Source organism: Capsicum annuum, chromosome 12, assembly GCF_002878395.1.
Source record: "Capsicum annuum cultivar UCD-10X-F1 chromosome 12, UCD10Xv1.1, whole genome shotgun sequence".
Classification (NCBI taxonomy): Eukaryota; Viridiplantae; Streptophyta; class Magnoliopsida; order Solanales; family Solanaceae; genus Capsicum; species Capsicum annuum.
This window is the reverse complement of record NC_061122.1, coordinates 154,914,699-154,986,787: the sequence shown is the minus strand read 5'-3', so window position 1 is coordinate 154,986,787 and position 72,089 is coordinate 154,914,699. Positions and strand designations below refer to the sequence as shown.

The 72,089-nt window shown below is 35.0% G+C and overlaps 1 protein-coding gene across 1 annotated transcript; it reads right to left on the bottom strand.

Annotated features, from left to right (window-relative positions):
• Positions 1 to 21,467: 21,467 nt before the first annotated feature.
• On the bottom strand, positions 21,468 to 58,180 carry LOC107850658 (sterol 3-beta-glucosyltransferase UGT80A2). The gene is given in 18 exon segments (XM_047400429.1): positions 21,468 to 21,804; positions 22,004 to 22,153; positions 22,239 to 22,286; positions 23,273 to 23,349; positions 23,457 to 23,559; positions 23,842 to 23,972; positions 28,349 to 28,526; positions 28,623 to 28,680; positions 28,817 to 28,880; positions 31,536 to 31,706; positions 31,808 to 31,919; positions 33,075 to 33,326; positions 34,191 to 34,375; positions 41,373 to 41,933; positions 41,936 to 42,116; positions 42,118 to 42,355; positions 42,357 to 42,607; positions 58,043 to 58,180. Coding segments are annotated over 18 exon segments (2,985 nt in total). The 5' UTR covers positions 58,094 to 58,180; the 3' UTR covers positions 21,468 to 21,630.
• Positions 58,181 to 72,089: the final 13,909 nt, after the last annotated feature.

Here is a 72,089-nt window from a genome sequence, read left to right as displayed (position 1 = left end):
ATGGGCCAATTATGAACTGTGGCAAGCGTAAGAACTGTTCGAACAATGGTAAATTTGACTACGAGAGAAAATGTTTCAAGATAGCCAATACCGGACTATTGTGTGTAACCCTTAGCAACAAGACATGCCTTGTAACGGTCTATTGAGCCATCTACATTCCTCTTTATGCGAAAAATCCACTTGTTTCCAATTACATTTTTATTGCTAGGGCGAGGCACTAAACTCCATGTTTTTGTTTGATGTAAAGCATTCAATTCTTGCTGCATAGCGTCACACCATTCCTGAAATTTCTTAGTTTGAAAAATTTTATTAGGTTTCGCTAATAGATAATTTGGTTTGGTTAAGGCTATATTTGCTTGGAATTTTTGCATGGTGGTGGGGTAGAGTTGCATGTGATGGGTGCGAGGTGGTTCAGAATTTTGTTTTAAGGGAGAAATTGAAGAATCCACAGCTAATGATAATCCATAAGTACTATTCGAATTGGAAATAAGAGACGGAGATAAATTTGAGAGGGGTGTTCGAGTTAGTATTTGAGGGGATTGGCATAAAGGTGAGGATCCGGGTAGTGGGTTAGGGAAAGGAGAGAGATTTAATAAATTAAAATGAGATGGATTTTTATGTGGAAAAGATATGGGTACCTGATTAGGTGAAGAAAAAATTGTAGGAGATGGAAAAGAAGAATAATTAGGAGGTTGAGATGGAGAAGATGGCGTACCAGATATTGATGTTGAGTCCAAGTAAGGCTGGAATGGACTTGATACGTGCAACCATGAGTTATCGACGTTCTCGCTAGACGATTGTGCCAAATTTATGTTGTACGAAAATTCTGGTGGATGAAATTTGATATGTCTAGCTAGATATACTCGACCTGTGGATTTTTCTAAGCACCTATATGCATTGTGACTCGGACTTTGACCAACGTAGACACAAGGGGATGTTCAAAATGAAAATTTGTGATGATTGTAAGGTCGAAGCAATGGAAAAATCAAACACCCAAAAGGTTTGAAAGAAAGGTGGTTTGGGTTTTTATTAAATAAAAGTTGATATGGAGACTTTTCTTTAATGAAGTTGGACGGAAGAACATTTGTTAAAATGGAACTGTGTTCAATAGCAAAATTTCAATATTTAAGAGGTAAATTTGCATGAGCTAATAAAGTAAGAAAAGTGTCTACCAAGTGCCGAATTTTTCTTTCAGAAATGTCATTTTGTTCATGCATGTAATGGCACGCAATGCGATGTATAATACCAGTTTGATTAAAGTATTTGTTCAGTTTTTGGTATTCTCCTCCCCAATCAGAATGAAAAGCTTTGATTTTTGCTTGAAATTACCTTTTAATTATTTTTTCAAAATTAAGAAAAATCAAATGAACATCACTTTTACTTTTAAGAAGATAAACCCATGCAAAGCGAGTAAATTCATTCACAAATAAAACAAAATAATTATGGCCCATAGAAGAAAGAATCGGGGCTGGACCCCAAACATCTGAGTGAACAATTTGAAAGGGGGCGGTAGTAGTATGTTCAACAGACGCTAAGGAAAAACGAGATAATTTTCCTAAGCTACAACTAGAACATGGACTAAGTTTATTTGTAGAGCTAGAAAAATGCTGATTTTTAACTAATGAATGCAACTTTTGAACATTAGGATGGCCTAGACAAAGGTGCCAGTCATCGAGAGAGCGAATTGTGGTTGTCATAGCTATCTTGGGCATTTGTTGAATGTTGTAGATTCCAGACTCACTTGGGTCTTGCATCAGTACTTGGCGGGTGCGTTGGTCCTTGATAAGAAAATAGAAGGCCAAAATTCAAAAAAAAAAAACAAGAATTGTCAGAGGTGAATTTTTGTATAGAGAGTAGATTCTTAACTATTTTAGGAACACATAAACCATTTTTCAAGTAAAGAGATTTTGAAGGAGAATGTAGTGTTGCCATACTAGTGTGAGAGATTTGAAGCCCTTGACCATTACCTACATGAAGCTGATCCGAACCTGGATATTCATTAATGGCGCTTAAACTTTAAAGGTCCGGAGTGATGTGGTAATTTGCATCCGTATTTGAAAACCAGGTGATAGGCTGCATATTTAGTAAAGAGGGTGCAACAACAGAATAATTAGCCATCGATAGAGCAGCATAATTATGTTGGTGTGGTGATTGTCCAAAGTTACGAGGAATATACCTCTTTCAACAAGTGACAACAGAGTGGTTGTTCAGACCGCAAATTTGACATGGACCTCGATATTAATTTTTATTGGAGTTGTTGGATGGGCGTGGCTGATTATTATTGGAGTTAGTATTGGGGGTTGGAGTGTATTGTGGAAGGTATTGGGGAGTAGGAAGAAAGGGATAATTACCTTTTAGAACCATGTTTGCGATAGGTTCCATGGCATTTTTAAGCAAGATTTCATGAGCTACAAATTGTCCATGAAGTTCATTGAATGTAACTGGTTCTGGACGGAGATTGAGAGCAGCAATAAGGCCATGAAATTTTGATCCAATGTTGCGATAAATAATCGCATTGAATTCAGCAGGAGAAATGGATCTACCAACGACACTAAGTTCATCAGAAAGAGCCTTGGCCTTTTGGAGATAGCTAGAAACAGAGAGATCAGATTTCTTTAGTTCTTGTAATTCTATATGCAGCTGCAATTGAAGATTTTGTAAAACAGAACCAAAGGCATTGGTAAGAGCCTCCCAAACTGCAAAGGAAGAGGTGAGACCTATAACATAAGGATATATCTCTTCCGTTAAAGAAGAAAGCAACCATGAATGAAGCATCTGATCCTTACGAAACCATATGTAAAATTCTGGGTTAGGAACTTGAAGGGTAGGATCAGTGGAGGACGCAACAGTGACAGAGGGAAAGGGATTCGTACCATTGATGAAACCATGAAGGTTTTGATAATTTAGAAGAGGAATAAATTGAGTTTTCCATGACAAATAATATTTTGGTGTAAGTTTAACAACAAAAGAATGGGTAGAGGTGATGAAAGGAGTGGGAGAAGTGCAGGAGGAAGAAGTGAAGGGAATGACAGACATGGCGAAAAAATGTGGAAGAGAATTTTGTTTAAGGTTGTGATACCATGTGAAATAACAAGAATAATAAGGAGATTAAGAAGTCAAGTAGTCTTCCTTATCTTGATGTATTCATGAATATAAGCTTATATAGTTGTACAAAGTAAAAAGGATAAATACATGGAATAACTACCAAGAGTCATCTGCTAATTACAAGTTTAAAAGATAATTACAAAGAGTCCTAGTAATGAAATAATTCTACTTTAACAATTAGTACAAGATGTTACGTAAAAGTATAATAATATTTGTAGTAGGAATTTAAATATAATGAATTTGAAAAAATCAATATTCATAAGTATTTGATTTATTGAATTTGAGCATTGCCCATTGAGCATCAGCAACGAGATACTCACCCAAATTTTGATCTTCAATATATAGCTTTTGAGATAGTAATCCTAGTCTCGGGTAAATTTCATAGATAGTTATACAACTATCATTTTTTTACTAAGGTCACTTAACGATCATTCCTAATACAATATCACAAAACTTTTAATTTACTATTAAAATCACACAATTTAGTTTACAAATTAATTGTTAATCATAACATATAGAAATATAATACAGACAAATCAAGGGTTAATCCTAATATATAGAAATATAATGGATTAGTAATTTAGTCATAGTTTATTAATTTTTGAAATCATATTATTATCTCACTAAAATCTAAAGCAACAATATTTGCAATGCAAAAAAATCAACTATCTAATATCAATATTAGTTTCTTCATGTTTAATGTATAAATTGTAAATTTTTATGTTATTGCTAAAATTCTCATTCCACATTTTGACCAAGGTAAATTTTTATAATTCTTTAAAAATATATGACATATTAAAAGATCACTAACTTAAATTTTCAAAGAGTACAAATTATATTTTCTTATAAAACATAAAGTACATGAATACTGACTCATAAATTTTCACCAAACATATAGAAAATAAAATGAATATGCAACATAACCTGTATATTTAGTTGACTTGATAAATCAAGAAAAATCTATTCTGAAACAATAGTCACAGTAAATTGAGATTCTAGCATTATCACAACGAGATAAGTTGTGGCAGAAATTACTTGCATAATTCATCTTCTCCAACATGTTATGACAGAAATTAATTAGCTTTTACTAAGTGTAGCCTTCTTATATAGTGGTAAATTATTATGACATTAAACTTCTAGATTAATTGCAGTTGGTACAATGTTCTTTTCCATATATATGTATATAATTTTTTATTGATTATTCATTTTCTATTTATAGTTCTCAATTAATTTTGTTATGCTTCCTTAATTGACTTACATTGAATGAAATCATAAATATTTTTTTTCATATAAATATTCATTTTATGGTAATACTTCAATTGCATATATTCTAATTTATTAGTGGCTCACACCTACATTTCATCATATAAAAATTATTATCAATTTTTATTGATATTTTTATTATTAAGAAATATTTATTCCTAATTAATTTTATTGATCTGCACGTTTAAATTTTTATATAAGATAATTTAATCTTTTTTAATTAGATTTTGTTCATCAAAACGAAGTATCTTTTTCAAATTTGATTATTTTAAAATCTAAAATTATTCTTACAAACATATAAAAGGTTATATAATTGGTCAATTAAAGACTTTGTAAAGAAAAATTTTATTTGACTTCGAATATTAATTAGGACTATGTGATTTTAATAGTTATTTTCGATAAACATTATGCAATCTTTTCTGTGTAGTAATATTTATTTTAGAAAAAATTTAATATTTATTTATTTTCAATCTACCCTCCGTTAAAATTTAAGACTATCATTTATTCATTTCCTAATATAGAATGATAATGTAATTACTCAGTGATAGTTATTCTTAATTATGAAAATCCTTTCATTAAATATGAATGCATATTGTTTTAAATATAGATTAATTAAAATATATTTAATGAAAATTTCGTCCAATAAATATGAATGCATATTTTAAAAATAAAATTTCTTGAAATATATTGAAATAAATGTCTTCCATTTTGTAGTCCAAAGTTACCATTTGAGTGATTACATCTTTTTCATAATATTTTTAATTTTGGAATAATTCTTTGATTATTATATTTCTTTTTTCATATATGTTGTTTGATTCCTATTATTGTCTTAATTGATATTTCTTGACGCTTTCTTGATTTAGGCAAGTGTAATCAAATCAGAAATGTTCTTTTTTTTTACATAATTTTATTTTAAATTAATTATATACACATTTTGAGTGATGACATCTTTTTCATAACATTTTTAATTTTGGAAGGACTCATTTGTCATAATAATCTTTTTCATACAAGTGACTTGATTATTAATTAGTTATTCTCGAATTGATTTTTTTGTAATACTTTCTTGATTTACTAAATTGTAGTGAAATCATAAATATTTTTTAAATAATATTATTATTTAAATTAATTGTGTATATTTTTTGAGGTATAACATCTTTTTCATAATATTTTTTTTTTAATTTTGAAATGACTTTTTGATTATTATAATCTTATTCATATAAGTTACATGATTACTATTTGCTTATTAATTTTATTGTTATGGCATTAGAACTTCTAGATTAATTGCAGTTGAAATAGTCTTTTCCATATATATGTATATAATTGTTAATTGATTATTCATTTTCTATTTATATTTCTCAATTAATTTTGTCATGCTTCCTTAATTGACTTACATTGAATGAAATCATAAATACTTTTTGTCATATAAATATTTATTTTATGGTAATACTTCAATTGCATATATTCTAATTTATTTGTAACTCACACCTACATTTCATCATATAAAAATTATTATAAATTTTTATTAATATTTTTATTATTAAGAAATATTTATTCCTACATCATTTTATTGATTTGCACGTTTAAATTTTTATACAAGATAATTTAATCTTTTTTAATTAATTTTTGTTCATCAAAACGAAGTATCTTTTTCAAATTTGATTATTTTAAAATCCAAAATTATTCTTACAGACATATATGAGGTTATATAATTGGTCAATTAAAGAATAGCTTTGTAAGACAAAATTTTATTTGACTTCGACTATAAATTAGGACTATGTAATTTTAGTAGTTATTTTTTATAAACATTATGCAATCTTTTCTGTGTAATAACATTCGTTTTAAAAGATTTCAAAATTTATTTATTTTTAATCTACCCCCTTTTAAATTCAAGACTATCATTTATTCATTTCCTAATATAGAATGATAGTGTAATTACTCATTGATAGTTATTCTTAATTATAAAAATCCTTTCATTAAATATGAATACATATTATTTTAAATATAGATTACTTAAAATATATCGAATGAAAATTCTTCCAATAAATATGAATGCATATTTTTTTAAATAAAATATATTGAAATAATTTTTTTTGATTTTGTAGTCCAAAGTTACCATTTGAATGATCACACCTTTTTCATGATATTTTTAATTTTGGAATAACTCTTTGATTATTATATTTTTTTCCATATAAGTTGTTTGATTACTAATTGGTTATTCTCTTAATTGGTATTTCTTGGCACTTTCTTGATTTAGTCAATTGTAATCCAATCATAAATGTTCTTTTTTATATAACATTGTTATTTAAATTAATTATATAAACATTTTGAGAGATGACAACTTTTTCATAATATTTTTAATTTTGGAAGGACTCATTTGTCATAATAATATTTTTCACATAAGCTACTTGATTATTAATTAGTTATTCTCCAATTATTTTTTTATAATACTTTCTTGATTTACAAATTGTAGTGAACTCGTAAATATTTTTTAAATAATATTATTCTTTAAATTATTGTGTATTTTTTTGAGGTATAACATCTTTTTCATAATATTTTTTTAATTTTGAAATGATTTTTTGATTATTATAATCATATTCATATAAGTTACATGATTACAATTTACTAATTGATTTTTTGTAATATTTTCTTGATTTACTCAATTGTAGTAAAATTATAAATATTTTCTTTTTATAATATTATTATTTATGTTGTTTAAATTAATTGTTCACATATTTTAAGGAATGACATCTCTATTTTGAATTTTATTTTGACAAAAAAAATATAAATAATTTTAATTTTTGCAATGTTGAATCCGTACTGATATAACCATTTTTGCTAGTTAGTAATTACTATACACTAGGCATTACTAGTGGTAGTTCACAACAAACATGAGTTTGTGAGGGTATTTGGGTAAGCTTATGATTTGGAAAAAATGGCTTTTAAGCCATTTTTTACTTTTGAAAGTGTTTGACAATTTTTATAATTGCTTTAAAAAAATCAATTTAAGTCAAAAACCAGAAGTAACCATTCCCCAATTTTTTTGGGGGGCCTTGTAAGCCACTAAAGTTGACCAATTAAATAACATTTGTGTCCCTTATATTTGTCCCTTATTCGAAGTTTATCCTTGTATCCCTAATTTTCTTTTTCTACACAACACACTTCTTTTTGCTCTAGAAAATAACGCACGTCGTTGCCTCTCAAATTGCTTCGAGATTCTCTCAAATTACTTCAACATAACACATTTCCTTCAAGATTCTCTCTCAAATTATTGCATTTCCTTTAAAATTTTGCTGTAAGTTCTCTCAATCTTTACGGTTTTTCTTTATTTTTGATTTTTCATCTCTTTTTTCATAGACAAACCTGTGTTTGTTAATTTTAGTCGAAAGAATCTTGATATGTCCGCAAATTGGATAGTACTGAGGTAGTGTTTTGTTCTGTTGCTTCAATTTTGGTTGAAAATGTTGTGAATTTTAGTCTAAGAAGCTTGATTATGATGTAGGTCTAGATTGTAAAAGCAACTACTTCAAAATTCCTTGCTCTTTTTCTTGTTTGTTGTATACTTTTTTTGGTGATGTTACTATCATTCAATGATTTTTCTCTGTTTATTTGATTTACAATGAAAAAAGAGTTAGTTTAAATATAATAAGTTTGGTTTGTCCTCAAATTGAAGAATTTTGGGTTGGGTTTTGTTCAGTTGCTTTAATTTTTATTAAAAATCTTGTTAATTATAGTATAAGAAGCTTGATTAATCTTGTATTGAATAGTACTGAGTTGGATTTTGTTCTGTTGCTTCGATTTATGTTGATAAGCTCACTAATTTTAGTCTAAGAAGCTTGATTTTTTAGGTGAGATCTAGATCATAAAAGCTACAGCTACTTCAAAATTCCTTCCCCTTTTTCTTGTTTGTTGTATACTTTTTGGTGAATTTACTTGGTCATGTTACTAGCATTTCTAGGGTTCTATTTTGTTGCTCCAATTTAAGATGAAAAGCTCTTTATTTTTATTCTAAAGAAGCTTGATTTGTCCTTTAACTGTATAGTACTGAGGTGGGTCTGGTTCCTTAAACCGATTAGTACTGAGGTAGGTTTGGGTCGTCTTACCTCAAAAAATAAAAATGTTGATTGATGGAAAAGAGAAAAAGAAAAAACAAAAACAGTCATGAGTACATGAGTTATCAAAATACCAAAAATACATGTAAAGCTTATAATATGATGTTATGAAGAGGAAAAACAATGAGGACGGTTAAGATGGTGTAATTGGAAAGACGTAATCAGTCTTAATTGAGTACTTTGCTAGTGGGATAACAAAAGACTTTATTCTTGAGGTGCAATATTTTGTTCTACTGGCAATTCTCATGTTGTTATACACATATAATTTACATTTAAGAGAATTCATTTGCTGGAATCATGTTCTTAGATCCTAAAAGAACTGAGAACTTGCAACTAGCTGGAATTCACACAAATCATTTTGTTATAATAGTAGATCATGACCAGCTCAAGTTTCCTATAATGATACGATTCAAATGGCCTCCTTAGCTTTCAATGACATCATTCAAAGTCAGTACGTGAGGCATCAAGCTTTGGTCACATTAAGGAAATGTGATCTTATATGGAGGGGCCGATTTGAGTAAACCAAAGAGCAATCACACGTGTGAAAGATTGCTTAGAGAATTGAAGATTGAGGACTCATGGTTTTGGGCCTTCATTAAGGACATTTTGGTTACTTGGCCTTGTCCATTTTTTTGGGCCTTCATCAATCTGTCCATTTTTTTTGTGTTCTTGGCCGAAATTGTGTTGTTGTTGTTGTTTTTGTTATTGTTTTGGCCCAGATTTGTGTCTAAATTTAGGTGTGTTTTGATTGTCTTAGTTGTTTCTAAGTGTTAGTTTTGTCTTCACTAACACCCTTGAGTCTAGATCCAAGTTGAGCTTGAGCATTGTTGTTGGTATTGTTGTTACGGTTTCAAAAACTTGAACATTGTTGGTGTTGTTGTGTGGACCAAAACTTGAAGGTAGTTTGAGCTTGTGTTGTTGGTATTTTGTTGTGGTTTTTAAGCTTGAAAAAGGTGTTGTTTATTGTTGGAGGTTCAACGTGAGGCTAGGTTTTCAAACTTCTATTGAAAGTTCTTGTTGTTCAAGACTATCTTCATGTCTAGTTGCAAAAAAGCTCTTCAATAGTGTTGTTTGATCCAAAAGCTAAGTGGAAAGAAGTGAGGCCTTTGTTATTCTTTAAAACAAATCCCAAAGACCTACCAAAAGGGAAGGGGGACAAAACGAGCTACAAAAACTTGGTACTAAAAGAGGGAAAAAACACTTTTATAGGTGTCCAAAAGAGGAAAAGGCCACCAACCCTTCAAAAAGATGTCTTGCCCAAAAGGTGTAAGACAAGTCAAACCTTTTTGAATGTGAAAAAGGGCTCAATCTTGATATTTTTCTTCCCCAAGGCCAACACTTCTTCAAGAATTGAAAATTGAACCAAAATTTCAAATTTGAAAAAATAAGAACCTTTCAAAAACTGCAACCAATCCTAGACCACCACATCACCAATTTTTGTACAATACCAAAACTTAGGGCTCAAAATTTTGGATTCTTAGTATCTTATTGTTGATTCTTAGTTTTATTTTTTTATTCTTATACTAATTGGCAACTAGTAAATACCTACTAAGTTGTAAATTAATTTTTGAATATATTTTTTTCGTGTCTTTATTATTTGTGTGCTTTTCTCGTTTGTAACTCATAGTAACTTCTTTTTTTCAAGTTCATAAGTGAATTTTGTTTTGTGTCTTGAGTCAATCAAAAAAAATCCATTCTGGCCGCCAAGTAGGATTGACATCTTATTAACTACCGGAGTATAAGTAACTTTCAATATTTGCCGCTCCAATTGTGAGAATCACAAAGGTGAGTGTATCAAGTGTTGGTAAGGATCTTTTTGTTTTCTTTTGTTTGTTGTTGTCTTTTTATTTTGTTTTGTTAGGTACCATGGCTGCACATAATTTTAAGGCCACGTGTGATCGCATCCATAATGATCTTGAAGATATGCAATAATACACTGAAATTATACGCCAATTGTTACCCAAACTCTTCCCTCAAAATCCAATTGGCCAAACAACTTGCGATAAAAGCTTTCTGAAGAAAGTTACTGCCCAATCTTGTGATATACTTTCACACCGAGGTAAAGACGAACATACTCATGAACATTAAGGTAAAATAGCTAACCCTTACACTTTTGTGCATGTGAATGATAATTGTGTGGCTAGTAGCCCATTGAGTGTGAGTTATAGTTTGCCTATATGTGAGTCTATTGTTTCTTTGCCAGTTGATGATGATGTACTTGTTGTGAGTGTGGATACACTAGTTGATCCTATTGATGACCGAATCGACTCTTCTTGTAAGATCGATTTATGTCCACCTAGTGTTGAAACCATTACGTTGAATGAAAGTACATCGTCTTGTGAAATTTATGTTGATCAACTTTTGTGTGAAAATTGCCCACAACTTGAGGATGTGTGTGATGTGATTAATGAATCTCACGTGTGTGATGATGTTTAAAATATTGATCAAAGAAATTGGAGTGAACCTGAGAGCTATTCTTGGGATAATCTTGAACTTGAAATCTCTTTGAAACTTGATATTGATCTTTTAGAGAGTGATGAACGCATTTGTTCCAAATCTTCCTGTGAAATAGATCATGCTCTCTTAAGGTATAATGTCTTGTTTGAAAATGATATAACCACTCCTAATGAACCTAGTGGTAGAAATAATGGTATAGCTTGCCTTAGAAGCTATAGCCGATATGCTAACCTACTATGGTGTGACAACATTCCTCCTAAAGATGAAAATCTCTTCTTGGAAGATGAGAGTGCTCTTAAGGGTAAGAGATGTGTGGTTTTGGAAACTGCTTCTCTTTCTACTTTGTGTGATTTATTGTTGAGAGTACTCATGGTGATGATTGTGAAACTAGTAGTGAGTACACACATAAGGGCACCTTAGTAGAAGTTGAATTGAGTGATACCTTTCTCCATTTTCAATTTGCTCTGGATAATATGTATGCTATTGTAGAAAGTATGCCATTTATTTTGGGTGGAGACCACAGGAAAGGGGAGTGTTGTCTAGACCCATGTTTATGTCCACTCTTCCTGTTTGACCCCGGTGCCAAATATAGAATTGGTGATGATGGTGCACCCAACTTGTTGCTTGGTTTACATGACAAGCGAATTATCATTTTTGGTGAATTCTATAGCCAAATCCTTTGTGCATTTTTCATTAATTATGTAATATTTAGTTCAAAGGATCCTTAGTTATATTCTAAATATGTGCAACCTTGGCATGTTGAGATGATTTGTTGTGCTGACGCTAACCCTCATGCCATGAAGAGTTTGTATTTGTGTGTCTTCTCTTTGGTTTTGTAAAGTTTGGATTCGAGGTCGAATCCTTTTCAAGAAGGGGAGGATAATACGATTCAAATGGCCTCCTTAGCTTTCAATGACATCATTCGAAGTTAGTACACATCAAGCTTTGATCATATTAAGGAAATGGGATCCTACATGGAGGGGCTGATTTGAGTACACCAAAGAGCAATCCCACGTGTGAAAAATTGCTTGGAACATTGAAGATTGAGGACTCATGGTTTTGGGCCTTTATTAAGGACATTTTGGTTACTTGGCCTTGTCCAATTAACACTTTATGACCACCCCTTTTCATTAAGGGTATTGTGGTCATTTTATTATGTAATAAGTTAGACTATAAATAGGTTTTATTAGTTCATTTGCTAGTTAGTTTATGAAAGATAAAAGATTGAAACACTTGAAATCCTCTCTCCTGAGAGTATACCACCTTAGTATAGTCTTAGTTAGGACTTGGAAAAGTCATCCTTAGTATAGGGCTTGGAAAAGCCAATATTGATCTTTGCTTGGAAACGGTGGATCTTGAGGTGAGTTGATTACCTTGGCGGTCACCATAAGAGTGTGGTTTTGATTATTACATTCATTAAGGGTTAATGTTGAAATATACTTGGTTCTTAATCTTGTAATAATCTTGGTCTCACTATTTATCCTTTCATTATTTTGCAAATCTGTGTGTTTTTGTATTTGTCATCTTGTATCCCTTTGTGTTGTTTGTTCTTCTCACGTTTTGTGGACTGTTTTGGCATCTTGGTGGACTGATTTGTATCATATATCAACGTGGGTACCAAGCCCAAGTGGTTCAATATTTACTATACATATGCATATTCCCCAAACCGAATCCCCTTATCGTGTAAGCAAAAAACAATTTCAGCGTAGTTATGATAATCTGACAGCCTTCTTCAATTCCCTTGCAGGAATAACTAATCTTACACCCCTTTTTGTTCTCATGTGCTGTATAGATATTGAACAGAAGAGGGTCATGAATTTATTCTATGCTAATTTATTTCTTATTCTTATAATATTTATTTTCCTATATTTTTATTATATGTTTGTTCTTACTGCTCATCGTATTCACTCATATCTTCAAATCATTTCTATTCCATCATGTCAAAAATTAGTTTTGTACGAAGTAACGCTAAGTGGGACTATGACGCTTATATTTCTTTTATAGAGGTGTGTGAAAGAGAAATTAGAAAAGAAAATAGACCGACCTCTCATTTGAATAAAAATGGATGGAAAAATATGGTTGATGAGTTCAATAGTAAGTCGAGAAGAAACTATACTAGAAGACAATTGAAAAATAAGTGAGATAACAAGAAACAAAACTAGCTTTTTTTAAGCAGTTGATGAGAGAGAATACAAATTTATGTTGGGATGCTACAAAAAAATACAATCATTACAAAGGATGATTGGTGAGAGCAAAATATTAAAGTACGTCTCTCGCATTATTCTATATTTCTTTGTTATTTCTCTCATTATTTAATTTACTTAAGTAGTTTTGTTTGTTTTTTTGTTTCAGATGAATCATCGATATAGGAGGCTTAGGAATAGAGATCTTTCTCTCATACGTTATCGCTATGATGCATTATTTTCAGATATTGTTGCAACGAGAAAAAGAGCATGCGCTGCCAATCAAGAACAAATTTTTGGAACTTTGGGCAAAGAAAAAACAAATGATGTTGATGATTTTGACAAAGAACACTTTATTAATCTCAATGATGAAGGAAATGATGAAAGTGATGACCCACATGATATGGATTCTCTTATGTTTCCCAAACTATCATTAAAAAGACAACTTTCAACTGATGATATAAGAACAACAGTCGAGTAAAAAAGAGTAAGATAAAATCTGCTAGAGAGGAACTACACTATAGATAAAATCTGCTAGAGAGGAACTACACTATATAATTGGATTAATGTCAAGCAAAAGTACTGCTACATCTCATGCAGTAGAGGATCCCACAATTAATAAGTGTGGATTTTTTGGCAAGTATTTTCAAAATTGTTATTGTGAGTTCTTTCGTTCATGAATGACAATGAATTCATTGCATTCATTTCTCTCCAATTAATTGTGCAGATTAAAATGCAAAGTAAAAATTTTGAACTCATTCGCTCAAATTAATTATCATGATGAGAGTTAAAGACAGTACATTTCTTAATGTGATGAAATGAAATACTTGTCTTAAATGAGATATTAACTCGTCTTATTTATTTTTTCTCCAAAACGTACATTTCCGTACCTATGTAAGTGTGCTCTTCATTTGATAAAAATTTACATCCACAGAAAGGAATATCATTTTCCTTTTCTTGGCTTTCTTTCTTAATTACTTTTTTCCTCATTGATATTTAATTCCTTGTCAATTTCTAGGCAATAGTTTTGTGCAACTCCAAACTTTCAGCCACGAGTGCACGTGTTTGGAAGTAGCTGTGGAATTTTAGGGAGCAACTGGCTAGAAGGATTTGCACCGAAGTTGGACCGAAATCGCTTTCAAGGTAGTGGCTTGCCACGACAAAGTGTCTATGACAACTCTCTTACTATTGCTAATTCCATTCCAATATCAATATTGTAGAATTTTCCCAACAATTTGAAAGCGATTTTCTTACTTACAATATTGATAAATGGCTATTTCTTTAAACAAAAGTTTTCCTGGTTTGTCAAAAATTGAGCCATTAGACGAAAATAATTTTAAAAGTTGGTCACAAAGACTTTTTATTTTCTTAGAACAATTAGAAGTTGATTATGTTTTGTTTAATGATGGTTCTAACATCATTACTGGTTCTAATATCGTTATGATTGTTGATGAATTTGATACCATGACTAATATAAATGCTAAAGGGCATTTATTGAGTCATATGACTAATACTTTTTTTTATTTACTTGTTACTAATAAATTTACTAAAGAAATATGGGATAGTTTGCAAACTCAAAACAGGGAGGACAAATAATGTCCAAGTTAATCTTGTTGAGGGTGATAAAGTGATCGTTGCTATAGTCGTTGAGACGAACCTGGTGGCTAACAAAAATGACTGGGTGTTCGACACAGGGGCTTCAAGGCATTTCTGCACCAATAAAGAGTTGCTCCATGACTTTGTCTAGTTCATTGATGACGAGTGTATCTATATGGTAACTCCACTACTGCTGTTGTTATGGGTAAAGAAAAAATTTCTCTTAAATTAACTTCCGGTAAAACATCAGTATTGAACAATGTTCTATATATTCCCTCTCTCTGTAGAAACTTAGTTTCTGGAGCACTTCTGAATAAAGTAGGCCTTAAATTTATTTTTAAAGCTGATAAAATAATGAATTCTATGCTTTTAAGCTCGAATCTCCCTGAATATATATGGGGGAAGTTGTCTTGTCTGAATGCTATATTCTTAATAGAGTCCCTCATGGAAAGTTAGACATGGCCTTATATGAGTTATGGAAAGAGTTTGCCCCTAACTTAAAATTTCTGAAAGTGTGGGGGTGTTTGACTAAGATTGATCTACTTGATTTTAGATGGGCAAATGTAGGCTCTAAGACTTTTGACACTGCCTTTATTGGTTATGCTCAAAACAGTGTCGCATATAGATTTATGTCAATAAATGATTATTCTATTTGTGAATATGGAGATGTCAAATTTTTCTTTTGAGCATGTTTTTTCTTTGAAAAATGATATGCCTAGTGATGTGTAAAATAATACTTCTTTATGACTCAACCTGAGGGTTTTGTGGTCCCATGACAAGAGGATAAAGTATGCAAATTGAGAAAGTCCTTATATGGACTTAAGCAGGCACCTAAGCAGTGGTATGAAAAATTTAATTTCACATTAATGGATAATGGCTTTGTTGTTATCATCTGATACCTGTATTTATTATAAAATGATAGGATCAGATTATGTGATTATATGTTTATATATAGATGACATGTTAATCTTTGGCCCTAATGTGAATGTTAAATGAGACTAAAAAATTTTATTTTCTAAATTTGAAATGAAAGACCTTGGAAAAGCTAATGTGATTTTAGGGATTAAAATCAAAAGAAGTGTTAAGGGTTTCTCTTTGTATCAGTCTCATTATATTGAAAAGATTTTGAAAAGGTTTGATTATTTTTATGTAGTTTCAGTGAGAACTCCTTATGATTCTAGCATACACTTGAAAAAGAATAGAGATTTTAGTGTTTCTCAAACTGAATATGCTAAAATAATTGGGAGTGTAATGTTTCTCATAAACTATAATCGGCCTGATATAACTTATGCTATTAGTAGATTGAGTAGATATACTCATAATCTCAATAGTGAACACTGGAATACTCTTCATTGCTTGTTAATGTATGTGAGAGGTACTAGGGATTGGTATGCATTTTAATAAATTTTCTGCCGTTTTAGAAGGTTTTTGTGATGCAAACTGGGTGACTAACAATGATAAAGTTATCTCTACCAGTGGCTATGTGTTTACTTTGGGTACAGGTGCTATTTCATGGAAGTCTTCAAAGCATACTTGTATAGCACGTTCTACCATAAAATTTGAATTCATTGCTCTCAAGTTGGCAGGGCAAGAAGCCGAGTAGCTGAGAAACCTTTTAGCAGATGTGCCTTTATGGGGAAGATAAGTGTCACCAGTCTCTTTACATTGTGACTCACAGAAAATAATTGAGATTGCTAAAAATAGTGTATACAATGCTAAAAAAAGACATATTCGCATCAGAAATGGTGCAGTTAAATAATTATTAAAATATTATGTTATTTTCTTGGAACATGTAAGGTTCGAAAGAAATTTGGCGAATCCTATGACCAAGGGTTGGACAAGGAAAATGGTCCTTGAATCATCGAGAGGGATGGGGCTAAAGCCCATGGATTGAGGTAATATCGTGGATACCCATTTGTGGTCAAACGAAGCCATATAGGCCTTCAATAAACACTACATATCCTATCCCTATGGTGTGAGGTAGTGTATTATGAGGTTGAGCTTATTTTTGCTCTTAATGATCCATAACCTTAAGGTGGTCTATGAAATAGACTTGATGGATCACCTACGTGAGTGTAAAAGGTTGGTCATCTTTTTATGAAAGACTTGGGTTATCTTTCTAGAGAACTCATGAGACCCAAGGTTTGTGTACATGACCATAAAAGCACTTTATGAGTATCGCGGAGTTTGCATAAAATCAAGGATATGGTATGTGTTGTGGGGGTCTCAACTTATGTCCATCCAGTTCAAGAGTACTTCACTTTTTGGATATTTGTTGTCTCATATCACTACGTATCAATTCAAATCGAAAGATATTGATACTTAAGTACATGTTCCTTTCTTTTGCCCAGAAACTATTCCTATTATTTTTTTTCTTTGCATTTAGTGGGGGACTGTGAGTTTTTCCGTTCATGAATGACAATGAATTCATTGCATTCATTTCTCTCCAATTAATTGTGTAGATTAAAATGCAAAGTAAAAATTCTGCATTAATTCACTTAAATTAATTATCGTGATGAGATTTAAAGACAGTACATTTCTTAATGTGATGAAATGAAATACTTGTCTTAAATTAGATATTAACTCATCTTATTTATTTCTTCTCCAAAATGTTCATTTTTGCACCTATGTATAACTATGCAGTGAACTTATTTCTAAAGAAAGATATCCGTCAAATACTTCTTAAGATGACTACTGATGAAGCTCGAAAGTCTTGGTTGACATACAACTATGAGTTATACCTCCATAAGAAAATGTGAAGGATGTATTCGTTTGATTTTAGTATTTTTTTTGTTCGATGTTTGTTATTATGGTTGTACGGGTGGACTTTATATGCTATGATTGTGTGGTTAAAACCCTCTTAAAATTAAGTTAAATTTATATGTATTGTTGTAGCTGTGTGTATTTTATACATATGTATGTTCTGTTGATTTTCACTTATTAGATAAAGAGTATGCAATGAGAAATGAATTACATAGATTCATAGTGCATCTTATAAATTAAAATATGTTGATGTACCTTACTCTACTAATATGAGGATTATGGGATTCTTACATTCCCATACTCTACTTATGTGAGGTGTTTTTTTATTTTCAGTTAAATGGAGAGTTTGAATATTAGCATATCTCCTTATTTAAGTGACTTATTAGATGAAGAAGATGAAAAAGATGAAGAATTGAAAAAAGTTCGTCGAGAGCAAGACAAGGAGTGGATGAGTTTGTGTCAACTAGCAGGTAAATATGTTTTGACGTATTACGAAAAGTACTTATATAAGGAACCTTGTCGTACATCAAAGCGCTCCAGAAATATATTTATTCAAGAGATATTACGAGGAAATGAAACTCGTTTTTATGAAAAATTTTGATTGAAGAAAGCGGTTTTTATTGATTTATCCAATGACTTAACTGAAAAATATGGGTTTAAATCCACTCGTGAAATTTCTACACACTAAATGTTAGGAATGTTTTTGATGAGTTGTGCACATGAACCGGGAAATCGAATAACACAATAAATCTTTCAACATTCTGGAGAGACGGTTCATAGACACTTTCATAGTGTTTTAAATGTTGTTTCTAAGCTTGCAAGAGATATCATTAAACCATATTTAAATTATAATGATGGTGTAGGAGCTCACAAACCATGTAACGAGCGATATTTGCCTTTCTTTAAAGTAAGTTTCACTTTCTCCAAATATATACTTTATTATACTTGATATTTAATTTCTCTCATGATTATTTTCTTAACTTAAATTTATATATGTATATACTTGTAGGATTGCATTGAGGCACTTAATGACACACATGTTAAAGCTAAATTGTCTCAAGGTCAAGAAATTTCGTATATTGATCGTAAAGGTTATTCGACTCAAAATGTTCTTGCCGTTGTAGATTTTAACATGTGTTTTACATTTGCATTGGCTGGGTGGGAAGGATTGACTCATGAAAATCATATATTTCGTGAGGCTCTTCGTAGACAAGAACTCAACTTTCCACATTCATTGGAAAATAAATATTATCTAGTTGATTCTGGATATTCGCACACGAAGGGATACATGACTCCTTACAGAGGAGATAATGTGAGGTATCACCTTTCTAACTTTCGACGTGGTGCAACACAATAATTGTAGGAGCCAAGGGGACGCATTGAAAAATTTAATTATTTGCATTCTTCTTGTGAAACATAGTAGAGCGCACACTTGGGGTTTGAAAAGCGAGGTGGTCTATTTTGCAAGACATGCCTTACTATGACATTGACACCCAAAGGGATATCGTAATTGCTACTATGACCATTCATAATTACATTAGAAAGAAGTGCAATGTGGATAATGTATTTCAAACTGCTGAGAATGAAAGATATATTCCATCGGTTGATTTTGATGTAGGCACAACTTCAACGACTAACAATATAGATGGCGAAAATGTGAGTGGGGAAAGTAATGTGCATTGGGTGGGACTTCGTGATATGATTGCTAATGATATTTGTAATGCTTAATGCTTCTATTAATTGAACATTTCCACTTTTTGTATTTATGATGAACTTAACTCTAGTCATATTAGTACCTCTTTTATATAAAACTTCTAATTTATGAAATATGATTTTTATGTATTATTCTCCTTCTTTAATATATTCTTTTAAATTTGGACAATTATTATTGTACAACTATGAATTTCTCTAAGAAAAAAATAACTCACCAACCAAAATATATAGAGAACACTCACTGAAGATATACAACTTCATGAACGATTAGTGAACAATCCATGTATATTTGATGACGCAACATTCGTATTCGATAATGTTTTAATAGTGAGTCATTACTCAATCGAGTAATATATTTGTGACCAACTATTTATTTATTAATGTAATTATAATGATTAGTAACATATATATTTTGTTTGATGATTTAAACTCTTTTAACCAAGAAAAAAGACTTTTAATAGTCATTCGTGAAAATATATTATACACACACACACATATAAATATTTCATATTTGTTGCAACTATATTTCATACACAAGTGAGAAATGATCTATATATACTCCAGTTTATTTGTTGACGCTTCCTCTTGCAATTTTTATGCTGATAAGTTGAAAAATATTTGACATGTAACAAATATGTATATTTTTGGCAAATATATTTTTCATACACAAGTGATAGAATGAGTGATACTAAATAAATGAATTATTGCTACGCACTATACTAGCTTCTGTACCAGATTCTTCATTTTATGAAAATTAGCGAGGCGGGGCACGAATTAAAGTATGTATATATATAAATTAATTTTAATTTGAATTATTTTAGAAATAAAAATTAATAATAATCAACTCTACATATTGGTAACATCTTTAGGGGTATTTTAGACATTTTGACCCAAAAAAAATGCTTAACAACACTTGTTTACCAAACACATCAACAATTTTTTTTCAGTTTCAGCACTTTTATCTAAACACGCAACTGCTTATTTTTAAAATAAGTTTCAGCACTTTCAAAAACATTTTTTAGGAGCCATTTTGTTTCGGCCTATCCAAACGGGCTCCAATAATCTGCAAAATTAAAAGCAAATCATATTACAAATATTGATCTAATGATTCTGACATGAAGATAGAAGAGAGAAAGCCAAACGAAAACTGTGGGTTAATCTTGTTTTATTATACCATTCCTCTTTTAGTAAATCAGAAGAAACCGAGTTTGATACATTCCACAAAAGTGGAGAAATAAAAAATTAGGATAGAAGATTAGTAGGTAAGTAGTCGAGTGCTTTGCCTTCCATTTCTCGGAGTATGAATTTCGATTATCATTTGATTATTTCACCTCAATTATTTGATCTTTTTGTTGCTCTTACTTACTAGGTCGTCTTTTTCGTATGTTTTTGAGCAGAGAGTCTACCAACAACAATCTCTCTATCTTTGCAAGATAAGGGTAAAATTGGCATACCTAGACCCTCCTTATACCACAGAGTAACAATCTCTCTATCTTTGCAAGATAAGCATCAAATCTGCATATCCACACCCTCTTTATACCCCACTTGTAAAATTAAACTGAATTCTGAACTTTTGATGTTGAAGTTCGACACACATTTTCTCTCCTCTCATTTCAGTTTATCTACGTACGTTTTTTTTCCCCATTCAATCAAAAAGATCCCTAGGGGAATTGGGTAAGATGTTTTGCATTTATCTTCTTGCAATAACTAAACAAAGATAAATGACAAAATATTGACAAGTGCCACAAAATAAACTTGCCGCCAGGAAACCGCACCCTACAGAAAAGAGCACAACCTTATTTGTGAATTAGGCACTTCCCACAGAGAAGGAAACTAACATTTCCGTCAATAACTTCCTTTGATACAAGATCTTTTTTTTTTTAACCATACCACACTCCAGAATTTGTGATCCGAATTTTTTTCATTCGACCTTAAAAAGTTCGCAGTGCGATCCACGTTTGTGATTTTTTGTGGGGCCTGTGGTGGTAGTATAGGGATCGAGCCGAGTATGGACCTATATATTTTTGGACTTAAAATCTGTTTGTACACACGTATTATATATAAGTGCGTTTAGTGGGCTGTTTCGGTAGTTTCATATGCACGAAATTGAGACTATTGTCTACACCTTGTATTCCTCTTCTTCATAGTAAATTTTCTCTATTTCTGCCCGTGGTTTTTCCCGCAAGGATTTCCACGTAAAATCTGTGTGTTCTTGTTTTGTTTGTGGTTTGCTTTTTCTGTCCAATCATAACACCAACACAAAAACCAAACCACACAATGAGAAAAAAAGAAGAAAAAACTCCGCACATTATCTAGAATTCTACCATGGCGTTGGATCCTTAATTTTTTTATGGATTCTTTTTGATATCAAGGTTGCTAATCCGACGATCTTTTCTGTTTATACAACATTGATCACACAGAAGTACACTTTGAATAAAATATTAGGAGCGTCCGAAACAACGTCTTAGGGAAAAGAAATGGTGAGGACGAGGCGAGACCTCAGGCTTAGGCTCAAGTGATTCTCGAGGGAAATGTTTATAGAATGCTTTCACAGCTCCAGTCACTCCATCCTCATGTTCCATGGCTTTTGCTAGTTCTACAGCACGTTCTTTTACCTGCACCATCACAAAAGTAAATTATCAAACAGTATGTATCGTCATGATGATTTGCCAGCAGAAAATGTGCACATTGATAAGAGCAGATACCATCAAGTTTCTTGCACTACAACCAAAAAAAAAAAAAGCAAACAAATATGGACATCCCTCCATACACACAATAAATAAATAAACATTACACTAGGAAGAAACTAGCTACCTTTGGATCTAGCATGAACCGGATAGCAGCGACCAGCTTTTCAAGGGAGAACTCGTCCACAGGGATGGGAGCAGGACCTACTCCCCTAGCATGCACGCGTTCACCCCAAAAGGTTTGATCGCCAAAGAAAGGTACCACAGTTGTTGGGCACTAAGAACAGCCAAAATGTGATCATTCAGAATAAGCCACTCAGACTACATACGGGAATATCGTCATGCATGAAATCAAATATTACAGCGGTTTTCAGTCCAGCAGCGGTTGTTCCAGCACCTCCATGATGCACCTGGAAGTAAACCAAAAAATCCCCACAAATCAGCTGCTGTTTAATGATCAAAAGGCTGAACAACTTTATATAATATGTTATCGACTTACTACTTCATCAAGTTGACGGAAGGTTAAAGTTGATGCACATATGGCTTGCACATGATATACAAAATTTGTCCCAATACAAATCATGCACTATATACAACAACATACCCAATGTAATCCCACAAGTGGGATCTGGGGTGGGCAGACCTTACCCCTACCATTGTGGGAAAGAGGCAGTCCCCGATAGATCTTCGGCTCATAGAAATCTTATCAGAATTAAAAAGTATCCGTGATATCATTCAATAACATTGAAATTCATATTCAATTTTCCGATCAAGTGTAGATTAATTTGTATTCAAGTTGTTTCTTATTTTCTCGTGTTCGGTATGCAAGTGAAAAATAAGTGTGGGGTAGGTGGTTGTGAGGCTAGGAGGAGACAATGCCACTTGTTTTCCTTACTTTCATTAAGTCAGTCATTTTTTTTCCCTAAGGATCTTGTTTTCTTAAAAACTATATTTTCCAAAAATTTTAACCAATTGAACAGGAGAAAATAGGGTATGTTTTCCTCCATACTGAAGACACCCCAAGATTCCATAAGCCAACATAATAAGCAGAATAACCTTTAATTTGAAGCCATGGGAAAAGAAGGATAAGCTTTAAATTATAGGGTAGACGGCAATTAGGAACTAATCCATGAATTAAACTGGATCAATAAGTTAGTGGATCACCCAAGTAGTCTCTTAATTAAAGTATGCTTGTGATATATGTGATACAAAGACCAGAAAAGGTGCGCAGAATCACAATTCACCAACTCATAAAATTTATTTTATAACCACATCACTAATCATCAATCCAGTATCGAGTCCTGTAACAGTTTAAGATGAAAATGTTGGAAAGCGGAAGGACATATGCAAATTTAGATAAAGACAGGCCAATAAACTGCGTGTAAAGAGGATTTACCACAGCAGCACATTGCAGGAATAGCCAATCGTGAGGGCAATTATCCAACAGGTACACAAAATCCTTTGGTTCCTTCACTGAGAAAGGTGATTCAGTCTTAGCAGTTTATACAATCAATCATAAACCTTGTGAACCGCAGTAGGTTGTACACAATATGTGGAAAATAAAAAATTAAAGTACTTACAGTTCCCAAGGCCACCCCAGCCTTTGTTAATGATACCTCTTTGTCCAGTCATTTCTAGAGCCTGAACAATTATCTTGGTCATTTTTTCAGGTTCTTGAACAGGCTGTGAAAAAACAATCGTAAGAAATTTGACACTAGAAGGCAAGTACAATACTACAAAAGTCCATATAAATTAGCATAACACTTCAGTTAACTCTGAATCCCATGTTGGTAGACTCATGAATAGCAAGAAAGTAATCAATGGCGGTTATTGTAACACAAGACTTAAAAAGGTACACATGATACTTAAAAGCTGACATAAATGAGTATAATACTTCAGTTGATCTTGAATCCCATGTAGCTTAGACTCATAGCAGCAAAAGGAAATTATTGGTGCTAAACTTACAAGACTTCCAAAGCCAATATAGATAGGCTTTTCACCATCTTCAAGCCATTTGACGAGTGATTCTCGGGGTTCATAATTGGAAGCAAGGTCTAGGAAGCAAAACCCCACCACGTCAATTTTTGGGCCCCAATCTGCAAATCACCCAGTAGAATAAACACTGTTACTCAGACATCATGTTCTGCTGCCAATTCCCTCGGTAATAAGAAAGGCGACAATATGATACAAGGGCAACTCTTTAATGACAATGAAACAATCATGTTCAGAAGGAAAATGGAGAAACCAAGAAGCTTTATCTTCTAATGATATTTACTTGCAGACCACTTATTAATCTTTGTGATACAGCATTCCATCTTTATCAAAAGGAATAGCAGCATGTTACACTCAGAGATGCCCGCACTTGGTTTCTCCCGGATTAAGTTTGCGAAGAAGGAATAAATAGCAATTCTAAAAATCTAAAACACTGGTTACTTGGCTGATAAAATAGGATTTGAAGCTTATAAACTATGCTAAGTACAACAGCATACAGAGATTTTGAAGTAACAATTTAGCAACTTAGAAGCTCCAAAGAAAATTGAAGATGGAAAAGGCAACATCTACCTACGACATATGCACGAAGAACTAAAAGACAAACTAAAGAGTAGGAAAATGGAGAAATCTCCAACTTCTTCATCAAATTTCTTTAGTCATGCACAAACCGAAAAATTTGCAACTTAATTTGGAATAATATTAGAAAGTGAATAAAAACTGCATCAACATAAAAGAAGCAATTATACGTGAAAGAAGACGACTATTTCAGCTATATTATCCTTTTCCAGTCTTCCCTTATATCAGCAAAGATTTGAGTTATTATTATTGTTAAACCAACCTTTCCATTAGGCACTTCGGACATTTGAAATTTCCTCATAACTCCAATTTCTCCTTTTTGCTTATTCCAAGCCTAATAGCCTGCTTGGGATTGCCTTTTTAAAAAAAAAAAACACTTTTTTTTGAGAAAAAAATAATTTTTTTAAAAGAAGGGTGTTTGGTAAACTTGCAAAAGTGCTTTTAAACAACAACAACAACAACAACAACATACCCAGTGTACTCCCACATAGTGGGGTCTGGGGAGGGTAGAGTATACGCGAACCATACCACTACCCCAGGTGAAGTAGAGAGGCTGTTTTCGATAGACCCTCGTCATAGGACCGATAACAGTATAGCAATCACAAAACATAAATGCGTATAGACTAGTATATATATACGTATATACATATATATATATAATGACATATTTGTTACCAAGTGGTGAGTTTTTTAACATGACCTGGTTGTTTGCAATTTCCATAGATTGCATCAGGTCTCCACCAACAAAAATTCTCCAAGTGTGTCTTCTTTTTGCAGTGTCTGCAAGGAGGATAATTACCTTTTCCTTTTTTGTTTTGTGCATAAAAGGCACTCTAAGTAACATTGTCTTGTCTAAAAGCTCTTCTTTGTTCTTGTGCTTGAAGAACACTTATTAGTTCTTCAACAGAAATAGTAGAGAGATCTTTAGACTCCTCCACAGATGAGATTTTAGACTCGAATCTCTCCGGAAATGTCACAAGAATTTTTCTACTATTTTGTCATCTTTGAAATCCTCGCCAAGTAACCTGATTTTACTGACAAACAAAGAAATCTTTTCAAAATACTTAGCAAAAGTTTCATCCTCTTGCATTCTAAGAGATTCAAAATTTGCATTTGTCTAACTCGATCACTTCCTTGATATTCTTTTTTTAGCTTTTCCCAAGCTTCATTTGCTGTCTCACAAGCAATGATTTTAGAAAAAATAGAATCCGCAACTGAATTTTGAATTACAATTTTGGCTTTGAATTTTTCGAGCTTTTCATCTAAATGAGATTTAATTTGAGCAACAGTAGGATTTTCAGGGAGTGGTTGTAATGGTGTATCATCTGCTACAACTTCCCACAGATCATAGGCTTGAAGATATGATTTCATTTTCACTGACCAAATTTGGTAGTTTTCGCCAGTGAAAATTTTTGGGGCATTCAATGAGAGACTGCTGCTTGACATCTTTTTGGTTGAAAATAGCCCTACGCTTTGAAAATAAGTACGGGTTGAAAATGGTAGCCCTGACGGGTTAAAATGGATAGCCCTGACAGGTTAAAAAGGTAGCCTTTATGGGTTAAAAAGATAGCCCTTGCGGGTTAAAAATGGTATGGTAGCGCTTTGGAAGAACACACAGATCCTGTAATATCAATGAGGCTCTTGATACCACTATTGTTTTTTTTAAAGAAAGATGGGGTAGCGAAAAGGGGGTTAAAATGACTCTCAATGGATTGAATAACTTTCAATAGCTTTCAATAGTATTCAATGATTTTATTGAACATCAAGGTGCTTTAAATAGCCACCTTACAATAGAAAAATCAGCAACATTCAAAATTTAAACTAACTAAAATATCTCAACAAATCAAACAACCTAACTTAAATTCAAAATTCAAATTTATCCTAAATTACCTAACTTATTTTGCTAAAAACTAGTGCAGTAACTTAAGCAATTTCCAACAGAAATCAGTCACTTCAGCATAAGTCATTGCATTTCCTCCTATTCTGTATTCCCTTATAATAGATAATTAAAATAAAATTTCTCTATAAAATGATTTTAGTAGTACAAGTCTATTGATACATGTTTTTTTTGGTCATTTATCTCTCAAAATCACCACTTCTTGAAAAAAATTATCCAAACACAATCTGTTTATCAAAAACACTTTTCAAATAATTTACCAAAACACAAATTATTTTTTTTCAAAAATACTTATCTGAAAAGCTATTTTATAAAAGTGCTTCTCAAATAAGCAGTTTTTTAACAGCAATCCCAAACGGGTTCTTTCTTCACTCTATAAAGATCTAGTGTTATGTGCATACAAATCCATCCTTTACTGTGGTCTGAGCTCTTCTTTTGGAAGGAAGACACAGTCGTAGTTATGGTGTACCAAGGTTGAGTTGTGTTTAATTGCCCCCCCCCCCCCCCCCCCCCCCCCAAAAAAAATAAAAGACTAACCCTTGAGACTAACAGCAGCCCTTTATCACTTCTCTCTTTGCCACTCAAATCCTAAACCTTATAGTTGGAAGTTCATAGTCCTTACCCACTACCACTAGGCTATTCCTGTTGTAATTACTAACTACTACTGTAAGACTAATCTTAGGAAATCAAGGAAAATATCAGCTATGCAGTTTTTACGTCTGAATCTGAGATCCGGGGGGGGGGATAGATAGAGACGGGTAGAGCTAGACTGATAAGGAAAAGTAACGGCACTCCCAACAGAATGAGAAAGTGCTCCCTTACTAGTACAGAAGAGAACAATACTATCAAGGATTTCTTCGCAGGTCCTTCTTATGAGTGAAATACTACTTCAAAGAAGAGGTAAGGTTTCTTGGCAGGTTCTAGCTAAAAAGCATAGTGTGCATTATTCTGTACTCCCTTTCAAACTAATTCTCGATGAAGCCTCCAAAACTTCTTCAAGCATGCTTCTCAGATAGTAGAGAACTCCCACCCACCTTCAACTCCCATCTCAACAATCAAATATGGCGGCATCAGTTCTTTATACATGAACCAAGAAAGACACAACATTCAACTACAGACTATTAACAAAGGCTCATAATCACTTCAAATTAGTCCTGTGCTTCCTCAGAAGTATAATATACGTGTGAATACTTGTGTAGTTTCTAACAATGAGAATACCTTTCCAAGATGATACACTAAACTAATCAAGCAACAGATCTCATTTATCCATTGATTCAGTCCTACTGGTTATCTACAGAAAAGAGAAGATTTACATTCCTCCTATGAGAAACAGGAGAGAAATCCTACAAACATCAAAATGAACTTAACCAATGAAAGCAACAAATTAAACAGAGTAAAACTGAATATAACTTAGTTAGGACAAAACTGGAGTATGTGGAGGAGTTATACGTGAGCCTTCTATTACTCTAAAGAGTCACTTGTTTCTACTTTTGGGAAGAGAAACATCTCCTTCTGACTTTGAAGCCTTTTTTATTGTTTCTGTCTAATTTCTTATTGAATGTTGAGTCTACCCATACCTTCCCCATTTCAAGGTCTTACGAAGGAATGAGAGAGAAGCTTGTTCAAACCCGAAACAGCTTATTACATGGTCATGCCATGGAACAGCTTCCAATGTAATGCAAAAGCTATTTATGAATGTGACCTAAACCTACACATTATTAGGTCCAGATTGACCATCTGAGGGACATTAAAGAGAAATCTAGAACAAGAACAGATCTACCATTCAATCAAATTTCAACTATCAACTTATGACGCAACGGGTGTTCTCCTCATGACCAACTGAATGTGAAGTAACTAAAAAGGTAGGCAAGTTGGGTAAAAAGATCTACAGTTTATATTCAAAAACTAATAAACTATGTATAGAATGAACCATCGAAAATTCACTATTCATCTCGACCAAGCAACTCACAAGATAAAGAGTCTATAACAAGATATTTTGAAAGAGACCTTTGGGTTTAGGAACTAGGTGTGGACTCCATATATACCCATATGGCACATCTGGATGATAACTGTTGGAGTTGCTCAAATAAGTTACTGGCCTTAACTTCAGCTTTTTCTTCCTAAAGTCATTTATCACATCCCGAATCCCTAGCCAGATCAGTCCATCAACGACTTGATATGATAGCTGCACAAGGCATTCAGAAATTAGACATAAATGAAACAAACGAAACATCAAGTGAAGTCGAAATGCTAAAGAAAATGAATGTCATCGAACACTCACTCTATAACCAACTGACTGCTTGACACGAGAGAGAGGATGTGGAAACTCGCTAGTAGGCCTGCCAACATATGACAGCAGGAAACTTCAGAAATGTTGCATGTTACAAGAAATTCCATAATCCTAGTCAGATATAAAGAGAAAGAATTGCAAAAGAAACCCGAGGAAAAAATCTATATTTAAAATAGACCACTTACGTCCATGGCATTGTGAAAAATATATGCAATGGTACTTTCAGGGCCTCTGCTACATGCATATGTCCTTAACAACATCAAGGCAACGGATTAGTTAAATCACACAACTATGTGGGGAATTTTACTTGATCTAACAAAGCATCAATAGTAGTACTCTTGAATCAAAATCTATTCCAACTAAATAAAAAAGATGATTTAAATAAACAGAACTTCTTCCAGATGCCAGCAATACTGTTAGGAAGCACCTGTGACGAGTCAACTGTGTAACAACCAAGGAATACAGATCCAAATGTCAAATTCCTTTACTTTGTAAAACTAATGTCTCATTTAAATAGAACATCAGCAAGGGCGGAAGGTATAAATATTAAGATGCAGAATTTTCCATGCAGCAATCGACTGACTGACTTTAAGTATGAGCAATGTGCCAATGCTATCCAAATCTAAACTTTGATTTAAAAAAAATTTCAGCACTTCCTATGTGGCTAGTGCAAACTGACATTCCAAGAAACTGTAAAGACACATTATGTTATGATCTTTTGAGGAAGGATCGATTCACAGGGCGATATATATAAATTTAGCTCATTAAAGGGAGGCTGAAACCTTAGAGTTCAATAGAAGAGAGAATTATGTTCTCTTCAGCTCGTTAAAGGAAGGCTGAAACCTTAGAGTTCAATGGAAGAGAGAACCCCAATCTCTTGCTTTTTACTGAAATACGACTTATTAATTTATTCTTCAAAAACTCCTTTAAATAGGAGTCATATCACATCAATAAAGTCTAATCCTAATGAAAGTAGGAAACACAAAATCTTATTCTACAATAATAAATAAAGTTACTTAAAATATAAATAAGTGATAAATAAAATTACTTAAAATAATAATTAAATAATTAATTAATTGACTTTCACTCATCCACAACATTACTCCCCTCAAGTCCTCAAGCTCAAATTTCAGGAAAGTCATCTAGAAAATATGAAATAGTATCAACTTAATTATTAATTCCAACCCTAGCAACTTTTCTTGAAGTTGATATTGGTAAATGTCAACTCTATCAATTTGCTGAAGCGTGACTAATTCGCCCATCACGTTGCTACTTTCAGGAGATCCAACTTGATCCAACTTGCTGGAAACAACATTTTTGAAATTCTTCCCAACTCATTGGGCCTTTTGCTCGTTTAAGCTGATAATAGCATAATTGTGCTTCTCCGAACATGTGAAACCCAACCACTTCAACTTTTACCGCTTCCGTTGTATGTTGATTTTCAAAAAATTGTTCCCAACAGTGTACCCAAATTAATGGGTCTTTGGTTTCGTCATAAGTAAGAAAATCCGTCTTTACATACCTTGGTATTGTCAAATTGGAATTACCGCTTGTTGGGTGATTCTGATTGGCCAGTTGAATAGGCGGTGTAGTGCCTTTCGTAGCAGGAATTGTTGATTTGCCAGTCGTCGGGGCGCTACTCGACCCTGGTCTGTGGGTTTGCTGGTTTTGTGGAGCCAATTCCCAAGCTAGATAATTGTTCTTGGATGATGACTTGGACAATTTTTTTGCCAAGGCGTTGTTCCATTGTTGCAATTTTAAAATTCATTAGGGTTGCTGTAATCACACGTTCTTTTTGGAATCGGGAATTAATCTCATCCGCCCATTGTGTTAGTCTCTGATATCGAATTGTTAGGATCTAAATTGTTATGATCTTTTGGGGAAGGATGAGGGCTATATATAAATTCAGCTCATTAAAGGGAGGTCGAAACCTTAGAGTTCAATAGAAAAGAGAACTCTGAACTCTTCAGCTCGTTAAAGGGGAAACTAAAACCTTAGAGTTCAATAGAAGAGAGAACTTCACTATCTTGCTTTTTGCTGAAACACGACTTATTGAATTATTCTTCAAAACCTTTAAAAGGAGTCATATTACATCAATAGTCTAATCCTTATGCAAGTAGGAAAAATAAAACCCCATTCTAGAAAATCTAATCCTGATGAAAGTAGGAAACATAAAAACTTATTCTAGAATAATAAATAAAGTTACTTACAATATAAATAAGTAATAAATAAAATTACTTAAAATATTAATTAAATACTTAATTATTTGACTTCCACACATCCACAACACATTAGTTAGTAATAAGGTTATGATAGTACTACTTGTCACGAACCAACCATTGGCATGGAGTAAGATAACTACTAAGAGTGGAAATGTCTTCACAGTTTCGATCACTACTACCAGCGTCAGCATACAGTGCCAAAATCCAATCTTCAGCAAAATATGCAGAAAAATTAGAGTGGCACTACCTTGACTGCAAGAGTTCAAATGGAAACAGAAGATCTGAAAACTCTCTTATAGGGTGCCATCAGGACTTTTTTTCCTTGTTTCAAAGTTTAAGCCATATGGAGAAGTAAAGTGTAGATAAAATCAAATAATTGCTGATGCATTGACCAGAAGAAGAGGAATCAGTGTATCTGAAACTTTGAATCTCATATACTGTGTTCTGTGTTTGTGCTTGCTTTTACGAAAACACACGGTTATAAATGTATGGAGTATATTTTTTGACAACATGAGTCGTTCAAAAGTTAAAGAACCAATCCTTTTGATGTAAACAAGGGAAAGATGGGAATGGTGATGTACATTTTTTATTAGCAACAAAGTGAAGGTAAAACTTACAACGCAAGCAACCTCATCAAATCATGAATAGTTCAGATTATAATTCATCAAACTGATAGTCTTACCATATGCAGGAGGATTGGCAATAATGGCGTTTACTTTGAATGGAACATTTGACTCCGGATCGGGATCTATGCATGCAGGTAATAAGGAGAATACAATATCTTTAATCTGATTCCGTTGAATAAGTATTTCCGAAGGTCCAGATGGCAAAAACCCTTTATTCTTTACCATGTCTGCAAAAACATATATGCACTGATCAGCTTTGACTAAAACGAAATATGAGAAATGTGACACAATAAAGAAGGCAGTGGATAAGGTTTTCAGTGATGCTCACATGCAGCAAGAACTTTTGGATCTCCACCTAGAGGATAAAATTCCAATCCAGCACCCAATACAAACTCCTTAAAATTGGCATGAGTTGCTAGTCTCACCCTATGACCATTTTCCTGCAAAAGAAATTCCCACTTTCAAGCAACAATATGCCTCTTAGTTGACTTCAAAATTAACTGGAATAATTATCAAAGGCTCGTCCAGCAAATGCTATGGATGCTACAACAACAACAAACCCAGTGTATTCCCACCTAGTGGGGTCTGGGGGGGGTAAGATGTACTCAGTCCATACCTCTACCTCTGATGAAGTAGAAAGGCTGTTTCCGATAGACCCCCGGCTCAAGACACGAGATACCACACAAATACATAGTAAAGCACAGAAGCAGATTACATAACATAAATACGGCACCCATAAGTAATATAAAACAGAGGAAAGCAAAGGAAAGCACACAGATTCGTAATAAAACATGGAACACGGAAGACGGAATCATAACAGGAATAAAACCCCCTCCAAGTAATTCCCTACACTAGCGACCCAAACTGGCCCTAATCCTCTGCCGAAATTCGCGCCCTCCAGACCTTCCTATCTAGGGTCATGTCCTCGGTGAGCTGTAACTGTTCCATGTCCCGTCTAATCACCTCGCCCCAGTACTTCTTCGGCCTACCCCTACCCCGCCTAAAACCATCCAACGCTAGCCTCTCCCACCTACGGACCGGGGCATCCATGCCCCTCCTCTTCACGTGTCCGAACCATCTCAATCGTGCTTCCCGCATCTTGCACTCCACTGAAGTCACACCAACCTTCTCCCGAATAGTCTCATTCCGAACTCTATCCCCTCTAGTCAGTCCACACATCCAGCGCAACATCCGCATTTCTGCCACCTTCATTTTCTGGATGTAGGAGTTCTTAACTGGCCAACACTCCGCTCCATACAACAAGGCCGGACGGACTACCACCCTGTAGAATTTGCCTTTAAGCTTGGGCGGCACCTTCTTATCACACGTCACCCCCGACGCGAGTTTCCACTTCATCCATCCCGCCCCAATACGATGCGAGACATAGCAAATGCTATGGATGCTATTTCCTAAATATTATTGCACACTTACATTGTAAAAGACGGATGACATGTATCATCCAGAAATTCATGGATAGTAAAGATGTATATAAGTTCTAACTAATAGGAAAAGAAAGTGCAAACATTAAATAATAAATGTAGTAAATTAGTAAGTTATAGATGGTTGTGCTTGTTGAGTAGGAGCGGCGAGTAAACCTGAAACTTTTTCCCAATGGCAACAAATGGTTGTACATCTCCCCTCGTCCCAACAATGAGCATAACAATTTGCAGTGGAGGTAATTCTGGAATATCAGCTACATTATCTACATCATTTGCTGCTTCACCTAAAGCTCCATTGTAAACAACTCCGGTGCCAAAATCAAGCTTCTCAGGTTTAATATCCCCCGGAACTTCAAATTGCACAGTACCATCATCTTGAACAGTTGCAAGCCTATTGAACAATTTGAGCTGCAAATTTTAGGTTTTGTCACAAATTACAAAAACAGGTACAAGTTTCATAAAGAAGATGATTGTTTGGTAACAAGGATCATCCATTGTTAGCCCATTACTATCTTTACATGATAAAATCAACTCGAACTTACCAAAATGATGGCAAATGAACAGCAACCAAGTATATTCATTTTAGGTCCTTTTGCCCTTTAAATGAAAGACAACAGTGAAGGCTCTCTGAACAGATGAGCAGCTAAGGTAGAAATAGACTTCTAAATTTCACTATATTTAAATATGTCAAATTAACTTTGGGTTTACTAAAAGGAATAATTACATATGGTCTGTATCATGGGAAAGGCTGAAAAACTGGAAACGGCCACCCCCAGAACAAGGAGCCAAAAAATTTGGAGCTATAGTTCCTAGATACCTAAATTTAAAAATTACAACTACATACAGTCAAACAAACATCTATACAAGCTGATACAGTATTGATTTTTTGTTCGGTGCAATGATCCGATTTGTACATCTTTATGAACTCAAAAGTTCCAATAATTAGTGCTTAGCAGCAAGTTCTGTTGTTGCTCAAGAAAGATTCTAGCGATTTAATGTCATGTTCTTACACAAGATACTAAATATGCCTTAATTCAAAATGCTTGATATCATCTCAGTCTTGTGGCTCCATGGGTTTCTGCTTCCTCAGACCGAAAGAATAAAGAAGGCTTTATTAATAGATGAAAGGAAAACATGCAGCATCCAACAACACGATCTCCTGAATTAATATTGAGAAGATCTCAACAACGTGAGGCTTCTCCACCCAATCTCTAGGCAAATCAGAAACAGATGCAACAGAGAACATGTAAATAAATTTGTCATTTCACTTGCCTTTTTTCTTAAAGGAACTTCATCATCAAAAAGTTTTGCAGCTAGCAGACCTAGAGATCGACTGTGGTTTTGTTTGTGTCTTCCAGCTTTGGCTTTAACTTGGTGACTAGTACAAGGTTCCAATTTCTCCACAGACTTTTCCACATTTTCAGCACTATGCTCAGACCCATTGCCGCTAACAGATCCTGGTCATAGCATATTAATATTGAGACACAATAGGAGTGACAAATATCTTAAGAATAGACATCAAATAATGAACTATAATAAAGTTAATTGAATTAGGAAGTGATAAATTAACAATTGGACTAAATAATAAGTAACTAGGAGCAGACTTAGCTTCATTTGTTTGCACTTAATGGAGGTTTGAATCTGAATGGTTCAGACTTGAGAGACTTCAGACCATTAAGTGCATTTGTTTTTTATTAAGGTTTTAACTCTTAATAGGTCTGAATAGGTCTTAACCATTCAGATCTAGAACCAAGTCTTAATAGGTCTGAAGGAATATTGTAGTGTTGGATAATATTCATCATTTTATTCATAATCAGCAGTTAGCACCACTAACCACCTCTGCCACCGTCATCATTGTCAACCACCACCCACCACCACCAACCACCTCCACCATTACAATCACCATCGAAGAAAATACACCGCTATCAACCACAATTGTCAACCGTTACCACACCTACTACCTCTTTTATTCTAATTATATTCACCACCACCATTGCCGTCAACAACACCATAATCAGCAACCACTAGCGGTCAATCTCTACTACCAACCAACTCATCTATTACAATTAGCACCACCACTAACTACCACTAATACATCACAACCTCTACACATTCTTTGGCCGCCACCACCATTATCACTAGTAATGCCACCTCTACCACTACTTCAACCAGTACCATTGCTACAATTTATCACTACTAACAACCATCTCCACCATCACAACAAATAACATCTCCAACTAGCACCAACACATAGTTAATCATCATGCATTCATGTTTCAGCCAACACAATCAACTTCTTAAACTACTAACATCAAGCAACGTCACATCACAACAACTACCACCACCATGAATCGCCACCATCATAACAGTCACTACAATACCAACCATCACAATTATCACCACTAATAATATTAATCACTAACATCAATCATTGTCACCGCAACCACCATTATAAGCCATCTCCACTATCACTAACAAAATAAATATTTTTTCTCAATCAAATACTAATAATTTTATTGTATTAAATTACATACTTTTTTAATATATAATTAATTTTTTATTTGAATTTTATTTTTTGTTTTATTATGTATACAAATAATGTTTTTTTACACGTTCAGATGTTGAAAAACAAATAGTCTTAATCATTCAGTTTTCAGATCTAGAGACAACATCTTAATCATTCAGATGTGCATTTAGATTCAAACGCCTGAACCTTAAAAAAAACAAATGAAGCCTTATTGCATTTTTTTTTATTAAGATTTTAGCTCTTCAACAACAACAAAAAAAAACCCAGTGTATTCCCACAAAATGGGGTTTGGGAAATGTACTCAGTCCATACTGCTACCTTCGAAGAAGTAGAGAGGCTGTTTACGATAGACCCCCGGCTCAATATAAAAAATAGTAAACAAGCTCGTAATGAAACATGAAGCAGGATGGATGGCATAACAGAAATAATAAATAAGAAATAGAGAAATAGAAATCAGAGAAATACAAAATAAGATAAATAAGAGCAATACGAAATAAGGAATAAGAAATAGGACACCCACCTAGTAGTAGGAACATACACTCACAGACCAAAGCCACCACATCCAAACTCTCCTAATTAGAGGCTTCTACCTATGGACACAGTCCTGGATTACTAACCTGGCTACACAAGAGCTCTCCTAAATACTAGCCTTCTACCCTTATCCGCGACCTCCACACCTTCCTATCTAGGGTCATGTCCTCAATAAGCTGTAGCTGCTCCATGTCATGTCTAATCACCTCCCTCCAGTATTTCTTCAGCCTACCTCTACTTCTTCTGAAGCCATTCAAAGCTAGCCTCTCACACCTACGAACTGGAGCATCCGTGCCCCTCCTCATCACATGCCAAAACAATCTCAGTTTTCCTTCCCGCATCTTGTCCTCCACTGAAGCCACTCCCACCTTCTCCCAGATAATCTCATTCCTAACTCTCTCCCCTCTAGTAAGTCCACACATTCAATGCAACATTCTCATTCTCATTTAAATGTGGGAGTTCTTGATTGGCTAACACTCCGCTCCATACAGCATGGCTGGACGAACTGCCACTCTGTAGAATTTGCCTTTAAGCCTAAGGGGCACCTTCTTATCACACAACATTCCCAAGGCGAGCCTCCACTTCATCCAATCTGCTCTAATACGTTTAGAGACATCCTCATCAATTTCGTCATTCCCCTGAATCATAGACCTAAGATACTTAAAACTATCCCTCTTACAAACATCCTGGGAATCCAACCTCACCACCACTTCGTCCTCCTACCTCAAGTCACTAAACTTGCATTCCATATACTTCGTCTTGGACCTACTCAACCTGAACCCCTTGGATTCAAGGGTTTGCTCCAAACCTCCAATTTTTCATTCACACCCTCCGCGTCTCATCAATCAGCACTACATTATCCGCAAATAACATACACCAAGGCACCTCACCTTGAATACTCTGCGTTAACACGTCCATCACCAATGCAAACAGGAATGGACTAAGAGTCGATCCCTGATGCAACCCTATCTCGACCGGCAAATGCTCCGAGTCTCCTTCCGCCGTCCTCACCCGAGTCTTATCTGATGTACGCTACCGGAACCCCTCTCACCTCTAATCATCTCCAAAGAACCTCCCTAGGGACTTTGACATACGCCTTCTCCAGGTTTTAATCATTCAGATTTGACACCAAGTCTTAATATCATTAAGAGGTATTCTTGTGTCTGATAATATTCACCACCACTCTATCCACAGTCACCCGTCACCAACACTAACCACCTCTACCACCACCACTATTGTCAACTACCTCCCACCAACCAACTCATCTATCACAACTAGCCCCATCTCTAACTACCACCAACACATCATCAACCTTCACACATTCTTTGGCCATCAGCACAACCATTGTCACCAGTGTCGCCATCTCTACTGCTACTATCAACCACTACCATCGCTCCAGTCTATCTCTACTAACAACCATCTCCACCATCACAGCTAACAAAGTCTCCAACTACCACCAACACTGTTAAAACATGAAGTCTCTCATAACTGATTGGAAGAGTAAAAGAACAACGAAATTATAAAATTTTCAGCTTTTCTCATTAACCTGCAGAAATTCTGAATTTATACAAGGAAAAACTAGTCATTTTCTATCTAGTAGCCACTTACAAAGTGGATGAGAAACTGAATAAAAAATATGTTCCACTAACCGCCATAAAGGGCATAAAGGGCCACTAACTTCAGGAAGTTAAGCAACTAAAATCGACTAAGTTTGCTAGAAAATAGGGACGCACTAAACCGAAACTAAGTAAAACAAACAGTAGAAACAATAAGATGGAAGTTACGAAATGCCAATTGTCTAACACTCCTCCTTGGCATTTTCGTGGCGAACACCAATTCTTTGCCTCGAATCTTCAAACATTTCCTTTGGCAGAGACCCCGTGAAACCTTTCCTTTGGCAGAGACTCCGTGAAAATGCCAGCTAGCTGGTTCTCGGATGAGCAATGAACAAGCAACACTTCATTAGATTGTTGGACTTCTCTAATAAAATGAAACTTGAACTTGATGTGCTTAGTTTGTCCATGAAACACTGGATTCTTTGGAGACTGAAATTGCTGAATTGTCACACATGATCCTGGTAGCTTCAGTTTGTTCATGGCCCAAGTCCTTCAACATCTTCCTTAGCCAGATAGCTTGGTTCACAGCAGATGCATCAACTATAGCTTGGTTCACAGCAGATGCATCAACTAGGTACTCAGCTTCTGCAATTCATTTAGTTGTAGTTTCTTGTTTCCTAGAGCTCCAACTAAAACTTGTTCCCAAACAAAATAGATATCCAGCAGTGCTTCTAGAATCATCAACACTGCCTTCTGCAGATGGAAAAAATATTTCCAAACTTGTTGGTTCCTTTAATATATCTAACACTCTTTTAGTAGCTGTGAAGTGTGCCTTTAGGAGAATGCATGAACCTAGAGAGCAAACTTACAATAAATAGAATGTCAGGTCCACTTGTGGTTAGATATAGCCGGCTGCCAATTAAGCTTCTATACATACTATCATTCACTTTTTCAGAATCCTCGTCCTTGTCAAGCTTCACACCAGTAGAGATTGGAGTACTCACAGGTTTTGAAGTCTTGCATTTTAAACCTATTTAGAATATCTGAAATGTATTTCTGCTGGCATATAAAAATTCCATCACTAGACTGCAACACTTCCATGCCAAGAAAGGACTTCATGACTCCAAGATTAGTCATTTCAAAAACTTTCTCCATTTCATTCTTAGAACCTTTGGATTAGTTCAATTTTGCTTCCTGTCACAAGCATGCCATCCAAATAAATTGAGACAAATAAGGAATCACCACCAGTGACTTTCACATGTAAAGTAGCTTCACTTTGACTTCTACTAAAGCCAAGTTAGATGAGATGATTGTCCATCCTTTTGTACCACGCCCTTGGGCTTGCTTTAGGCCATATAAGGCCTTCGTTAAGAGATAGACTTGATCCTCTTCTCCAGGTATTGAGAAACCATCAGGTTGCTCTACATAGATCTCTTCAGCAAGCAAACCATTCAAAAAAGCCGATTTGACATCAAGCTAATGAATCTGCCAGGCATTATGACATGCAAATGCAAAAAAAAGCTTGATTGTGTCATACCTTGCTACTAGAGCAAATGTTTCCTGGTAGTCCACACCATATTATTATGCGTATCCCACCCTCCACTACCAATCTAGCCTTGTGTTTGCAAATTGAGCCATCAGGATTGAGTTTTGTCTTGAAAATCCATTTTACACCAATCACCCTACAATTTCTAGGCCTGTCAACGAGTCGCCAGGTTCCATTCTTCTTGATCATGTCTAGTTCAGCTTGCATAGCTCTCCTCCATGCCTGAGTGTCTTGTGATTCAGCATAGCTTGTTGGTTTAGAGATAACCAAATTACACCGCTGATAGACATCTTTTAAAGTTCTAGTGCCCCGCACAGGTACATCATCCACTAGTTCATCTTCCACAAGTTGAGGCTGCTATTTTGAAAATAAATCAGAATAAGACGTCTTCTGATTTTTCCAATCCCAGGCCGCTGCTTCATCAAATTTCACATCTCAGCTGAGAATTAGCTTTTCCGTTTTCAAACAGAAAATCGTGTATCCTTTACGTGTATCCTTTGCGTGAGAATTAATGGAGAAAATATTATTGAAATTGTGTGTTTACATAATTACATAGAGACCCTATTTATAGACGCTTCAGTAAAATCCTTTTCCAAGTAGGATTTTGATATACTACTCCTATTTCTACTCATATTCTAACACTCCCCCTCAAGCTGGTGCATACAAATCATATGTACCTAGCTTGTTACAAATGTAATTAATACAAGGACCGGTGAGGGACTTGGTGAAGATGTCTACAAGTTGATCACTTGACTTCACAAATTTTGTAACAATATCACCTGAGAGTATCTTTTCTCTGACAAAGTGACAATCAATCACTATGTGTTTAGTCCTCTCATGAAACACTGGATTTGATGCGATATGAAGAGTTGCTTGATTATCACACACAAGTTCCATCTTACAGGTTTCTTCAAATTTTAATTCTCTCAGCAACTGTTTGATCCAAACTAGCTCACAAGTTGCTACAACCATTGCCGATATTCTGCTTCCGCACTAGATCGAGCAACCACACTCTGTTTCTTACTTTTCCAAGACATCAAATTACCTCCTCCTAAAATACAATATCCGGAAGTAGAACGTCTATCAGAGGGTGATCTAGCTCAATCAGCATCTGTGTATCCAATGATATACTCGTGACCTCGATCCTCAAAGAGTAGTCCTTTACCTGGAGCTGACTTTATATATCGCAGAATACGAACAACTGTATCCCAATGACTATCGCAAGAGGAAGTCATAAACTGACTTACAACACTCACAGGAAAGGATATGTCAGGTCTTGTCACGGTGAGATAATTCAACTTTCAAACCAACCGTCTATTCCTTTCAGGATCACTGAGTGGTTCCCCCTGTCCTGGTAGAAGTTTAGCATTTAGATCCATAGGAGTATCAATAGGTGTGCATCCCACCATTCCTGTCTCCTCAAAAAATCTAAGGCATACTTGTGTTGAAAAATAATAATACCTGATCTGGACTGAGCAACCTCAGTACCTAGAAAATATTTCAGTCTACCGAGGTCTTTAGTCTGAAAATGCTGAAAGAGATGTTGCTTCAATATAGTGATACCATCTTCATCATTGCTGGTGATAACGATATCATCAACATAAACCACCAAATAAATACACAGATTTGGTTGAGATTGTCGATAAAACACTGAGTGATCAGCTCCACTACGAATCATGCCAAGCTGCTGAATTACTGTGCTGAATTTTCCAAACCAAGCTCGAGGGGACTGTTTCAAACCATAGAGTGACCTGCGCAATCGACATACAAGGCTACTAGAGTCCCCTTGAGCAACAAAACCAAGTGGTTGCTCCATATAGCTTCTTCCTCAAGATCACCATGCAGAAAAGCATTCTTAATATTCAATTGATAAAGAGGCCAATAATAAATGGCAGTAATGCATAGGAAAAGACGGACAGATGCTATTTTAGCCACTGGAGAGAAAGTGTCACTATAAACAAGCCCAAATATTTGCGTGTATCCTTTGGCAACAAGGCGAGCCTTGAACCGATCAACCTGACCGTCTGGACCAACTTTGACTGCATAAACCCAACGGCAACCAACAGTAGATTTACCTGCAGGAAGGGGAACAAGCTCCCAAGTATCACTTGCATGTAAAGCAGACATCTTATCTATCATAGCTTGCTTTGACCCTGAATGAGAAAGTGCTTCACCTATAGTCTTAGGAATGGAAATAGAGGACAAAGATGATACAAAAGCATAATGGGATGATGATAAACGATGATAACTCAAGAAAGTATAATGTGGGTTACCATTATGGGTGGAACGCATACCTTTTTGAAGTGCAATTGATTGGCTAGGAGAAGGCAAGTCCGCAGTAGGAGCAGCGTCAGACACATGACATGAGTCATCTGGGACAAATAGTGGACGCGGACGACGATGATAAGTCAGAAGTGGTGGCACTGCAGTTAGAGACGTAGAAGTAAACGTTGATTTTGCAAAGGTTGGTTTGGGTAAGTCTGGAGATACGGGTAAGACCAAGGATGGTGCAGGTAAGACTGGAGATACGGGTAAAATCTCAGAGACATCAGGATGATCAGAAGATATATAGTAAGGTCGAGATTCAAAAAAAATGACATCGATGGACATAAAGTAGCGACGAAGATCCGGTGAATAACAACGATACCCTTTTTGAACTCGAGAGTAACCAAGGAACACATACTTGAGAGCACGAAGAGCTAATTTATCTTTTCCAGGGGCTAAGTTATGAACAAAGCATGTGCTCCCAAAGACACGAGGGGGGATAGAGTAAAGATGTGATTGTGGAAACAATATAAAAAGAGGAACCTTATTCTGAATGGAAGATGATGGCATTCTATTAATTAGATAACAAATGTGAGGACTGCATCGCCCCAAAAATGCAGTGGAACATAGGGTTCAATGAGAAGAGTGCGAACAGTCTTAAGAAGATGCCTATTTTTTCTTTATACTATACCATTCTGCTGAGGGGTATATGGACAAGATGTCTGGTGAACAATTCCATGATGGGTCATAAACTCCTGAAACTGAGAGGATAAAGTATTCTAAGGCACTATCACTACGAAAAATATGAATAGAAACACCAAATTGAGTTTGTATTTCAGTACAAAAACTTTTGAATATAGAAAATAACTTAGAACGATCTTTCATTAAGAAACCTCAAGTACATCTTGAAAAATCATCAATGAAACTAACAAAATAACGAAAACCTAAAGGTGAACTGACTCTACAAGGACCCCAAACATCAGAATGAACCAATGAGAAAATAGACTTCAAGACTCTCAACACTACGTGAGAAACTAGCACGGGTGTGTTTCCCAAGTTGACATGACTCACAATCTAATGTAGATAAAATTGACAAATTAGGCACTATCTTTTGGAGCTTGGATAGACTCGGATGTCCCAAACGTTTGTGAATTAGGTTTGGAAGGTCTATAACGAAGCATGCTGTGAAGGAATTTGAAGAGGTAAGATGGTAAAGGCCTTGTGATTCATGTCCTGCGCCAATTGTCTGTCTCGTACTGCGGTCCTGCATTAGGAAAGAGTCATAAAAAAAAGTTATTCTACAATGAAAGGCACGTGTCAAAAGACTAACAGATGCAAGATTAAAAGGACAACCATTGGCTAAAGTAATAGCAGGAAGAGATTATGAATAAACAATATCAGACAAAAGTGATTTGTTACTAGAAATATATCAGAAGCACCTGAGTACACAACCCATGATCCAAGAGTACTAGATTGTGAAACACAAGCAAAAAGATTACCAGCAACAGAAGCATCAGGCTGGGCAACGGAGGCTACTTATGGAGATGTCTGCTTACTTGCTCGATGTTGAAGGAACTCATCATATTCTGTTTGGGCAATATAAGCATTATTGGATGGTCGATTAGGCTGTGGAGATATCTGCTTACTTGCTCGATTCCGAAGGAACTCATTATATTCCTTTATAGCAATAAGATCATAACTGGGTGGTGGACCACGCAAACTATGGCATATATCCTGAGTGTGTCCAACTTTATGATAGTAACTACACCTCGATCGAGATTTTCCAGAATGACCTCCTCCTCGTCGATTTTCCATAGGCTGATATGTTTGTTTTTCTATGATTTAAGATGCAAGAATAGATGAGTCAACAGTGGGTGATGAAACTACTCTGTGACTGGGGGGCGCGGCAAGACGAAACAGACGAGAGAATAACTCATCAATTGTAGGAACTGTAGGACTAGCTAAAATCTGATCACATACAACGTCATGGTTAGTAGAAAGTCCAGCAAGTGTAAGAACTAAAAACAACATCTGTCTGTGCTCTTGCTGTTTTTCCACATCCGTAGTGACGAGCATCAATATATCAAATTCTATCATGACTGTTTGTACTTGTCCCAAATAAGTAGACATATCGGATTTTTGTTTCTTCAAGTTGGTAATGCGAGATATCACATTATAAAAACGAGATATGTCATTAGTGTATAAAGAACGAGCCTTTTCCCAAAACTAAATAACACGTCTGGAATGGATGAAACAAGGGCATCAACTTAGAATCAATAGATCGCCACAAGATATTGCATAATTGAGCGTCAACTTTCACCCATTGTTCTTGTTAGAATGGATCTTGGACCTAACTCAACCTCAAAAGCTAGCTCAAGAGGAGAGGATTGCCCAAGACCATATAAGGAGACCAAGGACTCTTTATCTCACCGATGTGGGACTCCAACACCCCCCCGCATGCCCAGGACTGGATATCTGGAGAGTGAACAATATAAAACGGGGGGACCAACATCGGAAACAATGAACTGGGTGGGCCTGCCTCTGATACCATGATAAAGAAATGGACCTTGGGTATAACTCAACCTCAAAAGCTAGCTCATGATGGGAGGAATGCCCAAGGTCCATTTCTTTATCATGGTATCAGAGGCAGGCCCACCCAGTTCATTGTTTTCGATGTTGGCCCCCCCGTCTTATATTGTCCACGCTCCAGATGTCCAGCACTGGGCGTGCGGGGGTGTTGGAGTCCCACATCGATGGGTTAAAGAGTCCTTGATCTCCTTATATGGTTTTGAGCAATCCTCCCCTCTTGATCTAGCTTTTGAGGTTGAGTTAAGTCCAAGATCCATTCTAATATTAGGTTTTATATGTAGGGCAATTGGCCAAATAATATAACAATATTAAGCTTTTTAGTAAAAAAAAATGATAAAGAAATGGACCTTGAGCCTAACTCAACCTCAAAAGCTAGCTCATGAGGAGAGGATTGCCCAAGACCATATAAAGAGACCAAGGACCCTTTAACCCACCGATGTGGGACTCTAACACCCCCTGCACGCCCATGGCTAAACATCTGGAGCGTGGACAATATAAGACGGGGGGCCCAATATCGAAAACAATGAACTGGGTGGGCCTGACTCTGATACCATGATAAAGAAATAGACCTTAGGCCTAACTCAACCTCAAAAGCTAGCTCATGAGGGGAAGATTGCCCAAGACCATATAAGGAGACCAAGGACCCTTTAACCCACCGATGTGGGACTCCAACAGTTCTTTAGCTTTCGCATCTTCCGCGCTAGATTTTCCCTTTTCATCTACCACCTAGCCTTGTTCGTTAAGTGATCTTGGACAACTTGACCTTTGCACCACAACTCAACGAAGGAAGCCCAGGCTAAATAATTTGAACTTCCCATTAAAGGTTCGGAAGTGATCATAGGGCTTGAACTTCTAATTCCAGTATTTCTGGAGCCATAAATATCATGCTCGAAAGACATCTGGGGAATTTGACTTGAAAACCCCAAGAAACGGTTGCTGGAAATAGTCCCACTGGTGTGCCACGGGAAACAGAAAACAGTTACCAGAAGTATTATGAAGTTGCCGGAATTTAGGTTCTGGCGATCGAAATCTGGAAACAAATATGTGGTCGGAGTCGGAATAGACCGATGACCCCAACAAAAGAAAGAAAAACTCAAAAATTCGACCGAAGACTGTCCACGCGCTGGCGCGTGAAGTAGATCTCGCCAGAATTACGGGATTTTGGTTGGCGCGTGGCTGGTACTTTTCTGGCGGTTTTGGTCGGGTTTTAGCCGCCTTATCTTTCCGATCCTCTTGGTGGTGTTGTATTTTTCGCACAACCCACAAAATTAAATATGACGAAAATCAGTCACCGTAATTTTCTTTTCTTCTTATGTTTCTCATCAATTCTCTGATACCATGTGAGAATTAATGGAGAAAATATTATTGAAATTGTGTGTTTACATAATTACATATGGTGTCATGTCCTGCAAGGCCTTAGTGGGCAACCTGTTCAGCAAATATTCTGAGGTATTAACTGCCTCCACCTAAAACTGATTTGGGATCTTTTTTTCAAGCAAAAGACACTTGGCCATCTCCATTACAGTCCTGTTCTTCCTTTCAGGCACGCCATTTTGTTGTGGAGTGTATGGTAATGTCAATTGACATTTAATACCTGTGCAATTACAAAGTTCCACAAACTACGTAGAAGTATATTATCCTCCATTGTCAGACCTTAAAGCTTTAATACTGAGATTACATTGATTTTCTAGTAAAGCTTTAAATAGTTTTAAAACATTAAAGACTTCACTCTTCTGTTTGATAAAATAAAGCCAACACATTTGGTGTAGTCATCAATAAAGAGGAGAAAATATTTGTTATCACCCAAGGAATCTGTTTTCATTTGGCCGCAAATGTCCGTATGAATGAGTTGAAGTTTTTGGTTAGCTCTCCATACTTTATTTTCTTGCAATAGCAGGTTTCACAAACTTGAGCATTAGGAAGAAATTTAGGCATATTTCCACTAGCTCCTTTTTTTTCATCTATGTGATGCTTCTCAGCTTGAAGTGGCCAAACCTTTCGTGCCATAGGTTTGTACATGTTTGTGAAGTAATAGTGTAAGCTTGCGCAGTTATTTTCTCCCAATCAACTGAAAACATTATGTTGCTCATCTTGACACCAAAATAGTTCTACTCCAGGAGGGTCGGAAACAACACATTCACGATTCTTAAAATGCAGTGAATAATTATTTTCAAGCATTTGTCCAACACTCTAACAAATTTTGACTCATATCAGGTGTGTACAAAACATTAAAAATAGTTTTGACACCTGATATTGTTGAGATAGACACTGTACCTTTGCCTTTGATATTTACAGCCTCACCATTTCCCATTTTTACTTTGGATTTGCAAGTATCATCAAGGAATTTGAACATTTCAGCATCAATGCACAAGTGATGTGTGCAACCACTATTGAGAAGCCAATAATCAGAGGATTCATTGGTTGAAAGTATGAAACTGCAAAGAGTTGCTCCTCATGTGTATCTGCAGCTTCTGCTAGTTGTGCTTGCAAACCTCTAGAGGCCTTTGCTTTTGATTTGCAAAACTTGGATACGTGCCTTGTCTGCTTATAGTAACCACATATAGCATCGACTCTCCACCAGCAGTACTTCTCCAGATGTGTATTTTTTTTTTTTTTTTTTGCAATGTTTGCACGGAAGAAACTTCTGCTTCACATCTCCATTATTGTTTCCTCCATCATGCTTTCCTTATTCTTTTGGTTGAGCTGTTGCTTTCCTTTACCAAAATTTTGCTCCTGTACAGAGAAAGCTCCTTCAATGAACTTGACCCATCTCATAGTCCTCCTTTGCTCTTGTGCTTGAAGAACATTCAGTAATTCACCTAATGAGAGTTGTTCAGGTCCTTCGATTCTTCAAGAGAGGAAATCTTAGATTCAAACCTCCCAGGAAGAGTCACAAGAACTTTCTCCACAATTCGTTTGCCTGTAAATTCTTCACCAAAAAGCCTTATGTTAAAACAATTAAGGAGATTCGACCAACATACTCACTAATTGTTTCATCCTCCTACATATTCAAGCACTCAAACTTTCTTTTCAAGTTCAAAACTTGCATTTGACATGTTCTATCGATGCCTTGATATTTTTCTTTCAACCTATCCTAAGCCTCTTTTGCTGTTTTACAAGCCATGATTCTATAGAACACGGATTCTGCCACAGCACTCTGCATAACCGACTTGACTATAGATTTCTTTGCCTTCTCTTCACTGTTGGATTTGATCTGAGCCAAGGTAGGATTTGCTCATAGAACAGGTACTGGTCTGTCTTCCGTCATACTTTCCCAGAGTTCATAGGCTTCCAGAAAAACTTGCATCTTCATAGACCAGGTTTTGTAATTTTCACTGGTGAAAGTGAACGGTGGATTTAAAGGTAGGTTGTTGGATGCCACTTGTAATGTAGGTTAAAACTTTTTGGTCCTATAAGATCAACAGAGCCACTGTTGAAACATAAAGTCTCCTATAACTGATTTGAATAGTAAATTAAAGGTAGATTGTTGGATGCCACTTGTAATGTAGGTTAAAACTTTTTGGTCCTATAAGATCAACAGAGCCACTGTTGAAACATAAAGTCTCCTATAACTGATTTGAATAGTAAAAGAACAAAGAACTTATAAAATTTCCATCTTTTCTCATTAACCTGCAGAAGTTCTGAATTTATACAACAACATATCAAGTGTATTCTCACAAAGTGAGGTTTGGGAGGGTAGAGTGTATGCAGACCATGTCAAATTTGTGTTGAATGTCTCTCAATGTTGAGAGTCTTGCCATTAAATAGAAAGTATTAAAAGATCCGTCTTTCCTATCCTTAAAGATCAACTATTCTATCCCTTTGAATCTGCTATTGTATCCCTTATAATCTGCTATTCTATCTCTTTAATTACTATATCATATCTCTATAATTACAAATATACTACAATATATAATTACATTAATATATACAATATTCACTATTAATTCATGATCTTTGAGTTGTCTATGATGCTAGCATCCCCCTCAAATTGATGCTAGTGAATCAAGAAGCATCAATTTGCCTACTAGAAACTGATGACATTGTTGTGGCATGGATTTTGTAAACACATCAGCTCACTGGACAGGTGTGGAAGAGTAATAAGTCCTTTATCTACAACTTCTCGTATATAATGACAGCCTACTTCGATATGTTTGGTCCTTTCATGATAAACCGGATTAGTAGCAATCTGAATAGCACTTGTATCTTGTATCATCGGCATGAAGAGGAATCGGAGCAGATTGAGGAAAATGAATCTCAGCAAGTAATCTACGAAGCCATACAAACCTCGGAGCAAGCAGTAGACATAGATCAATATTAAGCCTCTGTTGAAGATTTTGAGATATGATCTTGTTTCTTACTCTTCCAAGATATCAAGGAATCTCCAAGAAACATGCACCAACCAGTAACTGAACGACGGGTATCGGGACATCCCGCAAAGACAAAATCACTAAAAGCATTAAGACAAATAGGAGAACCACTAGGAAAGAATAATTCACGATTAGATGTTCCTAGGAGATATCGAATGATGCGACGTACAGCCACCAAATGGAGATGACGGGGAGCTTGCATAAATTGACTAACTTGTTGAACTGCATAAGAGATGTCAAGTCGGGTAATAGTAAGGTAATTTAAGTTCCCAACTAACTGTCGAAACATAGTTAGATCAAGAAGAAGATCGCCCTCCTCATGACAATACTTTACATTCAATTCTAATAGAGTATCTACGGAGGAGGAATCTTGAGGACCAGCCAAAGAAATCAGATCCTGAGCATATTTCTGTTGGTTTAGAAACACACCTAAAGAATCCCTATCCCTATGAACTTCCAATCCTAAGAAGTATGTAAGAGTACCAAGATCTTTCATATGAAAAGAATCCTTAAGTTGTTGCAAGCTAGTGATTAGTGAAGAATCAGTTCTTGTAATAATAATGTCATCTACATATACCAAAAGAAGAATACAACCTGTAGATTTTTGAAGAAACAAAGATGAGTCATATTGGCTCTGCCAAAAAGAGAATCGTAGCAAAGTAGATTGAAATTTGTCAAACCAAGCTCTAGGGGCTTGTTTTAATCCATACAAAAACCTCTTCAACTTGCATACATCTGATGTAGGCGATAAGAACAAACCTGATGTAGGTTTCATATAAATATCCTCTTTGATATCACCATGAAGAAAAGCATTTTTGACATTCATTTGATGAAAAGTCCAGTTTTGTGAAGCAACAATGGCAATAATAGTTCGCACCGTAGTCATTTTTGCTATCGGTGCAAAAGTCTCCTCATAGTTCACACCATACTCATGTCTGTTACCAAGAACAACCAACCGAGCTTTGAATCGATTAAGAATTCCATCAAAATGAAGTTTAATTGAATAAACCCATTTACATCCAATTGGATGGACATTTGAAGGACATAAAACAATATCCCATGTGTCATTTTCTTTAAGAGCCAAAAGCTCTTCCTCCATTGCTTTCTACCAACATTCATGCTTGGAAGATTATGAGTAACAAGTTGGAACAAAAATAGTGGATAAAGTAGATGAAAAGCCATACTTATTAGGAGTACAAGATACTTTGGTAGATTGCCGAGTCCGCTCAAGAGGAGCAGGCCTTGAAGAATTCTCAGATTCTAGTTGTGGAGCAGTTTCAGGTGGTGGATCAATATCGGAGAGGGTAAAGTTGGCCGCCGACGTTCATACACAAATCCAGGTTTGAACCTCTTAGAAGAAGAAGACAAATCCTCAAAAGTAGGAAAAAGAAGAGAAATAGGAGATGACTCAACATGAGTAGGAAAGATACTTTTATTGCGCTGAGACCTGAGAAGGAGGAAGATGCACAAAACAAATATAACCAAATGTATGAAAATTATCATAGCTTGGATTTTTGTGACAAAGATGAAAATATAGAGATTCAATGTATAACACTTTAGATGGTAGTCTATTAATTAAGTAAACAATAGTCGATAAAGCTTCACCCAATACTTAGATGGAACAGAGGACTCAATCAATAAAGTACGAGTGACATCTAAAAGATGACGCTTTTTATGTTCAGCAACCCTATTTTATTGTAGTGTATATGGACAAGAGCGTTCTGAGACAATTCCTTTTTCAAGCAATTTTTTTTTGAATTCATAAGACATATATTCTCCACCAAAATCAGATCTTAATAATTTGATGCAAGTAGAAAATTGAGTCTCAATATAGGCCAAAAATGTCTTGAATATGAAAAATACCTCAGATTTTGAATGAAGAAAATATACCCACGTAAATCGACTATAATCATCTATAAATGTCACAAAGTACTTGAAATGAGCATGAGAAACAATTGGTGAAATACCCCAAACATCACTATGAATGACATTAAAATACTTTGTAGCACGACTACCAAAATTAGGAAAAGAAAGAATTTTACTTTTGCCCAATTTACAAATTGAACAATCAAAGGAAGCAGTGGAAAATTGATTTTTATTCTCTAATAATCTACAATTTGATAAATGAGACAACATAATAGAATTTGGATGTCCTAAGTGCTTATGTCATACCTCAGTCTTACTAGGCATAGAAGTACAAGCAAATGATAGAACATGAGGAATGGAAAAGAGCAGAGGAAACAGTCGTCCAACTTTAGGTTTTAACATTAAAGCTGATCTACTGATGAATTTTATGTTTCCTTGTTGTTTGCAATAATTACAAAACTTCCTACCGCAATTGCTAGCAATATAACCATATTCCTTGCAACTGTAGCATTGATTCCTAGTCATATCCCTACCCTTTCCTTTCCCTTGGGGCAGCAAATGCAACATCATAATCAACTTGCTTGAAAGTATTTTGTGTGACAAAACATTGCTCTTCAAGGAGTAATTCCCTAAAACAAACATCCAAGGAGGGAGACGGGTCATGATTCATCAAGTGAGAGCGAACACTCTCAAACTCGGATCGTAACTTGATCAAAAATTGGTCTCGCTTGCTTTGCTCATGAACTGCCTGCTTGAATTACAGAAAGAGATTTGGCATGTATTTAGGCATAAACAATATTTGTACATTCAGCCCATAAATTTTGAAATCCAGAAAAACAATCCTGAATGAATTGATCTCCTTGAGAGTAATTAGCAACTCCATACTCTAACTGAAAACATCTTGCACTATTGTCTTGGTAGTAAACCTTATGTGAATAATCCCACATGGCCTTAGCAGTCTTGTAAGGCCTGAGATTAAGAACAATAAGTGGGCCAATTGACCCAAAAGTTATGTCATCACCCAAGCATCCTTAATCTTCCATTCACCTAACTTTGTAGGATCAGTAGGAGCAGGGTCGCTTCCATCTATATGTCCCCGTAGTTCTTTTCCGATGACAAATAATAGAAATTGAAATTCCTAGGAAGAATGTGAAGCAAACATTGAAGTATTCAAATTGATGCGAAGCCATGTTCTTGAATAGCTATAAAAATTAAAAACACTATGACTGAAAAAAAAACAACCAGAACGACCAAGATCAAAAGTCCAAGATGTTGACAAACCGTCAACACAACCAAAATTTTCAAAAAAAAAATGAAATGAACCAAAATGGACTCTATGAAACTAGACAGCCAAGAGGAGGCTCTAATACCATGTCAAATGTCTCTTAATGTTGAGAGTCTTGCCATTAAATAGAAAGTATTCAAAGATTACATCCCCAAAATCTGCCTTTCCTATCCCTATAGATCAGCTATTCTATCCTTTTGAATCTGCTATTGTATCCCTTATAATCTGCTATTCTATCTCTTTATTTACTATATCATATCTCTATAATTACAAATATGCTACAATATATAATTACATTAATATATACAATATCTACTATTAATTCATTATCTTTGAGTTGTCTATCACAACTATCACCACCAACATTACTAGTCACTAACATCAATCATTACCACCACCATCATTACAAACCATCTCCACTATCACTAACAAACATAAATATTTCTTTTTTCAATTAAATAATAATTTCATTGTATTAAATTGAATATTTTTCTAATATATAATTAATTTTTTATTGAATTATATTGTTATTATATTTGTATCTATCTGAACAGGCCTCAAGGTAGTCATTAAATAGGAAAGCAATTTAAACTCTTGAGGCAATCAGTCCATTTATAGTTTCTTATCCCTCCTAGATGAACCAACGGGATAATTTCTTTGATAATGTTGTTGGCAATCTGTTTCATTTTCTGAAATCTTCTATGGTTTCTTTCTCTCCATACACAGTAGATCACAGCCGCAAATAAGAAGTCCAATATCTGCATTTTTGGTCTCTTGTGCCGCGCCGTACCGCACCCTTTTGTAATCCAGCGTACTTCTGCCATCCAATCTTCTATTCTGGCAATCTTCTATTCTCCTTTGAATGCCTATCCATTTCAGCAGCATAGTCCATATGTAGTTGGAGTATGGGCAGCTAAAGAAGAGATGTGCATGGTTCTCTATTGCTGTGGTTTCACAGAGTACACAGTACTTGGATGCCCCATTGACTAACTCTATCCACTGTTGATAGTCTTTGGTGCAAAGCCATCCACATGATGAATTGATGTCTAGGGATTAGACCTTTCAGCATGGCTAATTGTTTCCACTCGACACTTGCTTGCTGCGGCATCATGGTTCTGTAAGTTTTGCTGATGTGTACTTCCCCTTGCTATAACATTGTTGAAGTGTAGTAGTCATGTCAGTGGCACCCCCAGTTAGAAGCCATTTTCTAGCATCAAAGATCTTTCTCACTATCCAGCTTGCCTGCTTAGGTGCTGGTATGTCCTCGCAGGTGTTCTTCTTTATGTAGAAGTTGTGTACCCACTGTATCCAGAGTGTATCTTCCTTCAGAGCTAGTGCCCACGGGAGTTTACAAATTGCTGCTCCCAGATACAGAAATCTAATATGTTTAGCCCACCAGCCTTTTTAGTTTAGCACAGTGTAGCCCATGCTATTGGTGCTCTGTGTGATTGAGCATCATCCCATGCCATAGAAAATCCCTGCATATTGCTGTCACCATAGATATCACTTTTTTTTTAAGTAGGAAGACTTGTGCCCAATATGTTTGCATTTCAAATAACACACTTTTGATTAGTTGTACTCTACCTCCATATGACAGGAATCTTGATGTCCAACACTTCACTTTTGCTGCTATTGTTTCCACTAGGGGCATATATTGCTGGATCTTTAGTTTCCCAGCTCCCAGTGGTACCCCCAAGTATTTAAAAGGCATGGATCCCAAGCAGAATTTGTATGTTAACAATATCTCTTATTTGAGATCATTGGATATTCCGGCTACATATAAACAACTCTTGTCCATGTTTGCCTGTGATACCTTGTGATACCTTGGAGAAGAGTTCAAAGTAGTGTAGCATCAACTCAATGGATTCTTTATCAGCCCTACAACACATAAGTAGGTTATCTGCAAAGCATTTTGCATATATGGACTAGTCCCAGCTTCTCACATCTAGGATGAAAGTTAAAGGCTGGTATACTATGTAATCTCTTCAGTGCCCTGTTTAGGTATTCCATGACTAGGACAAATAAGTAGGGGGACAGGGTGTCACCTTGTCTTAGCCCTTTTTTTGCTTGAAAACTGAATATGAGCCCACCATTGAGGATCAGAGAGTAATTGACTGTTGTAACACAAGTCATGATCAACTTCACCAGCTTTGTAGCTAAACCATATTCTAGCAACACCATTTTCAGGAAAGGCCATTCTACTGAGTCATATGCCTTTCTTATATCCACCTTGATAGTACATCTTGGTGATACATTTTTTCTGTTATATCCTTTCATCAGCTTATGGTCCTATTCAACATTATTAGTTTGGACAGTGAAGGTGACTTTTCCACATTTGAGCTTGAAGCATTGTGTTAGAATATTAGATATATCGTCCCACAACAGAGGAAATTTAGAAACCATTAGAGTGGGGTATTAAGTTGTTGAGTCACACTATGAAGATTTGGGAGAGAGTGGTTGAACGGAGATTGAGGAGGGTCGTGTCTATTTCGGAGAATCAGTTTGGTGGAGTAGTATGGAGAAAGAAAGAGGGATTTACACATGGTGTTCATCGACTTAGAAAAGGCATATAATAAAGTCCCGAGGGAGGTCCTTTGGAGGTGAGAGGGGTTCCGGTGGCGTACATCAAAGCTATTAAGGAGATGTATGATGGAGGGAAGACCCGAGTGAGGACCGCGAGAGGTGACTCAGAGCAGTTTCCGGTCGAGTCAGGGTTGCATCAGGGATCGACTCTTAGTCCGTTCCTTTTTACGTTGGTGATGGACGTGTTAACGCGAAGTATTCAAGGCGAGGTGCCTTGGTGTATGTTATTTGCGGATGATGTAGTGCTGATTGATGAGACGCGGGGAGTGAATAACAAATTCGAGGTTTGGAGGCAAACCCTTGAGACTAAGGGGTTTAGGTTGAGTAGGTCCAAGATAGAGTATTTAGAATGCAAGTTTAGTGACTCGAGGCAGGAGGACGAAGTGGTGGTGAGGTTGGACTCCCAGGATGTTTGTAAGAGGGATAGTTTTAAGTATCTTGGGTCTATGATCCAGGGGTTCTAAACATATTGGAGCTGGATGGCTGAAGTACAGGCTCGCCTCGGGAGTGTTGTGCAATAAGAAGGTGCCACTTAAGCTTAAAGGCAAATTCTATAGAGTGGCAGTTCGTCCGGCCATGTTGTATGGAGCGGAGTGTTGGCCGGTTAAGCACGTTCACATCCAAAAATTGAAGGTGACGGAAATGAGAATGTTGCGTTGGATGTGTGGACTTACTAGAGGGGACGGAGTTAGGAATGAGATTATCCGGGAAAAGGTGGGAGTGACTTTGGTGAAGGATAAGATGCGGGAAGGAAGGCTGAGATGGTTTGGGCATGTGATAAGGAGGGGCGCGGATGCCCCGGTTCGTAGGTGTGAGAGGCTAGCGTTGGATGGCTTCAGGAGGAGTAGAGGGAGGCCGAAGAAATACTGGAGGGAGGTGATTAGACAGGACATGGAGCAACTTCAACTTACTGAGGACATGACCCTAGATAGGAAGGTCTGGAGGTCGAGGATAAGGGTAGAAAGCTAGTGTTAGTGTGTGGGTTGTAGCAAGCAGTCAGGAGAGTTCTTGTGTAGCCGAGATAGTAATCATAGGACAGTGTACATAGGTGTCTTTGGTATGTGAGTGTATGTTACTACTAGGTGGGTGGCCTATTTCTTATTTCTTAGTTCCTGTTTTTCTTATTCCGCGTTGCTCTTATTTCCCGTATCTCATATTTCTTTGATTTTTATTTTATTATCTTTTATTCTTTATTTCGGTTATGTCATCCATTCCCTTGTTTACTATCTGTTATCTTGAGCCGAGGGTCTATCGGAAAAAGCCTCTCTACCTCTTCGGCGGTAGCGGTATAGACTGCATACATCTTACCCTCCCCAGACCCCACGCTGTGGGAATACACTGGGTTTGTTGTTGTTGATATTGTTATTATATTTATAAATAAATAAATTTTATTCAGATGTGAAAAAGGGTCTTATTCATTCAGTTTTAAGATTTAGAGACAACATCTTAATCATTCAGATGTGTATTTAGACTCAGATGTCTGAATCTAAATAAAAACAAATGCAACCTTAATGGAAGTTTGAATCTGTATGGTTTAGACCTAGACCTTAGGCCATTAAGTGCATTGCTTTCAGCAAGATTTACGCACTTAATTGGTCTGAATGTGTGTTAATGATTAAAATCTAGAACAAAATCTTAATACCATTAATAGATATTTTGTATGAATAATATTCACCGCCACTTTATCCACAATCATTGGTCATCACACTAAATAGTTAACAATCATTACCATCGTCAACCACCAACCGCCACTACCAACCACTTCTGTTAGCCCCTACCACACATATCACTCCATCATTATAACTATGTCCATTGTGACCACATCTCCACGACCTCCACCACCATCAATTACTACCACAACTGCACCAATTCTTAATACTAACTGTCACCACATCGTTGCCACCTCCACCACCACTATCGACTACTACTACAACTGCAGCCAATTCCTGATACTAACCAACTCCACTGGCACCAACTACCACTAACACACCATTAACCACCATATATTTCTCCACCAACGCCACTGTTGTCACTGGCGGTGTCACCTTCACCATTATTAGCCACTATGACCAAACGGGCCAATTCCTACTACCAACCACATCCACCATCACAATTAGCACCTTCTCCAACTACCACACATTCTTTAGTCACCACCATCAATACCACCAACTACTAACATTAACCGATTTTGCCATCACAACCACCACCAACACTACCAATCTCCACTATCATGACAGTCACTACAATACCAAACACCTCCTCCATCACAACTATCACCGCTAATATTACTAGTCACCAACACCAATTATGACAACCACCACCATTACAAACCATCTCCACCATTACTAACAAACTTAAAGGTTTCATTTTTTAATCAAATAATAATCTTGGTGTATTAAATTAAAATTTTTTCTAATATATAATTATTTTTTTATTTGAATTTTTTTAATTATATTTACTAATAAATAAATTTTGCACATCAAGTGTTGAAAAACAAATAATCGTAATCATTCAACGTTCAGATCTAAATACAACATCTTAATCATCCAGATGTGCATTTAGAGATTCAGACGTATTAATATTAATAAAAACAAATGCAACATTAGATTTGCCCCCACAGTAGCCAATTAGAAGTTAGAACTATACATAGTACATTAGACAATAAATCAATTTCCCAAAGGTCACATAAGCTATTCAAAATTAAAATACATAAGAATTTCGTCTCCTAAAATTATTGAAAAATCCAATAACTAATACTAGATAGTATTACAAGAGAAAGTTGATTCAATCACAAAGTTTCTAGCCAGGCAGAAGATGATGATGCAAGCAAGGCAACCCCGGCGTGCCAAAGAATTATGCATATAAGCAGTGGCGGACCCAGGAATTCAAAGTTGTGGGTGCTCAAAAAAATTTATAAAAAATAGTATGTAGCTGTAGGGATTCGAACCTAGAAAACTGGACATAGGAGTCACATCCTCAAGCCACTGCACCCAACCATATGTTTGTTCTCTGGGTGCTTTTTAATAAATTATACCATTTATTTTGTATTTCTTATATAATTATACCTAATCTACGTCGAGTTTAGTGGGTGCCGGAGCACCCCAAAATTACACATGGGTCCGCCCTTGCATATAAGTGTGTTGTCTATTGTGACACCACAAAGCAATCCCAGCCCAACTCTGAATAAAAGGCCGGGCAGCCTAGTGCACTACAGCTCCCTCTATGCGGGGCTCTGGAAAGGACCGGACCACATGAGACTATTGTACACTAACTTATCCTACATTTCTGCAAGAGGCTATTTCCATTGCTTGAAACTGTGACCTTTTGGTGACATGGAGGCAACTTCACCGGTTACTCCAAGACTCCCCTTCAGCCCAACTCAGTATAGAACCCCAATGGAAGCACAAAGATTCATCACCTTTGTGGCAAATCTTTAGATTTGTAATTAACAAAAGAGAAACAAACATAATTTAAAAGAGCACGTAAAAAAAAGTTAGTCCCTCTTAGATGTGTTCTTCCACTTGGTCCATTTACCATCCCAGAGTACCAAGTCTAATGTCACAGTAAATATGAAATTAAGAGCCCTAGATTCCCTGTTTTAAGGTAAAAAAAGCAAGTTCAACTTAAACATTTTAGAACTAATGCATATTCAGTGTCATTCAAAGAAAATGAGACTCTTTCTATGGATAAGAAAAAGACAAAAACAAGTGCAGTCCAGTGCACTAAAGTTCCCCTGTATGCAGGATTGGGGAAGGGTACAACTGGTATGCGGCCTTACCTCGCATTCTGCAAGAGGCTGTTGTCAGAGCCTCCCATGACCTCCCGATCACATGGAAAACCTTTAACAATTACTTCAAAGCTCCCGTTCAAGATAAGAAAAAACAAATGAGACATATAAACGCTAAGCCGCATCTTAGAGAACAAACCTTTCTCACGTCAACATGAATACTGCTCACTTGCTAAGAATTCATAAAACAGAAATCAAGAATCATAACAATATTATTACCTTCCACAGTGATACTATTATCATCAGTCTCCGTGTCCGTTTGGTTTCCATTTTCACCCTCAATTTCCACTTCGAAATCAACAGGAACCTCACCCGAATTACTCAACCCATTATTCTTTTCCAATGAACCCTCCATTGACAACCCAAAAGCAAGGAAAATACAACTGGGTCTCTTCTGTTTTCCTTTTTCTCTTTCCGCTTTAAAGTTGGGGTAAAGAAGGAAGAGAAACGGAATCTAAAAAAGCAGATAACCAACTAACTGGGTCTGTCTTTATGAGGGAAGAAAATAGGAGAAGTTTAGGTGGGAGAATACTCTACACAAAAAGTGATTTTCTTAAGGATTATAGAAATAGTAGGTGAGGGAAGACGCTATGTATGTGCAAGAAAGGAAGAATTGGAAGCAGAAAAAAGGGGCGGGGAAATACATGCAGAAAACAGAGGGAGAGAGGGCACGGTTTGGGGGAGGCACGTTGTTTCCAAGATGTTCAAAATGCGAGCCACGTATATTATTTTACTTTTCTACGCAAGGGCAGTTTGGCACTAAATTCATCTGTGGTGTTCGAAGAGGGATCCTACACAAGTATATATCGCAAGCACTCTTATCTTGTATTTGTGACAAAGACTATTTCCAAGTATATAATAATTAAAAAAAAAAACTGAAATTTGATCAATAGATGCATCAACTTTTCAATCAGCAAAGTAATCTATTCTTATTTTCTTTTTTTAAAATAAAATAAACAATTTACTTTAATAAAGAATTAGATTATAATAATATATTAAAAATTATGAAAGCTATTTATAAATATATCTAAAACATAAAATTCTAACTTATTTTTTCAATTTCAAATTACTTCTTTTCTTCTCTCTAACCTTTTTCTTCTTCATTCTTACTAAAAACTCTTGCTTCTTTAACTTTCTTCTTTTTTTAAGCTCGTATTTTATTTCTAAATATTCTGTCTCCTCTCAAATTTATAAATTTTCTACTCTCTTTTAATTTTAGTATCATTTTTTTCTAAAGAAAAAGATTTGTGTATATATATGTAATCGGTCGGATAAAATGAGATCAATGATTAATCTATCAAATAAGAAATGATCAATGACTAATCTGTCCGACTAATTATTATAATTTGTAAAATTTTCAAAAGATTTTGATGGGAGGAGTTTTGTTTAAGTGCTTGTTTGGATTGGCTTTTGGCTTTTGGCTTATACGCCATAAGCTAGAAATTCTAGCTTATAATTTTTGGCTTATTTTTAGCATTTTAAGCCAAAAATCATAAGTTAAGATTTTTAACTTATGACTTTTGACTTATTTTTTAGCATTTTACCTTAAAATTTAAGTGGTTATAAGCACTTTTTAAATATACTCAAACACTTCAAAAGTGATTAAAAGTCAATTTTGTCTTAAATATACCAAAATAATTCAGTAAGTTGGTGATTTATGGACTAATTTTAACTTTTAAAAATTATAAATAAATTTTAAATCACAACTAAATTTCAATATTCAAAAGCAGGTCATTTTTCTAAAAATGCAGTCTATTTAATGAGAAAATAGATTTGAAAAGGCCATTTATTGAAAAACCCAAAGAAAAGCTGGTTTAGACATGATTGCTTATAAGTCAACAAATTCTATAATTAAGGGCATATTCGAATTTTTATAAATTGTTCTATGCAACGTATCTCTCATCCCAATATTGAAGAACCACATATACTTTTTCATTCTCCGTCTCATTTCATTTATCTATATTTCAACCTAAAATTTTCTTCCTTAGATCCACTATAATTTAAAGAACCCATCACTTTTTATACATTATATAGAAAATAAAGGACATGATTGCTTATAAGTCAACAAATTTTATTGTTACGGGTATATTCGACTTTTCGCAAATTGTTCTATGCAACTTGTCTCTCATCCCAACATTAAAAAGTCATATATACTTTTTCATTCCCTGTCTCTTATGTTTATCTATATTTCAATCTAAAATTTTCTTTCATAAATCCACCAATCACTTTTTACACATAATTGAGAAAGAACTTGTATCAACAATTTATTAGAAAGAATAATAAGACCCACGTAAAAATTTCTTTTCAATGAAGAGCAAATAGATTAGGTAATAATCTCTTTTGGAGATTAAATTTGAGCTTGTTCTAAATTCGTTTTTCTCTGCTATTTCTCAATTTAAGTTTTTTTTTCTTCATTCCTTTGCATATTCTGTGATTTTAGAGTTTGTTATGTTTGTGAGTTTGTGTTGATTTTCTTGATGACGAAATTCTAAAGATGGCCGCACAGCTCTCCAGGTTGTCTTCTTCAATTTGCGGTTAATATTTTCCTTTCTGAAGTAATCCAATTTTGCTTTATGTTCTTCATTCTTTTTTTTTTAAAAAAAAAATTAAGGTTTCTCTCCATCCTCCATAATATCTGGTGGAAGAAGAAAACTCAATTCAATTACTCTTCTTCTAAAAATTTATTTCTCAAAGCAATATATTTGAAAATTATCTGAGAGTGAAACATAATTAGTAAAACTTATTTTACAAATATGGTAGTTTGATGAAGCAGATGTTGATACCCAATTTTAATCCTCATTTCTTCAAAATTACATTTATTTGAACTTCTAATTAGTAATAAATCATATACTTTATATTTACCATTATTTATCATTCTAATTTATTATTATTATTATTATTATTATTATTATTATTATTATTATTATTATTGAAATAAAATCGACATCGTCACATTTTATGATTACTAATAAAATTAAACAATTTAGTATCAAAATGAGATTATTAGTCTATGCCTCAATTTTTTTTAATGTCTGTTGTTGATCCATTATATCAAATTTCCTACTTGTTAAAATAGTCATAAACCAGTATTTAGTAACTAATATTTATGTTAAATTGTTAGCAAGAAAGCTATAAACACTAGTAATTTATTTTCGATATCTTATTAGTATATATTATTCTACTTCTTTAGAGGTAGAGGCATGGATTGCGTACATCTTACACTCCCCAGACCCCCACTATGTGGGAATTCACTGAGTTTTTTGTTGTTGTTGTTGTTGTTAGTATATATTACATTAGTGATTAAGTTAGAAGACTAAAATAAAGAAGAAAGGAAAAGGGCCAAAGAGGTTCAAGTAAAGTCCAAAATCTTATCCTGAAACGATCCAAACCCTCTTTAAATTTTCAGCCCAAATAATCAATCTTTACCCTACACATATTTTCTCTACAAAGCAGCTCACCATTTCCTCACCCTCTCCAAAAAATAGCACGTTGCACCTCTTTTCTCTTTTAGAACAAAATACGTGTTTTCAGCAATGGACAGAGTTTGTCTCTGCCTTTTTTTTCTCTGCTTTGATTTACCTTAATCACATGAACCTCAAACGGCTCCAAGTCCCTCGAAATCCATCAAATTTCATGCAAACACAAAGACCGCTCTCTATAATTCATGAATTTATTGGCCTCAACGATTTCACAATGGCTGCAATAGTTTCTATCCTTCACATCATCTCTGAAAAAGTGAATTCAACTACTCCTTCTTTTCACATCATTTCAAGATTCCCCCCCCCCCCCCCCCCCTTTTATTTTTAAATTTGAATTTCTTAAGAATTTTTAAAAGAGCTAAGTTGTCCTCTTCTTGGACTATAAATAAAGCCTTTTTATACTTGTTTGAAAAAGAGAAGGATTGAATAAAAAAATCCCTCTCTATTTTTTTATGAGCTTTCATCTTTCACCCCCTAACTACTAATTCTGCTTTAAATATTTGATTCTTAATTCTTTTTTGTCCTTTTGGGACTCTAATTTTTGATTTATTTCAAGCTCTTCGTTGTTCGATTCTAAGCATAGACCAGTGATCGAAGAACCCCAGTTCACTGCCTCGTAACAGGTGATCCGCCTCCCCTTTTCTCTATTTTTTGTCTCTGATATAAACTATTATGCTTATTTTAAGAAACAACATCTTTCAAATGATTTTACTTAGTATTAAGTGGTATCAGTATGTAGTTTGTATTTGTTCAAGTATGCTACAGTTTATGTTTTAAGCCAAAAATTTTCATTCTCTTATATTTAAATTTGAACTTATGATTTCTAATATGTACATCCAACTCTCTTTCTCCTCTGTTTTTTCTTTTCGATAAGATATTGTGTATTTCAAGAAAATTACATGTTATGAGTAGTGTGGCTTATTTTTTTTATGTTCAAAAGTTTACTGTGTATTGTTTGGGTATCTACTATAATGTATTAATGTTCATGTAATTTGTTAAAAAAAATTATGACTTTTAAGTTTTCTCCTTATGAGATTTCATGTAAATCATGTTGTTAGGATTTCAACTAGCTATGCTTGATATGTGCTGATTTGTGCGTCATCAAGTTAGCTTTTCATAAACTTAAAGAACGATCTTATTTTGAGATTAGATATTGATATCAAATCTATTTCTGTTACACATCTAATTTTCATTATATGATGAGAAATTTGTAGCTCATACTCTCCAATGTAGTAACATATTCTAGAGAGATGTTTGTTATTTGGCTTAATTACAAATAATTTGCAGGCCATGTCTATCAATTTCTTCTCATGAGATATGAACTCATTTGTATCCATGCCCACACGCTCATTTTTTAGCCACTGTACATACTCTAATTGCAGGAAAACAAGTATAAAGTGTCAGTTTAAAAGCATAAATGACATTTCAATTTTCACACTTTAGATATAGTGAGCCCTTTGTAGTTTGAATTTGATGCTTAGTTTTACGCTTAAATATGTGTGTTTGGATTTTTCTATTTTGAGTTGGTTAGAAAGTTATCTAGTTCGGCATTTTCTCGTCTTATCTTTTAGACACTATGTTGCTAGTGTGATCTTACTTGGTTCTATAAGTTGAATTGTTTTACTAATTTTATTATTCTCTTTACGTGTCTAATGTTCCTTCTCGGATAAGAAACTAATGCCTTTCTATGTAGGAACATGTTTGATATTTGTTATTCTACTTAGAAATATTGTGCAGACCATCTATATTTATTTCCTTTCATAGGATATGAATCCACATGCATTTACTTATGTTCTTGGCACGTATGTATTTGCTTGGTCACTGTAGCCACTCCATTTGCTAGAGTATGTGAATGAATTATCCTTTTAAATACACAGATCGCATTTCACCCTGTATATTTTTGGAGTGAACTCATTGTAGTTTGAATTTGATGGACTTGAAGTTTAGCTTGTGCATAAAATACATGTGTTAGGATTTAGCTAATTTGAATTTGCTTCAAAAGTTATCTCATTCAACATTTTTGCATATCTCGTTTCTCGAATATTATATTTTTTCTGCAACTGTATTTGATTTTATTTAAGTTCAATTGTCTTACTAATTTCATTACTCTCTTTTGTGTGCATGAACGCCTTGGAACAAAAAGGGAGTCTCAATTCGAGATTCTCGCAAACTCGAGTCTAATGGACCCGATAGCCTTATATCCATACAAGGAGTTATCGTGATGTCTTAGATCACCCAAGTAACAGGCAAAATAATCGGGACTCGCTTAAGATCGCTTTCGACAGCTTATACTTTAGCATTTATTTGCACTTTGATTTTTCTTCATATTGCAATTTTATGTGTGGTTTTGGATGTGTTTGATATTTGACCCATAATTAACACATAATGGATGTTCTAAGTTTAGTTTAATCACTTAGTTATCTTCTTCTTATGCTTAATAATTTACTTACCCTATTTACCAGTAACCTTTCACATATAACAATTTTTTTAAAAATAAATAAATTAACATTTAGTTTGAAATTCAAATGATTCCAAATGATGGCTTGAAACATGCTTATATAACACCTATATGCAGAAAATAAGAGTTTTCAATTCCTCCTGAGGCATGGATTTTTGGGGAATTAAAATTATTTTAGTCAAAAATTATTTTCTTCGTGATTTCAAATACAAAGTAATTTTCAAGTTCGTAAAATGTTCGTTGATTTCTAGCTTGAAAAAATGTTATTACTCACCTACTCGACTTTTCAAATTTTCTTAGAACTCACTTTCGATTTTAATTAATTAACCTAAGTTTGGCTGGTTAACCATAGTTGACAGATCCTTTAGAGTGCCTAATCCCTCCCCTTTAGGATAATTAGAACCCTTACCTAGAATCACGTTGGATAAGTAGACCTTAGAATGAAGTCTTTAATTGCTTTAATCATATAGTTTATAATAGGTGTCCTAATTCACTGTAGAATTAATTAGGTGACGACTTCCTTAAATTTATTTAGAAGTTTTTCAATATGTTGTACCTCGATTTGACTTGTGTCAAAATAGAGTATAGCAGCTTGGCAGTTTCACTGGGGACTATTAGGTTGTTAACCATAACAAACTTAGGTTAATAATTAAGTTTTTTGATATTGTTATTTATTTCACCCTAATTGTCTTGATTTATCATATTTATGTGACATAAATTTTTTATTTGCTATTATTTTGTATAAATTGCTTATTTGTTTATCGCTTTATATAAATAAACACTTTGTTCATATTTCCTCCACTTTTAAAAATGGATACTCGCATACATTGTACACGCAGATTGTACATTGTACTTTTCAGAATTCTTTCAAATCACCTTACTTTAAAGAGTCGACTCATACGTGAGGTGAGCGGGAGTTTACTGTTATAGGACCACGTCCCTTCTCATATAGGAAATTCAAGTCTGTGTCTACCCACTCTTAGTCAATATAAGAGATAAACCAACACCTTTTAGGTACATTCATAATTACAAATCTAGGAGGCTTAATACCCTTGGTGTATTAAGTCCATTAATCAACCTTATCCAAACGTATGGAGGGTTCACGATTCAACTGACATATTATCATAATCTATGTGCATATTTGAAGGATGAGTGTGCTTATATATCGACTATTTGTTCTAAATTAATTATGCTATTGTGGGAAGATATAATCCAACCCTCTATGAAGCGGATCACTATCAAGCTTCCAAACTTTGATAAAATGAAAGATGCACCTTAGCAACATTAGCAATATGAAGAAAGTTAAAACATAACGGCAATTTGTACTAGCCTATTAGGAGCATTAATGTTGTATTTTATTTACAAGCTATAAGCTATCATGTACTTCATTTTTTTATCAAAGAGAAATGGAGTGATATATAATGGCTCGTTTCATCCTTCAAATTTTAGTTAGGCCTACCTCCAGCATAAAAGGGCCCCATATATTAGGACACATTATTATTGCTTGATGTATTTGTCTATATGTTATCTTATAATTTATTTGACTTTATGACAGCTTTCTTGCTATGTGATTTATTGAATTTACATGAACATGGCTTTACTTAATCTCCTTATTTAAAAATAACACCATTTGTATTTTATTTTTCTCCCCTTTTTATTTTATTCCCAAAAAGAAGTTGGTGTTGACAATCGAATTGGCTAACCATCTTTACTTCACAAGGTCCAAGGCTTCAACATTACCATGTTGTAGTTGGGCTATTTAAGGAAGAAAAATCACTATGTTTAATCTAACCACATCCAATCCAATTGGTATTGGTAGCACTGCGATTCCTAGGGACCCTCTTGAGACTCTAAAAACTGAAACTATTGCTCAACATGATGGGAACATTGCTCGCTTGACTTAATAGATTAAGGATCTGCATGGAGAGCTGAATCGAGTTAAGGACTCGACCAATTTGTCCATTACACTCCAAAGTCCATTTTCTGGATCCAGAAATGTCACACCAAATCCACCACGCTTTCCATCAGTTGATTCACCAGTCCTCGAGCACTTTCCTCCTCAACATCCTCTACCTACCAACAAAAATTTACCTCCAACCACCCCCGCAAATCCACCAAATCAAATGCCAATCTAGACATCTCCACAAAGTCAACCACCCACTAACACTACCTATATTACTCATCCTAATCCATCACTCATCAACCCACCAACCCAATCCCTAGTTCATATCTCTCATGTATCACCACCTGTTAACACCTATCCACTATCGAAAAATACTCTCACAAACAATTAAATCAACCACCCACAAATACCTCTTGTAATCCTTCACTACCTCCAATTCAAAATACTCCCACCCTACATAATTATCCAGCCAATAGTACAAGGGGCACATATTGCCACTCCTTATAACATATACAAGGGGCACATATTGCCACTCCTTACACTTAGCATGTTCCTCCTATATATGCAGTAGAAAATCAAAACTTTACCAATATAATTAAAGTTAGGTTCTAACCCGAGGTAGTTCAGTATGAAGAAATGAAGAAGGATTTCAAGGCAAAGACCGATGATGTGATAGCAAGGAGATTCGCGATCTTAAGGAAACAATGAAAAACCTCCAAACTACTAGGGGAAACAAAAGCTCGGAGTAAGAGAATTTGTGTGTGCAACCTGACATTGACTTGTCTGTAGGTAATAAGCTTAAAAAATTTGATTTGTTCTATGGAGTTGGTGATCCACATACACATTTAATAGTCTACTACAACAAGTTGGCAGAAGTATGGAGAAACTAAATTATTAGAATAAAATTGTTCATAAGAAGTTTGTCAGGAAGCTCTTGCTTGGTACACACAACAGGATATCTGTAAATGGCATGGGTGGAATGATATGGCACAAGACTTTATGGATCAATTTAGATTCAACACTGAAATCACACCAAATAGGTGTTACTTGACCAAGTGAAAGAAGAAGTCAACTGAGATATTTTGTGAGTATGCTCTGCATTAGAGGGCAGAAACTGCTAGAGTCTAACCACCGATGAGTGAAAGTGAAATAACTACATCCTTCATTGAATGCCAAGATAACAGCCTCTATAATGAGAAAATGATAACTATGATAGGACAAAAGTTCAAGGAAGTCGTCAGAATGGGGGAACTTTTGAAAGATCGGATCAGATCAGCGAGAATCCAATGCTATACAGCTTTGCAAGGTGCAAACAAAGAAATTCAATATAGTTCTATCAATGGGAACAAAAAAAATAAAGAAGATGTATCTGCTCTTATGATCGGTCATGGATACAAGCCAAATCAAGTTTCTCTATACCCAAATCAACCATATCAGCCTATTTATCCTTACCAATATGTTGGAACTTCCTAGACACTCTATCAACTTCCACCAACTCCTTACCCTGTTTACAATACCTAAGTAAATTATTACCAACCTCCAGCTTCTGCTTACCAAGATCTACATCTATACTAGCCCGTCTCAGCTCCAACAAATCAAAATCTCTCACATGCTGCACCTAAAATCTGTCCAAAATCTAAAGTAAAAAACACTCGCAACTACACCAAAATAGCTAAATCATAACTCAATTTTTTGAATGATTAAAAATAGGAGGTGTGATACAACCAGTTGAAGGAAAAATTCCAAATCCTATTCTAAAATGGCTTAATAGTTCCAAGCATTGTGTGTGTCATTCAGGAGTTGCTGGGCATGATACCAAGAATTATTATGGTCTTAAAAATAAGATTGAAGCCTTAATTATGGAAGTATCAATCCAACTTACTAGGCCTCAACCCAATGTGAACAACAATCCTCTATCTAACCACGGAATGCTAGTGTGAATATGATAACTATTGAGGAAGATTTTTATTTGAAAGAAAGTAGTGTAACAATTAAAAATGTGGGAAATTACACATCATTGATCTTTGATGCTCCTATGATAACGGTCCAAGAACTAACATTAATAAAGGGTACTACTACTAGCATTGAGACACCAACCATTTAGGTTGCCGAATCAGAAGAGACTTTGAAGAATTGGACTTGTACTCTGTACCTAGTTTTCTATGGGTCTTGGTAGATTGAACAAGTTTAACACTTTTGAAAAACACGATTCTAAAAATTGAGGCTTGATCGTGCCTAAAAATTTAAATTATTTTGCCTCATCTTTTGGAAGATTAATTGCAAAATCTATGAATGCATTTTCTATTTTTTCTTTAACTTTCTATTACGTATTGCTTTCTATCTGCTTATATAAATTATCAAATATATCAATTTATAATTTTAACATAATAAAATACATGAACAAAGCTTGTACCAAGCAAAACCTTGAAAGATATGAAGATGTCTAAGAGTTCGATCAACCAACTAAGAAACATGACGAACATGGAAATATTTGAGCACAAAGAATATTCATTCAAGAAAAGTCAAGACACTACATCATAGGACAACTTTAGATAAACTTTATTTAGATGTAACCCTCACTTTTTATGTAATTACGAACTATGTTTTGACCTGATTCCCTTAGTGGGATACGTAGGCAAGCCACATAAGGTTCAGTTTTAATATCCCAAGAAAAAGATCCAAAGAGCTTTTATTTGTAATAGGAGAACTATGCTTGACCTGATTCCCTCGGTGGGATACATAGGCTACCCACATATGGTTCGGTCACATTAGGATAGAAACTATAAATCCTTATTTATGTAATTTGAACTGCACGCGGCTTGATTCCCTTGGTGGAATATGTAGGCAACCCATATCGGGTTCGGTCATTTTATTAGAAAAATTGAAATCATTTTTATGTACCTTGAACTACGCTTTGACCTGATTTTCTTTGAGAGATACATAGGCAACCTATATAAGGTTCGATCGTACAACAACACAAACTTAGTATATATTTTTAAAGCCAAAACTAGGATAGATTTTGAGTAGACAAGAACTAGAATGATGGGACATGGTCAATATATATTTAACTCAAGCTATTATACGAGGAATAAACAGATAAAGAATGTTCATTTTATTTCAAAAGTGCCACAATCTAAAATTGGCAGAAGTTTTAAAAACTATACATATATTTGCATATATGTATATATATATATATAGATATATATCTTTTAAATACTTTTCTTAAAAAGCTTTCATTACTTATTAATTTGCCAAGTCTCAACGGAGATCACAAGGCCTGAATATACAAAATGAATGGAGGGTCAACAAACTCAAGCTTTGAGTCAACACAAATCAACACCCTCTTTTCAGCTAAGAATTTTTATTTGAGTACTGGGACAACAAAGATACAAGATGACAACACTAGGTTGACGTCAAGTCTACCAATCTGGCCAAACATCATTTAGCCCCTATAAGAAATTGTTCATCAAGGATAAATGTCAAAGATCAAAAGACAATATTCAACCAATCACAATCACCATTTGCAACTGAGCAACTCCATTTATTTCATTCTTTACTCTATTAACTTCCTTATAATTCACTTTATTGACTTAACAGCTTTACCTTGAATTTTACTGGAACCAACGTCAAGTTTTCGAAGACAAATGGAGTCATCACTTGACCATACCACTCCTTAATCATAATCCAACCAACTTTATTTCTTATTTATTACTTACTCTATTTTTACTTTAGGACTCTATTCAACACGTTTACTCTAAAGCAAAACAAGGATTTACAACAATAAACATTCATCCTCGTAGATAATCGGAGGAATCATTCATTATCAGTTTCCATAGACAATCGAAGTTCATCAACATTGGTCCCTATAGATAATTGGAGACATCATTCATTATCAGGTCTCCATAGATAATCGGAGTTCATAATCAAGTCCCGTAAATAATCGGAGTTCATTATCAAGTACCGTAAACAATCAGAGACATCATTCATTATCAGGTTTCTATAGACAATTGGATTTCATCATCAAGTTTCCGTAGACAATCAGAGACATTATTTATCATCAAGTTTTCGTAGACAATCAAAGACATCATTAACCATCAAGTCCCCGTAGACAATTGGAGACGTTATTTATCATCAAGTTTTTGTAAAAAATCGAAGACACCATTCATAATCAAGTCACCATAAATAATTAGAGATGTCATTCATGATTATGTCCTCACAAACAATCAAAAGCATCATTCATCATCAAGTTCCTATAGACAATCACAGACGTCATGCACCATTAACTCTCTGAAGATAACTAGAGACATCATTTATCATTAAATCTCCAAAGACAATCGGATGCCTCATTCAACACTAAAAGTTTTCAGAGACAATCGGATACTTCATTACATCATCAACATAAGCCGAGCGGCTACACTCTTACTTTATCCTCTATTTTACCAATTACTTTAAATCACTTTACCTACTTTAATAACTTTATCTTAAATCATAAAGACACCATTAATCATCACGTCTTCAAAAACAATCGAATACATCATGTATCATTCATATTTGAGTCCCGAAGACAAGTGGAGGCCTCATTCAACAATAAAGTTTTCAAAGACAATCGGATACTTCATTATATCATTTGTATAAGCCGAGTGGCTATACTCTTACTTTACACTCTACTTTATCAATTACTTTAAATCACTTTACCTACTAAGTGAATTCACCTTAATTTTTACAATATCAAATTAATAACGCTCAACTCACTCCCATATTTGAGGGGTGAGGCGGTCATTGTCAAGTAACCCAATTTGAATTAGAGTCGAATCTCAATGAGTGAATTATAGACTTCAAATACTATAAGTGCTCAAATTACTATGAGATTACCCGAAATGCTAACTAAAATGACATGTAAAATAAAATATGGGGGTTTGTTTGGGAACTTTGTGTACAACTTTTAGCAAATGATCAAGAGATAACACTTTTGTTTTAAGTGACAATGTTGGAGGAAATCTTGGGATTATGTTTACCTAAAGGTAAAAGTATTTGGGTTAATGAAGGTTTAGCATGAAATTTAGTTGCTAACTAAAGGACAGACTAGGTCGAAGGTTATTATGGTCAATCTTTCAATAAAACCACAATGATTTCACCCGTTGGCTCTTTTGAGCACCTAAAAAGTGTGAAATTTGTAATCACCCAAAGCCTCAATCAAGCATCCCTATTTCTAGGATGATGCTCTTGACATGATTTGCACTCCTAATACACTTATATCTAAGATTGCAAAAGGGAGCAAACCATAGGCTTAATTGTCCAACATTGCTTTGTCCCCCTATAACCCTCTTTTAAGGATGTTTTGGGTTACCTCATATTCACCTCCATCCCTTTTTCAAGGATGATAAGGGGTTTCTAGAGTTTGGGGTTTTTACCCATTAAACCTATTTGGAGATTTAGAGCTTTTACTCATTAAATTCCATCTCATAAGCTTAAGTAATGGTGAAATCCTTACTCAACAACTAATAATTGTGCCAAAACAATAATACCCACACACAAATTACACTCTAGTTCAACATAACCCCAAGACTAAATTACATAACTACTCATGAAGAAAGTAAAGAGAGATATACCATAAGGATTATCCAAAACATTCATTCTTCACAAAAATTCTAAGAAATTTAACCTCCAAAGTTAATTACACACTTGCCCAATTAGGGTTTCAAGTCTAGAATTCAAAGATATATTCTAAGGTAAGAAATCTAGAAAGGGTTTTTCCCTATATATGGATTGGAATTCATTTATGTGATTTTATGAATCTGCCCCTGGGCATAACCCTGCTGAACCGCGATCATGCTGGTTTGGCCGCAATCGTAGTTATGCGACCGCAGTTGTGTTTTGCGACCACATTGTGTTGACCGTCTTGACTGACCGCGACCGCGGTCTTGAGGCTGCTATAGTCCAGGTGTTCAGCTGCACTTTCTTGCTCCCATTTTGATTATTTTGAGCCCCAATCCACATATTTCCATCTCTTTAACTCTATGCCTGCAAGAAGTGGATATTAGTGTATCAATCCATAAATTTTGTCTCATTTATTCATTCTAAATAAGGTAATGTGCATGTATAATGAGTATGAATAAGTGGTAAACTTACCATTCATCAAAAGTCTTCATAAACAATCGGAGACGTCATTAATCATTTAGTCCCTAAAGACAACTGGAGGAGTCTTCTTATAATAAATCTTAAATCATATATGTTTTTTCCATCTTTACCCCATTTTCTTTGTCTTTTTTATCAACTTGACATACAGTTTCATTGCAACTCAATATTGGGACAGTTTTTAGAAGAGTATCGCTCTTTGGCCATACTTTTACTCTATTTCATCCAGTACCTCTATTTTTGTTAATCCCTAGTTTCAATTTCACTCAAATCTTGTTACTCTTTATCCTC